The sequence below is a fragment of the Scleropages formosus genome, chromosome 13 (genome assembly GCF_900964775.1).
Source record: "Scleropages formosus chromosome 13, fSclFor1.1, whole genome shotgun sequence".
Lineage (NCBI taxonomy): Eukaryota > Metazoa > Chordata > Actinopteri > Osteoglossiformes > Osteoglossidae > Scleropages > Scleropages formosus.
Window position 1 is genome coordinate 14,135,200 of NC_041818.1, and position 65,834 is coordinate 14,201,033.

Below are 65,834 nucleotides of genomic sequence, written 5' to 3' on the forward strand. Positions count from 1 at the left end.
GCGGATGTTGCCGTCAATCTCTGATATGAATCATATCCAAAGTCCCTTCTGCTCGTGCCAGGCGACAAATCAGCATGCTGAATACCAATGAGCGCGATGTCAGGCTCAGTTTAAAATTTAGATTTAGGATTTAGATTATGCATGCCTTAGTTGTTCCGTCTAATAATCTGAGGCGCGCAAACACTACAGGCCTGCTGTTCTAGTGGGAGTTGCACAACAGCACAGCATAATAGGGAGGGAACCAGAGCGGTAAGAAAACAGCAAAAAAAGACACTGCAGATTCAGGTCCTAGGAGGCTCCGTTTTACCCTTGAGAAAGGTACCGGCCTCGGAATACTTCATATTACAGAAGACATAGCTGTGTAAACAGACGTATATGAATTTATAATAATGCAACAATTACGTGGTGAACGTTGCTTTAAAGAACGTGTCCAACAAGTGCTCGGGTAACGCAAAAACCGCGAGACAGAAATTAATTAACCGTGCAAGAAGTACATTTGTTCGGCTTTATCTACCCCATGAGCTGCTAGCTAATTTTTTTCAGACTTAAATCATCTGGGTCTGAGAAGACAAGATTTAGGGTTTGGATACCTCTCCAGTTCCTGTTGGCGGCTCGTTTGAACCCCCTCCTGCTCCTCCCTCTTCCCCGCAACCCTGATGGCCAGTTGAGCCCCGGTTGATCTTTGATCGGCCCCCTCCCCCAGACAAAACGCGGAGCCCGGATAAGCCCGGTTTCGGGTCCGAATCGATCCGAGGCCGCCGATAACCAGGCACCCGCTGCGTCAAAAGGACTGCTTTCGGATGCTCGGAGGGGGCCTCGCACAAAGGCGGCACCAATGCAGCAAAGATCAATAAAAGTCAGACTCGAAGATTCCTGTGCGTCGGGCCTGAAACCAGGTGCAAAATGAAATCAGCCCCGAGATCAGCCGAATCCGAGCGAACAGGGACATCATCGTGTGTCTGGCCATTCCGTTTTTTTTTACATTTCCTCACGTAGGATGAAGGGAGAGAGAAGGAGAGTGAGGAGAGAGGACATGAGAGAGAGCGAGAAGCGCAAGGGAGGAATTCGCGCCAAAGTCAACTGGACGGCCGATGTCAATCAATTTCCTGCTCCTCCTTTGGCCCTTTGGGAGTGGCTGACATTTAAAAGGCACATCTTATTCCGTGAGATTCTGTTTGCCGCGGATTCGGTGAGCTCGACAGTGCGGCGACGACTAAGCTTTTCTGCTGATGAGGAAAATACGCCGTTACTGCTGTCGCGCTGTTTGTCCGTAGCTGTTATTTATAGACGCAAGCAAAGTGCGGTGGCTTTGCGGCGAAGCATCGGCGTGGGCGCGGGCGGCGCGTTAAAGTTTAAACGTCTCGAAGGCGACGTTCTCCGTGAGGTCAGGCCCTGGTGGCCGTGAGCCAGCGTAGCTGGGGGTGGGGGGGCCCGGGCCCAGATGTCACCCTGGAAGCTCCATATGGGGCGTGATGCCCTGCAGCTTGCCACTTCCACGCATGTTAGCTGCCTGTCTGTCTATCTATCAGGTGGGCCAGGCGTCCTTCAGCACGTCCCCAGCAGGACGAGAGTGTGTCCTTCAGCACAGGCTAGTCTCCCAGTCTAGTTCGCTTCCGCTTCTACTCTCCATATCCGCGCACAGCCACAATGAGGCTTACTGTTCAGCTCTCAGCCGTGATCGGACGTGTGACATTTTGATCATTAACGTCTGTCTGAGGCCTGGCCGAGGGGGACTTTCAGCACGCCTGTGAGGTTGCACCCCTCATATCGTACATAAGTGGCACGCGATCGATGACGTGATGCGTCAGCCTGTCCACGACGTAGCCTCTTTCACACACTGTGCACCTGGGACAGGCTCCAGACCACCGTGACCCTGCACTGAGAAAGTGGTCATTGATAATGTGCAGACACATGCATGTCTTTCATAGATGAGTACTCGGTCAGGGATGGAGGGTGGGAACACACTGAGCCTCGGCGAGCTTGCATGTGCTCGTGTGAGACTTTTCTGTATGTTTATAGCAGGGAAACACACACACACACACACACACACACACACACAGAGGCGTGCGCACACACACAAACAAACATTTAAACCTCCTCTCTCGTGGGTGCCCGAGTGAAAAATTAAATTTTTCTGATGAGTAACTTTTTTCCTCTTCCTCCCGCACCCCCCCTCTTTTTAATTTATTCACATATTTATCAACAATTTATTCACTTGGAGAAATTAAAAGTGGTGCAGTCGCGTGTGCGGTTGACGCCTCTTTCTCCTGCAGACACAAGGGTCACGGCGCACCGCTTACACACACGCAAACACACAGGCGCACACGCAGGAACCTGCACGTGCACCAAAATGTGCACAGACGGGTGCGTGTACATGATCGCAGACTCAAACGCAAGGGCAGATTAACACACAGCGCCGCGTGTCCCTCCCCCACACACACTTACTGGCGTCAATCAGTTTTAACAGCTCCCATTACCGCACATCTCCTTCTGCAGCTGAAGGGTGCAACAGTCCTTCAATTACACTTGTCACTTACAGGTCAGTCATACAAAGAGCTTCTCTTTTCCTGCACGTTCGACTGTCTGCCAGGCCTGCCGTTGCCGAGGGATGTGTGCCCACACTGCCGCTGCAAAGCACCGCCACCGGGTTGCTGCTTCTGGACACAGCAACTGCCACCTGTCGCAGGTCACTATATTTACGTTTATTCACTGAGCGGACGCTTTTCTTCAAAGCGATTTCCGACGAACACCGTGCGGTACTGTGAGGCGAGGTGGTTCACAACGCTCGACGCACGACTTACAAGGAGTCATTCATCTATATGTCAGTGAAACACACCTTCTCTCCGTCACACACCATGGGCCATTTAGAGTCACCATTCCACCTCGACAGCATGTCTTTGGAGTGTGGGAGGAAACCAGAGCACCCGGAGGCAACCCGCACAGACGCAGGGGGAACGTGCAAACTCGACATAGACCGAGCGGGGATCGAAGCCGCGTTCTCTCGCGCGACCCAGGCGCTGCGCAACAGCGGCGCTACTCGTTGCAGTCAGCGTGTTTGTTGCTGCGTGCCAATGCATTTGATCGCAGGCCGGGAAGGGTGTGTTTATCATCGTGCGACTGCGTGCGTTTTGTATGCAAATGAATGACTTAAGCAGGTCTAAATAAATGTAAGTTAAATAGCACTATAACAACAAGGACAAGGACAGGAACTGTGGCAATGCCACCTGTCTTTTATGTAATTTGTGCATATAGTCCATCATCTATATTTAAAGGGAATAATGTGAACTACCAAAAAATATCCATATATACAACAAAACATAATTTTTTATGTCACCATAAAATTAAGGAAGGCGGTGAAGAGAACTTTGAACAACATTATAGCGCTATTCTTCTACTAGAGACCGAGTAGAGGTTAAGGAACAGTTTTTCCATGGACAGATCATTCTAGAACCTCACTGTGTGTCTGTGCTCAGCACTTCACGAGCATTGGCTGAAATGATGGAACCCAAGGTGATGGTCTTACTTCCGACTCTGCGTAAACATCACTCAGGGTCCCCCCACTATATGATCACTGCCAACTCTCATGATATATTATGTATACATAGAGCAGACATAGAGCATATAGAGCATACCTCCTATACTCTACACATCCTGGACGGTGTGGAGTTTACACGTTCTCCCTGTGTTTGTGCTGGTTTCCTCCCACAGTCCAAAGACGTGTTTCAGATAAACTAGTTACTTAAAACTACTTGTAGTGCATGTGCATGTGCGAGTGAATGAGTGTGTATGCCCTGTGATACACTGGTATCCTGTTAAGGTATATACTGCTTCTCACTGTTTGCTTCCAGGATAGACTCTAGCCCACTGTGACCCTGTGCTGGATAAACACACACACACACACACACACACACATTTTCAGAACCGCTTGTCCCATACGGGGTCACGGGGAACCGGAGCCTATCCGGCAACACAGGGCGTAAGGCCGGAGGGGGAGGGGACACACCCAGGACAGGACGCCAGTCCGTCGCAAGGCACCCCAAGCGGGACTCGAACCCCAGATCCACTGGAGAGCAGGACCTGGTGCAACCCACTGCACCACCGCGCCCCCCCGCTGGATAAACAGTTCATATAAAATCAACTGTTATACTTCACAAAGAGCGTGCGAGGTCTACGATGCATCGTGGTGCAAGCCCGTTTCACACAGGTGGGCCCCACCCACCAGCTGGGGCATTTCCTCCTAGACTAGTCTATGTGTTTGTCATGGCCCCCCGCCCCCTCTCTCAGCCTCTGACACACTCCTGCACAGCATTCCCACACCCACGCTATCCCAGCATCCTTCAGCAGCAGCCACAGAGTGGGCAGCGCTGAACAAACAGACATGACCCCTGTCGCATGGCCCGTCTCCCGCAGGGCGCCGCACTCCCAGCCCCGTGCCTGCTGCTCTGCCGGCACGTGGGCAAGTGGGCGAGTGGGCGAGTGGGCGTGGCCCCGTCGATTGGTGATTGGCAGGCTGGAGGCGGGCAGCTGGACAGTGTTCTCTGTGGTCTCTTTTGCAGGTCGTGGGCGGACAGATCCCCGTTGAACACGGGGTGCTTGTTCAGTTTGGACAGGCTCCCTCGTGTGCCTGCCGTCACGGATAACCGCTGTGCCCTCCCGCAGAGCTCTTGGGCAGAGGGTGGAGCTTAGTGTGGATCCTTCTAAATCCATGCACTGCCCTCTAGCTAAACCGCCACGTCCACTTGCTCCTGGCAAGCGCGTAGGGATATGTCTGCGTGCAGCCGTGCGGATGTGTCTCTATTGATCCCGCAAGACCAGTTGCTCATTATATCTGTGGAGCTTTGCTGCTTGAGGGATAGAAGTCTCTCGGCTCCCCCAGTGTAATCTCTGAAACGCTGATAAAATCATTTACCGGGCCATTGTTTAACCTCCGCCCCAGAGTCAAAAGTTCAGTATTGCAGCCCCCACCAGAACCTCTGGATGAAGGATCCTTCTTTGGTCAGGCCTAAGCACACCGGAGGAGCAGAAAGACAGAGCAGAGTCTTCTTGGAGCAGCGGCTAAAGCCGAAAACCATCCCTCTGGTGAGTCGGCACGTCTGTCCTCTCCGCGGCACCCTGCCCCCGGGTGCCTCCCAGGGAACTATTTCATTTGATTATTGTGTTTTCCTGTCTTTTTTTAACAAAGTACATCTGAAACCCCTGCAAACGTGCCTGCAATGCGGAACAAGCTATTGACATCTTAATACAATAAAGGAAAATAAACATAATTATCCTGATCGTTATAATTATCTCCAGCCCTGCGGCCCATAATAAATAATTCATCTGGTAGTTAATTAAATGGATATGTCGACGAAAGGCCCCAGTTATTGTGCGTCTCAGCTGCTGTGGCGTTAGGTGGGATAGACCAGTGGAGGGTGGAGGAGGGACAGCAGATAACCAGCTTAACATAAGCGGGATGAGGGGCCCCCTGTGCCTGGCAAAGAGGTCTATATGTCAGAGGTCAGAGGTCAGGGCCAGTGCTGCTGCACTGATAAGTAAGAGGACAGTCACTGTACCAAAGGCCAGACGCCACACTGCACTTAAAAAACATTGGCTACCCTGGTCCAGTTACCATAATGCACTGCTACACCTAGGAGCCGGCTGTGCTTCGCAGTCGAAAGACCCAGGTGCGAATCCTGCTGTAGAAATGGATAAATCATTTCAAGTCCCTTACATAGTATACAATCCCCAGTTTGCAGCTAAATTAATAAATAATAGTAACAAGCCGCTAGAAAAACCACATTGCAACCACTTACTTGTCTCTATTATGCACTGATACTATTGGTTATTACAGATGTTAAATGTTTTTTTTTTTTATTGACACTGGAAATCAGGCACCATAATGGTGCTTATTCAACGCTATGCAGTATAAGTAAACTGTGTGAAGGAAAAAATCAGTTTTAGGTTCACTCATCAAAAGGACAGAGCCCAGAATTGAGGGGTAGGGGGCCCTGGCAGGGGTTTGCATTTGGCACTAAAGCCCTCATTACTGTGCACCCCTTGCTGCAATAGCGTCCCTGGGTCCACCCTGCAGGGAGCCCCTGACTGATAGACTGGCAGACCGCTCCGGGGAGAGGACATGCTGGAGCAACGCCCAGCCAGGAGGTGCCCCCATTGCCGGCACGCAGTTCACGCAGCGCGCTGCGGGGGGCAAAGGGGATGTTACTGGGAGGGGGTGGGGGAGGGATTAGGGAAACAAGGGGGTCATGGTTGGGAGGTAGAGTATAATGCCTGGTATGAAACTATGTAGTTGGTGCAGGTTAATCTCTCTCTCTCTCTCTCTCTCTCCCTCTCCCTCTCTCTCGCTCTCTCGCTCTCAGCCATCTTGCTGTCTCCCACACGTTAAAGCACACATCCTTGTCCTTGTCCTGCTGACCCGCCCAGTTATGGGCCGATGAATGGAAAATAACGATAGTTGCTAAGCAGTTTATTTACAAATTACAAAATGCATGTTGCTTTGGAGAAAAGCATCTGCTGAATGAATAAATGTAAATGCAAAAAATAAACACAAACGTACGCTCTCGGGGTTCTGTCCTTTGCACGTGAAATCAAGCCACACAACGTCAGGGGTTCGCGACCTTTGAGAATCTGCAGAATATTCTTTTATTAAAATTGTGCACGAATGTGCGCGTGTCAAAGTGAACATCATAAGTTTAGGCTCGCTGCTGATGTAACTCGCTGCGAGCTACATGATGAGATCGATTCCTCACGAAAGACATTCAGCAGAAAAAGCAGTTTTACCAGCGTTAAAGGAAGTAGTGCAATTGGATCTTTTGCTCACATATCTATTTAAAATAAGTGGACCCTGATAAGTTAACTTATCCTCTGTCACTGGTGTCCTTTGGATTCATTGGCAGGTACAGTTCCAGCACTCGGCCTTCTCCCGTCCCTGAATCACACTGCATTTTCACACGTGTGGTAATGGCACACGGTGCTAGTGGTAAAAAAAAAAAAACAAAAAAAAACAAAAAAAAACAAAAAAAGTACATTCAGCCCGAAAGCAGATGAACTGCAGCGGGGATGAACGCAAACCCGGATCAGTTGCGCAGGTTTAACGCTCTAACACTTTGCCAGATACTTTAACAGCTGCTCCGCTGCCGCTGAGAGAAAGGCTCTTCGCTCCCTCGAAACGTATCGCTGGCACAGCAAGGCTTTCCAGCTCAGCTTCCTTAGCGACAAGAAGCAGAAATTAGCTGGTTTGGCGGATGCTGCCACCCCACCCAAACTTAGGGAACAGAGCCGGATAGCGAGCGGGGAGTGGGGAATAAAAGAAAAGTGAAGATCAGATTTGCGGGGGACCAAGGAAGCAATAGAAGGACGCTTTGCTAATGTCCCGTCAGCGATCTGATGTGGCAGGGCCTCTGTCCCTCCCTCGGCGCCTCTCTGTGGCAGATGGACTCTGTGTGTGACAGCAGGGTCACGAGGTCACATCTACATAGGCCAGGGCGGATTTAGGGGGGCTGCTGGGGAAATGAATGTTGACCCCCTGCTGTACTGCCGGTAACCGCCATGACGGTGTGCATAATCTGTGTGACAAAGTGGGTTTGCGAGCATGGGGGGGGGGGGTCACGCTTGTCACCATGGGAACTATGATTTAAAAACCAGTATCTTTGCACTGCCGAGAAGTTTTAAGTTTGGCCTCGGTCAGCGAGATGGGGGAATTTTGAGAGCGAGCCTTGCCAGCGACACTGAGGGATAAATCCTGATATATTCCAAGAAATTTCAAGCGATGTTACTGCCCGGCGCTCACCGTGCTTGCGCGAGGTTGTGTTTGACTGGCGCACAGATTGTGCATAAACACGCGCAGCAGGAACTCCCGTCCGAGACGACGGCGAGTCTGCATCCTTTACGAGTTCGCTTGTCAGCGCGGGCGAGGGGAGACGGAGTCTGTGCACGAGCGGAGGACAGGAAGCACAGCTTTCGTTTGGTTTCGGGGCAGGGAGAGAGAAGAAAGGAGCGGTTTCACGGCACCTCGTGGGGCAGCTATGGTCACTTCGACTGAAAAGAAGGAGAGATGGAGAGATAAAGGAGCAATAGACATGCTGGGGGGTGTAGCTTAGTATATGCATCATTTTGTCCCCAAAGAGCTCAGCAGCTGTTGTGCATGCGAACAAAGTGGGAGGGGGAGGCGGACGACTGTGAAAAGTATGAGAAACCAAGTGTCCTTCACCTATTGTTAGGTGCCCAAAGACAGACAGAGGGAGGGAGGGAGGGAGGGAGGGCTGGTAATTTAAAGGCCACCTGTTTTGCGCTGAACAGAAATAAAAACAGAGGCAGCAGAAACACACGGAGGAGAGCGTCTGAAGTGTCCCCGTGCGGTCGGCTGCGTTGCGCACTGGGGCGCGTCACTGGGACGCTTCGCTCCCAGCAGGCCAGGGCTGCGGCTGCGTGCTGCGGCTGCTCGGCGGACAGCGCGGCACCCTCGGCTGTTGACGAGAAGCAGGCGGCGCAGCTGGTAGGCCTTCGGGAGGGTGTGTGTCGGCGTGCGTATGTGTGCGTGCTCATCTTTGAAAGAGGACAATCCTCCCCACACACACACACACACCCTGGAATGGAGAAAGCGAGACCTTTGTCTCCGTGGTTACAGTGGACGGGGAGCAAGGGCTCTGTCCCGTTCCCTCTGGAGTCAGCAGTTTGCTCCCGTTGGTCTCACGCTGCCACTGTCACATGGCGTCCGGCCATGATTTATTACAACACGCTACCTAATGGCCCCACCGCAGAGCCTCGCTCGCTTTGGCTGCCGAGGGCCCGCGACGCAAGCAGCGCTGGGTACCGAGCGGGTCCGAAACATCGTGTGCCAGACTAATAGTGGCCGTGAGCTCCTTCCTGCCCTGCCTCCCCCGCCCCGTGCCCGCTCGCACGGCTCACTGCCTCTCTGGTCACATTCTTCTCCCTGTCTCCATTGTTGGTGTGACAGCTTTTGTTGTTTCGGGGGAAAAAGACCCCCTAACCCGACCTCCTCTGCCCCTCCAGAGCCCTTCTCCCTCACGCACATTCCACAAGCACAGAGGGCAAAGGTTGCAGCTGCCACAATAAAGCAGTGGGGGTCGCTGTGAGGAGGGGGCGAGGAAGCGCACTCATTCATTCACTTCTACTGCTTTTGCGACGGGGAAAGGGGTCGGCGCCGAGAGGGGCTTGCCGATTCTGGAAGCCATTTTTTACAGTTGAGTGTTTTTCTGCCAGGTGACCCGAGCGACACTGTGGCCTTTAATGGAGAGAAAGACCCGGAGCTTCGACTCGCCGCTGCCGGCATCCTGTACGAGCCGGCGCCCGTACGTTCAGCGGCGCTGAGCTCCGTACCCGGGACAACTTTATCCACATCGTCGGCAGCGAAGCCCTCACAAGAACGTTAAGCAAAGTCCAACTCGAATGCAGGCAAATGGGTGAGGACTGTTTGAAGCCTGTGTGAAAAAGCGATACTGGCCACAGTTGCTTATATGTAAGTGATATATAACACATTGCTGACGATTCCTGGAAGTTTGCTGTCATGGGGACAAAGGGTCTTCTGCAGCTGCGGTGCTGGTGATTTAACCAGAGGCTCAAAGAAAGCCGCCGGCACTCAGAGAGTAATTAAAACAAGATCGGAAATCTCGTCTGGTGACCTGCAGGACCGTGCCTGCGTGAGTAAGCGCGTATCACAAGCTGTCTCGGTTTAAAAAACGAAGCCGGTTTTGCAACAAGAGACGCCCGAATTCCATGCAGGAATATTAAAAAGTCAATCTGCTGCAATTAACGTACACCGCCTGGAGCAAAGCAGGCAAACATAAACACCAGGAGCGAGCCGGAACTCTGCCCGTCTCTCGTGGCGTCGGCTCCAGCCGGGCGAAACACAGCAGCGGCAACGAACTGCAGGGGATAAAACCGGCCTCCGAGCATCGCAGGCTCCAAACACGCTACACGGAGAAAGAATATACCTGTATATGTGTGTGTATGAAAAAGAGAAAGCATGCTGTTGGGGTGCTTTCTCCCCCCCCTCCCATATATTCATTCTCTGTCTAGTGTGTTTGGGCCTGGGATGCTCAGAGGCCGGTTTTGTCAACACCACCTAATAGCTCCCATTTCTGTTAACTGTTTTCAGTACGTCTCATACTCTCACCGCAGACCTATGTTCAAATGCTTTAATAATAGAGGTTTTCAGAAGCTCAGAGCTCAACAATTTCACACATATTCTGCGAATGACCTCCATTATGAAGGTGTCTGAAACCGCAGATACACTACACCAACTAGACACTGCGGCAGTGTGTCATTCCTCCACGCCAGAAATGTACTTCCATGTTCCGCTGAGCTGCCGCTCGTAATTTACCAACGAGAAAACCCGCTTTCTATCGTTAGTCCGGAATTGTAGCGAGTTTGCTATTTTAAACGAGACTTCGGAAGAAAATTCAAAGGGGTCATTCATTTTTGATACACACACCTTCAGAGCCACTTGTCCCATACGGGGTCGCGGGGAACCGGAGCCTACCTGGCAACACAGGGCATAAGGCCGGAGGGGGAGGGGACACACCCAGGACGGGACGCCAGTCCGTCACAAGGCACCCTAAGGGGGACTCGAACCCCAGACCCACCGGAGAGCAGGACTGTGGTCCAACCCACTGTGCCACCGCACCCCCCTCGTTTTTGATATTTGTTCAAAAATTATACATAGACAATCTGTTTGAAATGGGGGAAAAAAGTTTTTCACACCAGCTATGCCCAAATGTTTCTGGTCAGAAACTTTCAGGTGACCATTCTTCTGACTTCAGTATAAGTGCACTATCTTCTTCCCACAGAAATGACTTCCTAGACACTAATTACCACTGAAGAGTCTAATGTCATAATAACATACTATTATAATAACCTCAGTTTGTGTTCCTTTTTCCGGCACTAGCATTCCCTCAGGCAGCGACATGAACCTCAGACTGGAAACAAAGTGTTATGAATGAATGAAACACTGATCAGATCCGGCGGCCTACAAACCTGTTGACGTATTCATAGGTGTTCACGCAGTTCTGATAACAGGACGGTGTCACTTAGATGCACCGTACTGTGACTGTAGCGAGCGAGTGGATTAAAGTAGTAAGGGCTGGAGACACAGGCCACACATGGTCGAGTTTCGGCTCCGCTTGGGACAGAAAGGCGTGGTACAGAACAAAGCACAATGCTGAAAGGGCCTCTGAAGCACAAAACAAAATTAATACTACGGTCGTTATCTCTCTTTTGATGGTCATGGTTTTAATACTTCTGTAACCGTCACATGAACTCATGAACGGTTGGTTTTCTTTATTGCGACTTTTCCCAAACCCGTTCGAAATTTGATTTTGAAAGTGAATTTGAGTGTGACAGAATGGAAGCTATCGGCTGTTAATGAGTGGCATAGGATGCAGACACAATGTCCATGGGGAGCGAGAGAGAGGTGTCATACAGCTCAACAGGCAGTGATGTCACCCTCCTCTTGTCGCTTAGCAACACTCAACACTAACAATAGTAGACAGTAGACAGAAGATGGCCAGCAGATAAAAGAGAAAAAAAAAAGGTGCATTCATTAGGTATCGTCAGTGTCCAGGGGTGAATTCGGCGGGCGCCAGTCTTCAGCAATCTTTGCTGAGAAAGCTCAACTTAAAAATAACAAGTCAATGATGCCCTTTACAGCTGTCAAGGACCACCGCGCACAACCAAATACCACACACCATACATGAGCGCAAGGGTGTAGTCTATCAACCCCCAACCGACACAACATGCAAAGAGACACAAGAAGATCCATTTGTGGTGCTTAAATTTTTTTATGTCAACATATTTCCAAAGCAGGAATGTACTAGTTTATTCTCCTTCCTTTCCAAAGGGGAGGGTAAGTCGACAGGGGAGGAGGAATAAGAATGGGGGGTTACATGTACACAGAGGAGGCCTCTTACACAAGCGTCCTATAAAGCCTCCCTGCACAGCGCACTGGAGACACACACAACCTCTTCTCTCAGGTGTTGGATAATGTCACAGAGGCATGGAAAAAAACAAGAGAAGATGAAGGAGAGGTGTGTGGATCTGGAAATGGTCTCTTCAAGCAGAGGTGTCCATGAAAAACAGCAAAAAGCACAGCTGTAGACAACCTTTTAACCTCCAACGTTTTTTGGGTTCGGAAATGGCTTCGCTGGAGTCCAACAGCCGTCGGTATTAAAGCGTTTCGGACCAATGACGTCCGAGGCCTGTCTGACATTTGAACATGTTGTCAAGTAAGTCACGATCCGAAGGCAGCGTCGCAGAGCGATGACGTCGTTCCTGCGCAAGTGTGATGTGTTGGATGGATGGAAGGAGTGCTCGCAGACACACGGAGACAAGAAACATCCCGCAAAAGTTCTTCCTGTATGCGCGCCGACATCCGCTCAACACGTTCGTTGACCTCACCTGCAAACACCCGGACCAGGAGCGAAGCAAAAGGTGGCCTAACAAAAAAGACACGGTAATTCAAGAAAAACTCCCCGTTAACACCACTCGCAAACGAAACGCTACCCGATTCTTTAAATTATAACAAGGAAACGTTAAAAACGATTACATTTCCAGAGGCAAAACTGTTCAGAAAGAACAACTGGATATTTGCAACAAGTTCATATGCGATTAAGAGCTGTGGGGAAAAATTCTGATTGGGTCAACCGAAGCGGGACCTCTTCAGCGCGGGCGATGAATGTTTGTGTGCGTCAAAGCAGAGTCGAAGGCTCTCGGTAACACGAAATAAGTCTTTGCCGAACAGTCCTCGGCTCCTTGCGACTGGTAGCTTTGCTATGTCATGGTGCAGCTTGCATTTCTATCCAAGTCATCCCAGGTGTCACAACTGGCAGATGACACACCTCTGTTTGCGCAGAGTGTAATTTTCGACAGCTCACTTTCGGTATGTCTGCCATCGCTGCGGAAATACTGCTGTAAGCCAAAAAACTGGCAGAGCGCTAATGGGTGTCTGTGTGGGAGTGCGGTGATCCTGACGTCCCGTCCATACAGATTGTGTGCTGTGTGTATGGTGGCCTGTGTCTGAGGAGTCAGCGTGTGCCTCGCGCGCTTTGCTCAGTATCCCTCTATGATTTGTATGTGCGAGGTACATGTATATCACTGCAATCGACGTACCTTGCAGCGTTTTGTTGCTGGTTTAAAGTACAACGTGTGTTGTGTATTTGAGCTGCATGTAGCACATGTGCTGTTTTCTGTGTGCTTATGATGTCTAACAATCCTTTCTGTTCTGTTTTCCGTGTCTCTGAGGGCTCTGCTGTTTGTGTTTTCTCTCTGTAAACCCCGTGCTATACTGCTTGTATGTCTCTCTCTCACTCACTCACACACACACACACACATACAGAGGAACACAGCGAGTCCAGCATTATGAGAAGAGTCTTTCCGACTTCAGTCACTGCAGATCTACACATTTTCCCTTAGCTACGGCCACAGCCGTGCCCTTCCACGTGTCCACGGTGTCGGGAAAAGGCTTTGGTACCTCCTCTCACATCAGTCTGTGATTTCACACACCACGGAACACCTCTCTTTCAGCTCCATGTTCTGGCATTTGAGGAGACGTGAAGTTGTCTGAAACCCTCCAGCAAAAACAATACAGCGAAAACCAAAAACGAGACAACAGGACACAATGACCAGATAAAGACTAACGAAAAACCACTTTGTGTATTTCGTTTTGTTACTTTTCCTCCACCTTGCCTGTTTTCGATAATAAACCAGTCACAGAACAGGCCGTGGTTGGTGGGGAACAGAGCGTTAATGCGTGTGCCCACATGTGAAAGACGTATGGTGAGTGGATTGAGAGATGGAAGGCTGTAGCCATTTCCCTCCTAGCAATGGAGAGAAAACTGGCAGAAACGAGTGAGATCAGGGCGATGTGACCGATACCCAGAGCCATGTGTCTGGGACACTGGATCTCCTCTTCCTTCATAGACACCCACTCCATTATGAGTCCATATGTTCTCGTGTCCTGGGTTCCGTCCTGAGCCGTTCTGCAGGCTGCCGAACAGCTCCTACATCCATTCTCTGATTTCCCATCGTTATGTGGATTTGCTCGTAATTCTTTCTTTATCAGTCATCCACTTTGCTTTCTTTTGAGGAAATATTTCCCCTCGCTTTCAGCGTGGCAGTTACTCTGTTTTCGTGAACTGATTGATGCTTGTCCACTTCTCCCGCAAGATGCCGTCTTTACTATCATTGAACCCCCTCTTGCTCCAAATTCAGTCTTCTTTTTTTTGCAAAAACGTTTATTCTTTTAAAACTTTTTTAGTGTGTTCTAACTCAGCACCTCCACAAACAAGCTTAAATTTCAAAACTACAGCATTGTACAAGGAGCTATAAAAATATACATGGGAAAAGGGACTCGAGGGAGGGAACTGGGGGGGTGGGGGGGAAGCGGGGGATGTGATGATAGGGAAAAGAATCGCCATTCGACAGAGAAACAAAGATTAAATTAAATTACGACAACAGAGGAACAGGAACTAGGGCAATCTCCGGCTAAATCTCAAACCATAAAGATACAAAAGCACACAGAAACTGTGCCTAACGGTGGAAAAAATAAGGATAGAAAAAAAATTCTAAAAAATATTTATGGTATATTTGTTAATATATATCATCTCTAACTGTTGGTGGAAATAAAAAAAAAAAAAAAAAAAGAAAATCTCATGGTTTTTGATATTTTTTGCTCACTTTTGGTTTTCAAACTAACACCAACACACACTCTCACACACAGACACGCAGAAAGACACTGACAGACAAGCACACACAGCAACGCAGATACACAACAGCACACACCCACACGTATACAACGTAATGCACATCCACTGTACACTCATGGTTTGTGCACCAGCAGTGATTGTTAGCACGATGCCTCTGCTATAAACTCACACACGCACGCGCATAAACACGATACATATGATGTGATTGCTAACACTGGACTACTCCATCTCTGGCCTAAGCAGTCACAACCTGCGGCCCGCTGTTCCTTTTCCATCGTTGGAGGACAGAGTCGAATTCAAGAGCCCAAGCAACTGAAAGGGAGCTTCAGTAAACCACTCAACCAGCCGTGAGCTGGCTAGCAGGGTTCTCGTGTTAAGGGGTTGCAGTGCCAGAGTCCCGATGTTGGCCTGGAGCAGGACTGAACAGTTTTTGAAGGTGCTCACAGAGGTAACTGGCTTCCGGAAAGATTCCCATCACGTTTTCTTACTGGTTCCTCCTCCAGGGCCTGGTAAAAGTAGCAGAGCAACAAGGCAAGGGCCCTGAAGTAGAGCATGGCCCCCTGTGCGTGGGGGCGGTTGGAGAAAGGACGCTAAGTGGAAGGCCTGAAGGGCCTGGCTGGCAGAGTGTAGCAGGGAGGGGGACAAGAAGGGGCGCAGGAGGGGTCATCTAGTGGTGTCATCCCAACCTCATACTTTGTAGTAGATGTTTGCGGGGCTCTGCGGGGGCATCTCCTGGACGATGTAGACGGGGTGGCCGTAGTCCCCGCTCACCTTCTCGTAGTGCGGGCAGTACGCCGAGTCGGAAGTCCGCAGCGGAATGATGATGTCACTGGGCTCCGAGCCATTGTTGTTCCCACTGGCACCTCCAACGCCCCGCTTGGGGCTGGTCAGGGAGGACAGCGAGAGAGGTGGGATGTGAGACTCCGAGGGTTTGGAGTGTCGACGCCGGTAGCATACCACACAGATGACTGCGGTCACCAGCAGCAGGAAGGCAGAGCCGCCAGCTGCACCCGCAATCAGGGCCACGTTGGAGGAGGGCAGGGGCCCGTTCTCACCCCCTGCCCCGGCACCTCGCGTGTACGTGGAGTTCCCAGTGACACCTAGAGATGGAGAGAGCGCGAGAGACGCTTGTTTGGTGTACCAGCCATGCGTGACCTTTGGTGTGACTCAGATCGCAGAAGGAGAGCTGTTGATACACCTTTGAGTGTGTCTAATCACAACTAAACAAAAAAATGCCAATAAAAGGAGTGAAGCGGTGGATAAGGAATGAAAACGTCGACAATCTTTGGAAGGTCGCTGCTGTTCTATCCTCTGGAAGGTGCATGCAGATGAACATGCATTATTGCGTAATCTAATTCAGCCAGAAGAGGAATGAGACGTTCTCCCTTTTCTGTTTCTCTCTATCCCTGTCTTCTGATCTCCTCATCCCTGCTCTCCATGTTCCAGAGAGTACAGCGACAGCAATGTCTCCTCGTCTCTCTGTCCCGCAGTGTTTTATTTATTGAGAAGAACGCAAACATGGCACATCTGCATTCCTCTCCTGCTCCCTCTCCTCCGCCATCCCTTGCTCTGTCTGTGCTGCTGTCCCTCCTTCTGTTCATGTAGTTTGGGCCATCTTCTCTCAGTCTTCCCTCCAGTGTTTCCCTGCTCTGTCATTCTCCCTCTTCTTCCTTTCTGTTCTCCTCCTCCTCCTCCTCCTCTGCCCCTCTTTGCCTTCTCCTTCTGCTCACCTTGCAGATGCTGCCCTGGTTGTATCCCTTCCCTCTCACCTCCTTTCCCCTTTTTGCCCCCACTATCTCCTTTCATTATTAGTTTCTTTCTTCTCCCCACCCTCCCTTTCTCCCCTTCCTCTCCAAGGACCAACAACAACCATGGCACCAAACTAATGACAATAATAAGTCTTTGAAATGGCTCTCCAGGCCTCTTAGAGCTCTCCCCACATACCTCCCATAGGGGCTATGACAAGGGCTATGACAAGGGGCTATATTCTTAGCCTGCAGCACTGCCTCCAGGAGGCTCCAAACAGAAAAGGGGGGTAGCAAGAATTTATTAGTGAAAATCTATGTGCAAGTTCCCTGTGGACTTTTATGCTGCAAACTTTTTTTCTGTCACTTTCCCTGCCTGCTCCACCCCTCTGCCACCGGGATTTCGCATCTCCTCCCCACGTATACCCCCCTCCCTTCTCTAGTACCTGGGTTCCTGGCGTTGGGGTGGCCTGAATTCTGGTCCGGTTTTACTGGCTTGGGGGGCAAACCATAAGGACCTGTGAAATGACAAATTAGGAGAAAAAAAGTGTTGTGTAAGACACCCAAGTGACATGTGTGCACACAAATACAGAGAAACGCACACACAAATCAGAAAGTAATATTAAAGTCTGTGTTGGGTTCCAGATTGGTTGGTAAGCACTCTGTGTACTGGGTTTCTGGCTAGTTGGTAATAGCTCTGGCTGTGCACTGGGTTTCGGGCTCAGCTTTCAGTGCTTTGTCTGTCTGCTCAGTTTCAGGATTGACTTTAAATGCTGTGTCTGCTGGGTTTCGGGCTTGACCATAAGCCCCGTCCGTGTCTGTGTGCTGGGCTGCTGGGTTGCTGGGCTGGGCTGTAAGCGCTGTGTTTGCATGCCAGCATGTGCACATGGGCCCTGTGCCCAGATCTCCTCACAGATTGCTACGGGGTCTCGTGGTTTCATCTGTACACAAACAAACCAGACCTCTCACCCTCGGCCTACTTAACAGCTCTCACCAAGAGGAAAACCAGATGAAGGGAGCAGACAGACCAAGGCCACTAAAGGACACTCCGCAACAGTGGAGCAACGGACATCTGCACAGCAGACAGGAGGGAGAAGAGCAAGGATCACAGTGGACCAGGGGCCACAAAGAAAGCACGAGGGGTCGCAGTAGGTGAGCGGAGGCGTCACAGCGAGAGAGGGCCTGCAACGAATGCATGAGGGAGGTAAGTGGACTCTTGCTGCCATGGGCCCTGGTGTGGGAAGGGAGAACTGCGGCAAGGCCAAGCCATTGGGCTGACCGTATGACCACGTACTCTATGTAGCTTCCAGAACAGCGGAGACTGCAGGGAGGACAGCGAGTGTGACTATGCAAGACTGTGTATGTCTAATCGTGCAAGATTCTACACGTGTTTGTATGCGTCATGGCGACGAGCTGACTGGAGACAGACATGTAAGTATGGACCCAGTTGCGGGTTGGTTTTATTCTTTGTCAACGTTTGTAGGACAAGACAAACTCAGAGGTCAAGGACAGGCAGAGGTCTTCTGGGCGTAGACGTCACAACACAGGCGAGGCAAAACTCCGTAGTCGAGGCAAACAGGGGAGGGTCAGAAACCAGGAACACGAGGAACATGACGAAGATGCTGAAACTTCAAGCCCACAAGGGCGTTTGCAAAAATCCGCGTCGTGACGCGGTCACGGAGCTCCTTTTATCCCGGTCGTTATCAATTAGCAGCAGGTGTTGCTGCTCTGCTTGTTCCCGGGGGCGTGACAGTGTGGATGACTTCACGTATGTGTTTACTTAGATACTTTTGTGGGTGCATGAATAAGTGTGTGGATACCCATAAAGGAAATATTGCTCCAGGGTGATTTAATAATGCTTTTTAAAAGCTGATATGTATTACTCCACTGCATTGTTCACCAATGTTTTTCCAAGATTTAGGGAGTTACATCAACAGTGTTCATTAAACTCCTTTAATCCATCCATGATGCCGTTTTCAGAGCCTAACGAACGGCAAGGAATCCAGAAGTGTTGGAGGAAGTCCAAATCCACAACGCACAGAATCCTTCCTCTATGATGGAGGAGGCAGGTGCGTGAGCCACTTCGGTGTGTGTTTGTTCATGTATGGACAATGGAGAGAGCAGGTGTCTGGGAAAATTACAGTGCCACTAAAGGGGCCGTTTGGTGCGCACCGAAAACAGCTTCCAAGCCTCCTGGACCAGAAGAGTCTTAATTGGACAAGCGATGTGCTGAGCTGATCATTAACAATTAAATTGGGTAAGACTGCAAGGTCCCATGTGTTAATAAAGTAGGAAACTGTTGGACCACAGGTAAACTGGGGACCGTGGCAGCAAAGTGGATGCCAAGAAAGGCGTGGACACTTACTCTGGCCCACTTTGAGGACCACCTTCATCCCTCGCGTAGCGCACACGCCCCCCCTCATGCTCTCCAGTCCTTGGCGCGTTCCATCCGACGTTGCTACGGAGACGGGAGAGAGGAAATGGATGTGCCAGTTATTGAGGAAGTGCAAGCTGGGGTCCACTCACCTTTCCCCACACCGCTAACAAATGCAATAAGGCTCAAACGTCAAACACTTGAAGAATGTGGTAATGCGTTAATATCTCAGCACAGGTGCGCTGATTATTTTACGTCAAAGTAAAGTGATGCAGTATTTTAAGAACTAATGGCAAATGGCAAACCTTGATATGTTGCTCTGCAGCTTTCTTACGCTGTAGCAACTTTAAGTTTAACACCAGGCCTTATTAATTTGACACATAAGTGCTTTCTGAGCTGAGGCAAAAAAAGCCCATAAAGCTGTTTAATGACGAAAAATGAAAGGCCATAAAGTTGCTTATACACTAAATGAAACACAAAATCCCCCTGATTAAACTGAGGCAAAAGCTCAGAAAAAAAACGCACAAATTTCAAACAGGTGTGACCGGAATAATTAAGCTTCTCAAGCTACGGAGACATGAACAAGCACAGGGTGACCCTTTGGTAACAATCCAAAAAAAAAAAACCATCAAGTAATAACAGAGAGCAGTCGTTTGTTAAAGTAAATGTTGTGTGCTAACACCGAGTATCCCCAGGGTGCACTACCATGATGGAGCCCTGGAGGATATTAACTCAGGATAGCCCTTGGCTGAACTGACAAGGCAGAAAATTCATGCATATTTTACACATTTAATAACTTTACTCCATTTGCAATTATGAGAGTAAGAGTTAGTATGAACTTGGACCCCACACCTACCGAACACAGCCCTTTTAGAGAGCGAGCTCAGTGTTTACTAGGTTACACTGACTTCTGGGAAAAGGGAAAGCTGTATCACTAAATACTGCCGCTCAAAGGAACAAATAAAACCATTTTACGGGCTACAAGCAGCGCAGCAATTCTGAAGGTCTGCCACTTCCCGTCCCTGCTCTTGTATCAATGAACCAGGTACTGAGACTGACTTTAATACAGCAAAATATCCAGCTTCAGAGCACAAACTGGAAATGCCTTTAATGTCTTGCCAAAACTTAACCAAAGTGCATTTTTTAACATAAAAACAACGATTGTTTGAAATAACATTCTCTTCTCCGCAACCTGTCCATCGCTCTAGATTCCTCATCTCAATTCCCTCTTTCATTTTACATCCTTTCTCTTTCTTTCCATTCCCGATCTCAAGGGTATGACTTTATCGAAGTTAAAAAAAAAAAGAAATCTTCCCGTTTGGTGCTTCGGGCTACAAAGTAACGTCTCCAGCACTCTCGGAGGAAAGGAGGAAGGTGTGAAAAAGGCTGCCGAGCTTATCACACCTCTCTCTCCCTCTCTACCTCTCAAATGAGACAGAGGACGTGAGAAAGAAGAAAAAAGAAATGGGACAGAAAAAGAGAGATAGAGGAGGAACGGAAAATGAACTGAAATGTGAAGGGACACAGCCGGAGGGCAATGTACGGAACGGGAGACGATGGCGATGGAGAGAAAAATGCCGGCATATTTCCTGACATTAGTTCAGGTTTGCAAGGCTCCAGGAAGCATTTGAGTGGACGAGAAACGGGAGATTTTTATTGGCTGTGACAGGCTGCTGCTGACATGACTGAGACAGGAGACTACGGGAGATGATGGGGACAGAGGACACTGGGATAGGAAAGGACAGAAATACAGTAGGCAAAAAAACCGATAGAAAAAAGAGCAGCAGAAAACCCATGAGAAACAGAAAAAAGTGGGTTATGAGGAATGGAGATTATACCAGCGAGTGGTAAGTCTGGCCATAGCAGTGTTTCAGCAACTAGCCAGGAGGACAAGAGGAAAAGAGAGGACACGGAGACAGCCTTAGAGGGACGGCGGGGACACGGAGAAAGCGAGACACAAGCCCAGGGAGGGCCGGGATGACAGAGAGGATGCTGAGGAGAGATGAGTAATTGAGACGATGATCAGCAGTGATGGCGAGATGTAGAACACTTGAGGATAACGACGAGGGAGTTGCGAGCAAGAGGCGAAACGTGGCGCCCAAAGTGGAAAAACTTAACTAATGAAATAAAACTAGAGTCAGCTTCAATCAGAGAGCAAGGAGGTCTACAGGGACGAGAATCGGCGCTGCCGAAACACGCGTGGTGCTACAGCGAACCCCTACAACCCGCGGAGTGCCCCATGTGGACCTCTCTGCGGACAAGGGAGGGCATCTGACCCCGAATAACCCAGGCTACGAGGCACTCGGTCCAAGAGAGGGGTTAACCCGTTCCAAATCGGGTTAAATATTTCTAATCGGCCAGAAGGAGGATTTAAAAAAAGAGGAAAATTAGGCCCAGCAAAGAGAGTGGATTAAAAGGGGGGGAAAAAAAGGAGAGATTACGCTGCCAGTAAATCCTGGATGCCGAGGGCGGAACTGTGCTTTCATTCAGCGCTCACATGTTTTCTGGTAATGCATTTATACCGTGCACAGAGTGCTGTATTATTCGCTAACACAAGTGGGCGTTTGGCTCTCAGCTGTAATTATGACAGCACCGAGTACCGCGTGGAGGGGACAGTTGTGCTGCATGCTCTGACGGTCCTCCCAGTTAGCCTGTGGCCGCCATCGTCGCTTGAAACCCTGAGTGCAGTGATTATTCTGAGCGGCCTCTTGGTTTAATTACGCTCGAACATGAAGATTGGTCCAATGTGATTAATACAGGGGTCAAATGTCATGTCTGCTTCTAGTTGTGGAACCTTTTGTGCTCCTCGGTCTTTGCCACCATAGCCCCTCGGGGCAGTCTGCGTGTTGACCCACGTCTGGCGTGCTGAAAGGGTTACGTTCAAAGTTCGAAGTTTATTGTCGAAAGTACAAGTACCGCGTACAAAGTACTATGAAATTCTTGCTTGAATGTATGTGAAATGTAAAGTCTTAACAACCTCCTGATCACCACAAACCAAGACTCCTGCTACAGCCCACAATGAGCATTTTCAAACCTCGGACCCACCATCCTTCACTACCGGAACCAGGACAGATAAACACCCCGAAGCACGGTAAAGATGAGAGTGATGATGAGCCTGCAGTGCTTTAACCATGCAAACAGCGGCACTTTGTACAGAACTGATTCCACTTGATAAAATAACTCATTTCACTCTCATTCCTTACCCACAGCAAGCTGCCCACTGAGGGCACACTTTATTCGCAGGAGCACCTCTTCCCACCGGTGTCCCCAAGTCTGGCTTCACACAGAGCATTTCTACAGTAATGATGCGCTTCTAAGGGCGGCCACATTACCTCTGGCCTTCTGTTTGAGCAGGAAAAAGTAACCGAGGAGGCCTCGCAGCACTGCAGGAGCGTTTGGGCACCGTGCAGGTGAGCTCCTGTCGCAGGAGATGACAGCAGACCCGCGCAGAGACGCACACACACACAAAAACACACAGAAACGGGGGGCTCATCTCGGCCCGCTGGCCTTCGACAAGCCGTGTGTGTTCTCCACCTCCCAGAGCGCCCTGCTTCAGAGCAGCTCAATGACATTTTAATTCTCTGCAGTTGTTCGCTGTCGGTCCATCGGCCTCCATTACCATCACCCCCGTCTCTGGGTGGGGCGGCACTGCGCTAACCTCGCATCCGACAGTCGGTCCGTGGGGAGCTCTGGGTCTTGCGGAGCAAGCTGCACTCCTGCCCCGGGACGTGAGGGGCTGCTACAGAGCGCCACACAATACCACACAGTGCCACATCATGACACACAGTGCAACCCAGAAATACGTAGCTTTGTAGCACAGCACCGTATCCCATACTGCCTCACAGTACCACGCACCGTTACATCCCGATACACCGGTATCATACAGATGAACACACTTACACCTTTAACCAAGGTGACTTATGACATACACTATACTGAACTCCGTACAATAGTTAATTCATGCATACAGTACAATAATGTAACACATGCACACACACATGGATGCACACACATTAAGGACAATTTAGTCACCAATCCACCTGAAACACATTTTTGGACTGTGGGAGAACGCAGAGCAGAGGAGACCCATATAAAGACCAGAAGAACGTGGGAACTCCGTACAGACTGAGCCTGGATCAAACCCAAGTCCAAACGCACTTTAGGTGCTTTGAGATTCCAGCGCTATCCTCCGCACCAATGTCTTAAAACCACAGCAGCCTGATCGAAGGTTAATGAAAGCCAGACAAAGAAGATCTGCTGGTGTCTCGACTCTCACCAACACTCACACATTTTCACTGCACTTGCGCTCTAGGACACAAACACATTGGGAACCTCTTTGACACAATGTGTATAGTCGTCTACATGCCGAACACAGGTCAGTAAGGTCCATCCTGGACACAGAGATCTGCGGAGTCAAGAAAAGTGAGACTCTGGAATACTTTGTTGATTAAGAAAAAACTACAACAGTGGGAAGAGCTGAGGAAATGTTCAAGGAACGTTTCAGTGTGTTCCAGGTTGTGTTGCACAACAGCAGGACAGTGGAGATGTAGGCCAGTCTATGAAGGGCACATTTCGAACTGGGTCAAACTCACAGTGCGAGTCCCCAAGTCCATACGGGACAAAGGTTGCGTTTCACTATATCTATAAATGTGTCTCAACGAATGTCCGTGAGGGCTGTGCGTTTAGGATGATATCCGTCAACATGCACGTATGACGAGGAATACGAAAATATTCAGGTGTGTGTTGGAATTGGCTTTGGATCTGGCTCAGTCTGTGTCGAGTTTGCACGCTCTCACCTTTTGGACAAAGTTGTCCGCTAAATAATTTTTAAGATTCAGTACGGTCTGATACCGTTTTATGCTTATCAGAATAAGTTCTTACACACGATGAATACAGTAAAGAGAGTACTTTGCGAGTGACCGTTTCCCCGAATAATAACATATTCCCATACACATTCAGTGTTCAATAAAGAAAATTTGGAAAGTCCAAACAACAGCGTGAATCTTGCTGTGACCATGTCAGCATTCTGGAGAAAAGGATGCCTGTATTAGCCCGAACATGACACATTTGATGGGTGACAACAGATTAAATCTGTGTGTGTTTGTGGGAATGAGGGAATGAGTATGTGTGTGAAAGAGTGCGCGTGCGTGCGGCGTGCGCGCCTGCTACTGCGGTGACTCTGTGGGCCCTCTTGTCCCTGTTATATCAGTCACCGAGATGGAAGCCTGCAGAAATAGGTCATCACAGTCCTCCATCTCTCTTTTACAACACCCAGTCAGTCTCTGCTCACGCCACCAGAAATTTTTTGTGTTACTGGTCCGCCTCCCCATCTGCACGTCATCCCCCCGAATCCCACGGCGCTGCTTCGATTCCCCCGTAGACTGTCACTAAGCGGCATTGCTGGTCCCCCACCAATCATAGTACGCCCCTCTGAGGGTACGGGTCCGACAAGTTCGCTTCTGGTCGGACAGAGCTGAATTTGCGGCCAAAAAATTGCAGGTTCGTGTTCAGTGAAGAGAAACACCATTATACTTTAATGGACTTACTTTACGTACATGTCTGACTGTATGGAGAAATTATCCTTTCATTAGTAATAAATGCTTCTCCAGTGCAGGGCCGAGGTGGTCCGGAGCCTCTCAGAGGGTCACGACCCACAGGGATAATACCCCTACGGGCCAGAGGAGGCACCACTCAGCGCCGCTAGCCCAGACCCATGAACCTGTTCACAATCTGGTAGTTGCTGAGGTATAAAAGGAGCAAGTGCTGGAGGATAGATCACGGATTCTTAATCGGGGTGTATATTGTGCTCTCTTGGCGATCAGTAGTTCCCTGTTTCCGCAGTTTGTTCCGTAGGTCTTTATGTTCCAGTCCCGAGTCCCTGTCCTGTCTATTCCTGCCTCTTGTTCTCCAGTCCCGGTCCAGCGTTCCAGTCCGGTATTTCATCACTTCTGCGTGTTCAAGCCATACTCGCAGATTCACGTTTCACTTTTCACCTTTGTGCAAATACACTGTGTGTCTCTTTGTCCCGCGTTCATTGTTTCACCTCGACCCGGTACTTTACGGTTTGCACTGTGCACTTATTCATACATTCTGCACGTGGGGTCATTTTGCTTTTCGTCCGTGTTCAGCCGTAGCAGCAACGTGCGCCCGTGTCAGACTCCCGTCCAGACGCTGCACGTGGGAACCCTAAGGCATGAGGCAGGGTCCACCGTGGAGAGGAGTTAAGTCCGCTGCAGGGCAAATTAACAAATTAAATTAGCAAAAATTTAAGCTTGATAAACAAGGTGTGATAGAGTTTAACAGGGCAGTAATCATACTGGTGAGACGCATGGTGAGATTCAGGCTGTGAGGTGAGAGGAAGCAGGAGGGGGTGGTACCTGCCGTCAGTCCACCTGGCACTGGGCAGCCACCTGTTATGCCCCTGCATCTTGGGTGTGGGGGTAGACAGGAGCGTGAGCAGGACGTCTCACGCAGACAGTGCCTGGCTCGCTCTGCCACACCCCCCACGCCCACAGCGAAACAACACCCCTCTCCAGCCCATTATCTGAGCAGATGAGAGGCTAGAAGGTGGGCGGGATACGCTCCGGGTGGGAGACCGAGGGTCAGTAATGAACCCCCCCCACCACTGCTATACTGCTCGTTGACTCGTGAGCGAGTGCCCTTATTAACTCAGTGCCCGCCCTACTAGCCTTTGGGGCAGGCCCCTGCCCCGACCCCTCGGGTGCCCACACACCGAGCTCGGTGCAGGCCGAGCGCGGACGTGCACGACTGGAAGCAACGCAAAGCTGTCCCTGTTTTCTTTGAGCCCCTCTTCCCCAGCAAAACACAGCTCGCCATGGTAGGGGGGCCGATGCTCACCGGGCCTTCATCTAATTTACTGTGTCACGCTCCGATTTGACAGCCGGCTCTCCCAGTTTTCTCCCTCCTTCCTTCTCTGTGTAACTTAATTTTTGGTCGCAGACAATCCCACAGCCCAGTGCACCACATTACACATCAGAGGACAAGCGCACACCCGGCCACAGCAGCACCGCGCTCTCCATCTGCTGCCACCGCTACTGCAACGCCGGTACTGCGTTGCCAAACCGCTCCTGTGCGGCCGGTCGCATTTAACACCCAGAGACAGGTACGAGGGGGACAGAAGTGAGATGAAGGAGCGATGTAAAGAGAGAAAAAAGGAGGGATGTAAAAGAAGGAAGTGGGTCAGTGGCCTGATGGGAAGGAAAAAAAGAGACGGCGATCAGTGACACGGAGAGAGGGAGCGAGAGGAGGGGCACCGGAGGAGTCTAAATTAGGAATAAGGGATGTGGGATGTGAACAGGAGGTACAGAGGAGCGAGAGAAGCAGCCAAAGCAGAAACGGGGATGTGAGCAGATGATCTGCTTCAATGACACCCCTTTTGTTCCTTGGTCGCGATGATGCCACCGCACTTAGTTTCATACAGAGGTCAACGACACAGATTACCGAGGTGGCTGCGACTCGGTGTGCGCACACGCAAATGTACTTGAAAAGACGGTCCAATTTTTGAATTTGGACATGAAAAGGCAGGACAGTAATGGAAGCCAGTGTGAAACTCCCAGAAATGGATGTTACGTCTTACAAGCTGTAATTAGACTAAACGGTGCCTTTAATTGAGGGTTTTAATGAAGTAAATGAGAGCACGGAGAGAATAAAAACCATTAGCTGCAGGGTTCCCACACAATGTCGGTTTGTGCGCGCGTGAGCGTGCGTGTGTCTGTGTGTCGATGTGTGCACGCATGCTTGTGTCAGCCCTCTAACTGACCCAGAAGATACGGGACTGGTATTCAAACAGGGAACACCGCCGGGAAGACCGCTGCCCAACCTGTTGACGGCGTGAACATGGGAGACCTGCTATTTGACATGTCTGACTATTGTCAAGGACACAAAGTTTTATTTGTGACACCGCTGACTGTTTACATCCAAGCTGTGTGTGAGGCCTGTCTGCACACACCACGCTGCCACGCGTTGGATTAAAAACACGCTCTCGCCGTGTCAATCCGGGACACAGGAACACCTTCGCTTGTAGGCTCACGTTCGCTGCTGCTCAACATGGTGGATAGATTTTTATAAGGTCCTACATGGAGATGTGTTTTTTTTTTTTTTGTCTCGTGTATGTGTTCCAAATTAGCGTCCCCCCTCCCCCAACCGCCCAACCTCGTTTCCCAGAGAGAAGAGGAGAAATAAAGAAAAGAAAAAAAGCCGTCATGGAGAGCCGGCGAGCCGGAATAACACGTCCCGACATCTGTGGCTGAACACAGCTCCGGGTGGTGGGGCTGTGGGCTCGGGGGCGGGGGGTGAGGACAGACACAGCAAGTTTTGTTTGTTACTGCATAGCTATCTGCTTTAACAGTTGTGTGTTTCTCTACGTTTACCTGTTGATGTGACGAACTTTATGTTTTCCTTCATTAACCGGACTTCTGCCTGTTTCCAAAACAACCTGCTTCCGTTTCCAAAACAACTTCAGTTTTGAATCTGAGCACAAGTGACAGACAGAAAGAGAGATGCACATAGAGGCATCAAATAACAATTATTATGTTTATTGCTAATTACAGGTGGTGTCTTTGTGAGAACAAAGAATATTTGCCTACCTGGACAAGTTTGCTCTGCTCTGTGTATATGGATATGCTAGTGTGTATTGTTTTCCTTAGGCTAGTTCTGGTTATATGCGTGTGAACTCTGAGTGTGTCGACGCTGCATATGCATCAGTGTGCGTGTGTGTGCGCTGTGCAGAACACAGCGCGTCTAACAGAGTTACACAAAGAAAATTCAAACTGGCACTGCATACATGTTACAGTATGAGGCATAATGGAGCACAGTCAAAGTTGTTGCCTTGCGCTCAAAGGACTCAGGTTTGAACATCCATCCACTCCTGCCGTAGTACCCTCGACCAAGGTACTAATCCTAAACTGATACAGCAAAAAAAGAAAAAAATCATCTTGCTGCGTAAATGGGTAAATAATTGTAGGTAGCATGATATACAACTGTGGTTTGCTATGAAGAACAGTGTGTGCTAAATGAAGGAATAATAATACACGTTGTGTGGAAATGTGTTACTGCGCTTGCAGGAGTCTGTGTGTAGACACCTTCCCATCGTGGTGAGTGGCAGGGATGCGGGAGCGGCTACTTACAGCGTGAACAGGGATAAGTGAAAGGCCAGTGGTCAGGGGAGCAGCACAGCCCCAGATGTATCTCGGGCTCACCCTTCAAACACACACTTCACACGGGGCATTACCCACGCTTAACCGCACTGAACCGTTAACCGTATAAAAACTCTACTCTTCTCGGACTCCACTCTGATGTTGAAGGAAGCAAAATAACCATGGCATTCCCAAAGGTTAGAGGGAAACGGGAATGACGGTTTCCTAGAGCTCTGACACTGTCGAACCACCGTGACCACACCTGCGACCAAAACCACTCAATGGGAGTTATGTCAGGAGTGGTGCCATTATTCTTATGAAAACGGCAGAAGGGGCAGGCAATTTGATGAGGTAGACTGGATGGTTTGTTAATTCTTTATTTACCTCATGTTTTTTTCCCCAAACTACTTACAAATATTTACCCATTTATACAGCTGGGTGATTTGTATTGGAACAATTCAGTGTAAGCACCTGGATCACGGATTCTGGAGTAGGAGTGGAATTCAAACCAGACTCCCTAGCCCACAAGTGGTGGCTCTTAACCACTACACTCTCCGCTTCCCCTAGCCCAACGCTACCCTCTGGCCTTGGAGTCGTGGATTAGTGTGCTAGCTCTGGTGTTTATGGTACAAGTCTTAGTGCTGTGCCAGGCTCCAGTACTAGTTTCAGGGCACTGGAGAAGAGGCTTGGTGGGATCAGGGAGGTGGTTCACATGGTGCCCTCATTAGTGACAGCTCTTTGTTGTGAATGTGTAGGGCAGGGATTAAATTGGATCTATAACAATGAACGGGTCTGCGGATGGCTGAATTAATTACCCTAATTAGTTTCTTAATTGCATACATTAAAGGACTGGTTTTATGGGAGAGCGTCTTGGCAAGCGGGGCGTGGGACAGACGGGTCAAAGAGATGGGCCGGGGGAAGGGAGTGGCTCACTGAGGCTTCTTTGCTGAATATATAATTATTCGAGGCCGACTCTGCCAGTCTGTAGAGTGCGTTGAGCGGGTAGCATTATTACCACAACAGCCACGTACATCCGTCTCGGAAAAGGGCGCCAGGCTAAATGAACAACGTGTAAAATGTAAACGCAAGGACGCGCATGGTTCAGAGCTGCCGCCTCCTGTTACTGGTCTTCTGCTCTTCTTTCACACTGCGGTTGAAACCCGGTGAGCGCGCCGCCGATAGACGTCCCGAGCCGTGATGACATCATCGTCACCAGCTTGCGGATTGCTCTGCGTGTTGACCAATTATTAAAACTTTGGCTCTCGCTTCCAAACAACATCCGGCAAACTAAGCTCACTGGTTAACAATTTACAGCTGGGAATCATAAGCCACACATTCTCCAGAGAGCGGCAAAGCCAAGGGGAGGCTGCTCTAGGCTGTCAGAGAAAATGCAGTTTTATTGTTATAAATAGCATAATTAATATTCATAGTTACTTAGTACCAGATCCATTAAGCTATTACACAAGAATATACAGAGAATGACATTAGTTGTACTAAAACACATTAATTTATCTATAATCATTATCTAATATGAAACGGACTAATTACATGTAATTAAATCGTTATATAAATGGATTTTCCAGCAACAAGGAGGACATGCAGAAACGCAAACACACACACATGCACTCTCCTGCCCATTATTAAACGGTTCTGGAAGTGGAAAGTGCTTGCGTTTTATCCTCCTTCATCCGTTCCTCCTGTTCTCTCTCACTCTTCTCTCCTCCCTCTCATCCTCTCCCATTTGCCAGTCCTCCACCCCATCCACCCCCACCCACCAAACAGCTCTCATGTGAACAGCTGGTCTGCCAAAGTCAGCCCCCCCCCCACCCAAACACTTTAATCTGCCTCCTAACACAGCAAACATGACGTCTCCCTGCTCAGACTAACTCATTCTGTGTGTGTTAGTGCATCAGCGTAGCACAGCTCCTGTGTGTGCCGCTACATTTCTGTAGGTGTATCGGTGCGTGTGTCTACTCATCTTTACGGTATCTGTGCATTTCTGCAAAGTCTGTGTGTGTAAGCGGTACCTGCATGTGTCACTGTAGCAGTGCGTGTGTTACTCCTTGTGTGTTCCTGTTTGCCCTGGTGCCCTTGTGAGTGTCCACGAACGCCATCCCCTGCAAAAGAGTGTTATTCATTCTGGGTGCGTGTGAGTAACAATAAGCTCATTTCAGAAATCCAAGTCAGTATCTTTGTCTGTCTGCAAGAGCATCAGTATGAGCATGACTCTAGGCACCACCTTCATAAGTAAGAGAGAGTGTGTGTGTGTGTGTGTGTGTGTGTGAGAGAGATGGAGAAAGATGGAGTGAGATCTATTCCTGCCCAGGTGTGCACTAGATAAAGTGAGGGAATATTCCCCTGGCAGAGGTTCCACGGCAGAACAGTGGTTTGCAATGCTCAGGGTTACACGAGGATGTCAAATATATCGTACAAAGGCATCAACAGATTGTTTGTGTGTGTGTGTGTGTGTGTGTGTGTGTGTGTGTGTGTGTGCGTGCGTGTGTGTACGTGTGCGTGCGTATGATATGAGGATGTTCACACTGCTCATGTGCATTTGTGTCTATGCATCCATGTGCTGTGGCTCCATCCAATTAGAGAAGGAGCCTTCTTTTCTGACCTTTAGCAGGAAGACTGCAAGCATGTGCACAAGCAAGCAAGCAAGCAAGCGCGCACACACACACACACACACACACACACACACACACACACACACACACACACAGAGTGCTGCACGGTTCTGATTGTTGACCTAGATTGGGGAAGCAACCTGTCACTTTCTTTTATTCACACTTGCCACCCCCAGCCCGATGGACTACAGCGACGGCAGGCCTGCTGCCAGAGCCGCCTGCGCCCTCTCGCTTTCTCTCCCCCTCGCTGTGTCCACTTCTTCATTTCTTCACCGCCTCCCTTCTTCCTCTCTTTCCCTCCTGTCAAAATCTTTTCCCAAAGAAGTCCTCAATACAAATGTTTAGAATTCTTGAGGGGGTGGGCCCACATGGACCCGTTTCCACACGCACACACACACACACACGCACACAGCAGCTAACATCATGCCTGGCATCGCTTCCGGCATGCCAAACACTCAGCACATCCCACATCTGTGCAAACTTGGAGAAAATGGGTCATTGGTGCACGAGGGGCAGGTGTCCACTCTAAGCCCGAGCAGACAAATGTAAAGTCCTATCTAACAGGTGCCCAAGTTAATCCGTAAGGCAGCAAAGTTTAGGGAAATGGGCTGGATCAGGGTCTCTTCATTATCTCCTCAGTTCCACCTGTCCTTCTGTAGAGCCTGTGAATTCTGTGTGAGTCTCTCTCTCCGACAACAGTACATGAGCTCAGAGATCAGGCTGGTGCTAAAATGTCCTTCCAGTCTCCTTCTAGCCAGCCATCAGTTTATCCCACCTCCCCTTCTTAGTGTGTCCTTTATGTCATCAGGGTGGCCCTCATAAATGTGCTCAGACACACACACACACACACACACACACAAGTGCACATGCTAACCTGCGTAAACACAAGCAGAACAGAGGACTAAACAAATGTTCATAAAACGCAAACGGGAGAGGAAAGATATTTAGTGAGCAGAAAAACCTTCCTCTGTCCGCCTGCCTGTCTCTCCCTCTCTCACTTATTCCAGCTTAACCTTAATAAATAAACCAGCGCTTGCCTCTGTATTATTGAAAACCCCTGGATTCCTCTAAACAGTGAAGCACGGCCATCCAAAGTACTACGTCACACAGACAAACAGCATTCACGCAGTCACAGACACAAAAAGACTGACGGTACCGTGCATACGTGTGCATGCGTGCACACGCGCGCGCGCGCACACACACACACACACACACACACAGAAATGAAAAAAAAATAAAAAGGCAGAAATCACCCCTGTAACCTTGCAAGAGCAACTCTTCCAATAGTTATCATTCATATTAGGCTTGTTAATTTGAACCGCTTATTTATTCGTGTTGCCTTCTATGGCCGGTTCTAGGGTCTCTCCACAGAGCCAAACCAGTTGACCGCTCAGCAGAGCTACGCAGTGCTGGGTGCAACTGCAGATCCGACCGAAGTGCGCCACAACACACAGCAGGTAAAGCATGTGCTGTGTAGCAGACAGCGAGGATCTGCAGGAGTTCCTTGAGGTTGCCGTTCAGATCACCTGCCACAGCTTGGTGGAGTTGCAACAGCTCTGCTGTCAGTCTCGACAGCTACAACAAAACAACATCTGGCCATGCTGAAAGCTCGCTGTGGCTGGGAGCTCCCTGACCATTGTGTGTGGGGTGTGTAAAAGTACAGGGGGAGCTTAAATAGGGCCATACCCACTTGCACCCAGCACAGGCTGCACATCATTTGCACACATGTATTGCTCACAGCTTGGATGGAGATTGTGTGCGGTAGGGTAAACCACAAACTCGGATTCCTCAGGAGCACAAACAAAGGAAAGACAATATATGTCATTTCACATGATTGTTATGTAAAAGCCCTTGGAAAAAGGTACCGCTGTCAAGAAAAAACTGTCAAGGAGGGGAAAAAAGAAAGCATTCACCAAGAAAATGAAACAGAAAACAAATAACTTTGTCCTGCTGGTTCTCTAAAGCCATTTGTTTCAAAACAAAACAATCAGAGCACACATGTCACACTACTTAATATGATTGAGAACATCCTAATACAACTCATGTAAAACACATCTTTCACCAGTCAAGTCTTCTAGTACAGCAGATGTTTACAAGAGTTCCTGAAATCTGACAAGCCTTTTTCAACAACACATAGTGTATATTCATTGATTCATCCATTAGTAAGAACCGCTTGTCTTGATGCAGGATTGCGGTGGTCTGGAGCCTATCCTGGAAAAACAGGGTGTGAGACAGCATGCACCCTGGACAGGACATTAGTGCATCGCAGGGTCTCCGCTCATAAGAACCTACAACCCAGGAGCTGAAGTACCAGCACTGACCGGTGCAGCACCATGCTGCCCTTATGCCACGTAAATGTGTGTATTACTATTAGTAGTTAAAAATGAACGCAACAGAAAGAACAGGCTCATAAAACATGTATTTACAAGTGCAGCCTACTTACATATTCAATTCACAGTCATACCTTGCCCATTTGTCTCTATTCATAATTATAGGCATATAAGCTTTGAACGTTCTGAAATAATTTGCTTAGAATTGTTGTTAGAAGTTATTTCATGCGGTCAGTGTTTATTTTATGTAAGATTTACACTGTATTCCCTTTGGAAAAGGCAGTACATTTTTAGTGTGCTCCTGTGATTTCCATACTTATTTGTCCTAAATTACCCTACTTTTCTGAACTTTAAATACACTTGCTTGGTTTTCCATTATGCTGAAGTTTATTAATTATGAAATATACTAAGAGTATACATGTAGTGTACCATCAATTTTTAAATATAACTTTGTCTTTAACTGGCCCACTTCAGTACTCTTGGGTTTCAGTACACTTGGTGATTTCTCATAATGAATTAGCGCAAAATTGTGCGCGCAAGGAATATAGACTCCTATCGCTGCGGTGTATACATTGCAGGATGCAAAGGGCATGCTGCTGCTCTGCCCTTGAGATTGCTACTAGAGACTACTTGAAGGTTTGGCAAGCAATTAAACACTACTGAATAAATGACTACAGACTTTATGTAAAAGTATGAGTCAACATGATAACAACGAAGGACAGGGAGCAGGGAGTGTGACTCTCTCTTTCTCCTATCAATCTCAGTTCCAGCTCATTTAACCCATATTGAATAAATTAACAAATGCTAAGGTAGGTTAATTAAAAGCCTTTTCCCTGAAGGAGCAAATCTCACGCACAGCAGCACACACACACGCAGATTTAAAAGCATGGAAACACACATGTAAACAGATGCACACAGACTAATAGACGCACGAGAAAGATAAGGAGACAAACATACAATATACACCTGCACTGTCTGCTCAAAGTTTGTCTTTTTTAAACAGTTTAAATTCCTTTAATCACTTCACCCTTCTCCATAAATTTTTATTTCATATCCAACTGGTTCCCTTTCTCCCACTTCTGTACCCCTCCCTACCTCCCTCCTTCCCACCTGTGTCTGTCTCTGTCTCTCCCTGACCTTGAATTTGAGATCCTCATTGATTGGTTCTGCCTGTCGATCGATTAGTTTAGTCTGTTTGAGTGCTGATTTAAAAAAAAAAAAAAAAGAAAAGAAAAAAAAATTCAACAAGTGACTGGTGGCACAAACGAAGCAACATTTAAAGGTATCTGAATGCAGGATGGAAAACAGCCTGCTGGTAAAGGAGTGCAAGACACACGAAAGAAATAAGGGACTCAAATAAAAAGTCATGGCTTCTTGAAATGGCTTTTCTGTGAAACAATTTAACCCTGTCAGTCAACACTGGAAAAAATGTCCATATCCACATTAAGAAGTAAAGATATAGTAAATGCTCGAACTATTGATTCTGTTTAATGCTGTTAAATGTTCCCTAGTAGTCAAATATGCATTAAACAGAATTTTGAACAAAAAGGTCAAAACGCTTCTAGACCGTGTCTGATGAGAGAGACATAGCCAACGTTTTGGTTTCACTGGCCTGTGCCAAGGCCATCCTGCAGGACAATCCGCACCCACATGAGCCTAGGGATTAGTGGCTGACCAGTCACTGTGCTGCCAGCAGTCTAGGAAAACCCCAAGCATGTCCACCATACCGTTCACAGCCATGACAGATGGGGTAGGAACGAAAACGATGCCAGATACACACTCCAACACACAGGCAGGCAGACCTTCAGATTACAGAACACACTCTCTCCAACACACAGATGGAACTCCAGCATACAGCAAGACAGGATTGTTAAAGGTGTAGAGTCGACACTTGGGATTTGTGTGTTGCGAAGAGGCGTAACCCACATTTACAGGGGTATTTATTTGTTGCTTAGCTGGTACCTCTGTCCAAAAGACTGACTGATTTTTACTCATTTATACTTCAGTCTGAACTGACAGCATTCACATTTCAAGTCTGCACCAGAACCTTCTGCCCAGCTATTGTACAATATTACTACTCAGGTGCTATTTATAGTTCATACTACTTTTGGATGTGTGTTAAATGACTAGAAAAATTATTAGATTTTCTTGAGACACCCAGGAAGTTTTTCAAATTAAAATTCAATCTTTAAAATAAATCCATCTTTAAGCCAAGCGGTGAGCTTAAAAGAAGAATATCAAAAAGAAGCCAAACATGTGCGCGCTCTCACACACGTACCACTTTCCCTCACATTCAGGCAGGGTGAGACACACACACAGACGCTCACCGATGATATAGTAGTCATGCATGGTCTTGAACTCGTGACCCCACAGGTTGGGTGAGTACTCCTGGAACTTGATGGTGAAGCGCATATAACTGTTGGGCTTGTCGCAGGTGAGCAGAAGGTTGGGTGGATCCGTCACCTCGCACCGGTCCGCCTGCTCCCGTGACGACACCAAGTACAGCTTGTAATACTCATACTCAGCTGGGTCTGAGGCAGGGCAGATGAGGTCCAGCCGGTCACCGATCTGGGGGTACAGCACATAGCCTTTGTCGTCCCTGAACCTGCGGAAACAAGAAGTAAAGGAAAACACACATGAGCAGTGCCCTTGGTGACCCAGGTGACAGATTGAGACAGAACCACTGCTATTGCAGTGAACGGCCCAAAAGTCTAACGTTAAAGCATCTCGTTTCGACAGAATGCACGAGATGCGACGTGGAATAAACGCCACATGAGGATCAGGACATCTCTTACACACTGCTAACGTTACATGGTCATTCAACATTCAAGAGTACTTATGTCAGGTTCTGGAGTACCAGAACATACACTATCTAGTCAACCACGGATGTCTAGCGAAGGAAATTTGTTGCTGGTTAAGCAGAACCATGGTGACCTCGAGGGCCATACAAGAGATTCCTAGTACATGTAGAACCTTCCACCAGAAGGCTTCGTTAGCTCGTCTTTGGTGAGAAACACCCCACAGCGATGTCTCCAGCGAGAAGGTCACATAGCTGCCCATGGCTCTTACACAAAGGCCTGGAAAACAAGAGGCCTTCCACACACAACCTCCATTGACTCAACGGCACATTTTTGTCTCTTATCTGATGACCGCTCCGCTTCATGCTGCAGGTGACTTGAACTGAAGAATGGGAGGAGAAAGCGGGCGGGGGAGGCTAAATGGGAGACGAGGAGGAAGGGGCACAGCCCCAGGTGCGAAACCGATAACAACCGAGGAAGAGCGGCTACAAGTGAAGGACCCAGCAAAAGAGGTAAACAAATGCAGAGAAGAAAGAAAGATGGTAAAAAAGAAAACAAAGATAAAGCTGAAAGGAGGGATAGGAGGAGAATGCAACAGGAAAGACCCCGCTTTTAAACATTCCCTCTTATAAATGAACCATGAACCAGTGGAAAACCTACTCACCTACACATTTAACCCACAAGTATTCACTACTTCTGGCTGACTCCCATCAGGATTTATCTACATCTCCAGTTCTAGCTTCTTTCACGCAATTTGGGATGTCCTACACGGGACAAGGCGGCATGTGCGCGCATGAGCAACAGAAGTGTAAAGTGCTTGCAATCTTTCTAATTTCTTTGTGCAACGAAACAAGAGGGGAAAAATAAACACAGGAAGTGAATTCATAAAATAAAATCTAGTTTAGAAGCTGTTGAATTATCAGACATTTAAAAGATGTGTGCGTGTGCTCAACAGCAGCCCACTGGATGTGCTCACACACACATTCCCCCTCGCACCCTCGCACCCTCGCACACCCACTCACTCGCAGACACCGTTTATGGTTATTTGCTTAGCAGATGCTTTTACAGCAGCAATTCCCTACCGGAACTTGCAACACTGTAAACTCACTTGTATGGCTGGCAACTTGATTCCACTCTCCACTGGAGCAGCTGAACTATTGCAGATGGAGCCAAGTCTTGGAGTACCTTGCTTAGGGAAACGTGGTTTCCTTCCAAGAAGCTAAGGCAGCCTTCACATGTCCAATTCCCTGACCACTGCACCTCCTGCTGGCCCCATCACACTTTCTCCCCTGCAAAATTCAGTGTGGTCTCCAGCTCTCTTCAGTGTCTCGGCTTTTCTCTCCCTCTCTCCATCATACTGAATCTGCCTCTTACGCTCAGACAATGGGCCTATTCATGGGACCACACTTTCAAACATGAAACTGAAGGGTAGGAACTTGGAGTGGGGGTGCAAAACTTTCCCTCTCTTTCTTTCCTCTGTTCTCTGCCGAGGGCAGGGGAGCAGGAACACTGTTTTTTCAACCTCGGACCCCAGCCGTCCTAAGCACCATCCCAGAAGAGCAGAGCATTTGGTTTCCTTTAACCCCCCCCAATCGTCTTCCCAGTAGCCACTGGCTCCGGTGCTATATGCATGCCTTCCTTCCTCCTTTTTAACTGCCACTTTACCTGGCAAGACTAGAATTACTTGCTTACCTGACATTTTTCATACAAAGTAACCTACAGGCCTCACAGATATACATTAACCCCTGGACACGGCTGGCTGTTTACACAGGTGAATGGCAGCACGGTGTATAGCGCAGGTGTGAGAAAATGTGGGTTTGATCCCCGCTCAGTCTGTGCGCAGTTTGTATGTTCTCCCATTGTGGGTGTGGGTCTCCTCCCACAGTCCAAAGACATGCAGTTCAGGTGGATTAGTTACCCTAAATCACCCGAAGTGTGTGTAATTGACAGAGAGAAAGTGTATTCCACTGGTGTATGGATGAGTAACTCATTGTAAGCACTGTACCTAGCACTGTAGGTCACCTTGGGTGGAGAGGAGATATGTTCACTGGATGTCGCTTTGGAGAAAAGCATCAGCTAAATGAACAAATGTGAAGGTTATTCAAGTGAGGTACTATGTTTAAGGGCACTGGAGTGGTTCTCCTCATAGCCTGGGGACCTTCCTCTGCAGCGACCCATATGCAGCACAAAAATTGTGTCTGGGGGTGCGGCACAACCCAGTGAGAAAATGTGCGGGACTTTGTGTTTGAACTCAAACCTGACAGGCAAGGGTCTCTGTGGGCTTACAGGTGGGACGGGGCATCCGCTGGGAACGCCCACACCCCCACCCTACGTGTTATCATCTCATCTTCAAGGTCATGGTAAAGCAGTTAAAAACAGCATGTGTTCGTACAGAGGCTTGGGCGCACACTTGAGCTCCTCCATGCGTTTTACAGGCCTTCCAACACTGCACCTCATCCAATTCTCACCTCATTTGCCTGTAAAATGCCTTGTGACAGAGGTGTCAATGATCTACACTCTCTGAATGATAATAGCGAGCTTCACACCATAGACGTGTAAAATACATTTACATTTACACCTTGAAGTCGGCTCCCTTAGCTCATGGCAAAGCAGCTGCAAAGGCCAAGTGTGCCGATGTGTACGAGTGTGTGTGCGAGCGTGTGCGTGTGTGGAAGGGGTATATAGAACATCTGTGTGTGTGTGTGTGTGTGTGTGTGTGTGTGTGTGTGTGCATGTGGAAGGGGTATAGAGAACATCCAACTGCCCTTTTTCCACTGAATATACCTTCCCTCTGATGAGCCAGCCAGGACCCCTAAGTGATGCACTCTGCCTGGCTCTGACTTATAGGGCACCAGAAGGCTCTTTCTGCCTCTTTTCAGGTTTATAACACAAAGGGAGCTGTGTATTTGTATTCCCAATTATATTTTTCTTATGAGTGCAGCTGTTATTGTACTGCAATGTGTCAGGCATTTGTCATCGCTAATAGCGCTACTATATCTGGAGCCAAAAATGAACACAACAAGCAAACGCTGCTCTGTGCAATGCATCTGAAACGCGAACGGCCGATTCCAGCCCAAAGATTCGCCTTCGTCGGTGGCGCACGGTTCTCGCCCGCGTCGAGCAAACATGCAGAATGTTGTTGGCAGGAACAACAGCGTGAGCAGCAGGTGGACTAGTGGTTAAAGAACTGAAAGTGTGGCCGAAGGCTTGCGGGTCCAAATCTGGAAAGCAGAAATACAACTTTACAAGGGTAACTGCCAACGAGTAAAAGTGTTAAAGCCGAAGGTACAAGAGGCTCTGAAGAGAGAAGTGCCAGACACACAAATAAATATGTTATCAATAAGCGGTAGTCCAATGCTGATTTCTCCTTAAACCTGGTTCCGATCCGAGCTGTGGCGAGCAGCAGGTGACAGGCGGGTGCCCTGCTTTGCGCTGGTGCTGCCCTCAAGGTAAGCCCGACCTTGAATCGGCAGACTGTGGCTCGGAGGTGTGTGCCGCGCTCCCTCGGCGCGATGACGCTCGTGGCTAGCACAGTACGAACTGCAGGTGGCTGACGGCTCTCTAGGGGGCGCAGTCATTGCCAAAATGCCCTGACTGCCTCAAACCCCAAGGCATGTTCTGCCCCCACAGACACCCGGGTACGGTGGGTGGCTGACGGAGCTGAGGCTCCCTCTGCGGTGTGAGCGGCAAGACTCAGCATGCACCCAGGAAGAGAGCCTGGGCTGGCGGAGCTGCGTGGGAGCCAGCTGTGCTGCTTTGTGCCACGACTTGCAAGCCCTTTAAACCGTTTGAAACAAGCAGAATGGAAATCAAATGTGTGCTTAGTGACACATAGGAATACTGTTTCTAAATGCCTTTTAGCTTTTGTTACAGCTATTGACGCATCTCATAGGAGACACCGTGTTCCGGAGAATTCAGCGCCATAAGACTCCCTCCATAGAAAGGCAGGAGGCGAGGCAGCCCAAAGAGACTGGAAGACAGACAAACAGACATTAAGCATAATCTTTTCTGCCACTGTTGTGGTTGCACAAGGTTCTGACACTGGGGTTAAAGTCATAAAAGCAAGCTAATTCACTAACGTGAAAAGCGAGAGGCAAAATACCAACCAACCATCCGATGTCTACAACCGCTTATCCCCGAGCAGGGTCGCGGCGAGCCGGAGCCTACCCGGCAACACAGGGCGCATGGCCGAAGGGGGAGCGGACACACCCAGGACGGGACGCCAGCCTGCAGCAAGGCACCCCAAGCAGGGTCCGAACCCCAGACCTGCCACACGGCAGGCACCGGCCAAACCCGCCGTGCCACCGCGCCCCCTCCGAGAGGCAGAATGCATTACGAAAATAAATGGCCTTCTAAGCCCCAGCCTGACCACGGAGGGCCACAACACCTGACACCTTACCCTAGTTCTGCACGGCCACAGCGCCTACAGGTCTGCCGAACTTGTGTCTGGTCCTGGCTTTGGCTCCCCTACCGCCAACATACGGACAGCGGAAGAGAAACCGTGCTGCAAAAGTAGGACAAATGGAGAAGCTGCCTGAATTTACAGCCCCACCTAACCCCACTTGTCCTTGCAGCACTCCTGCTGAAGAGCGTCCAGGCAACCCGAGCTCTGGAGGGACCACACCAGGGCTGCTGTGCCCTCCGCTGCTTTCATGTCACTCAGTGGGGCCAAACTAGGGATATTTTTAGGTGTCACTTCCACCGTTTCATTTGTTTTACATTTTGCATTTATTCTCTTAGTTGAGGCTCTTTTCCCAAACGATGCACATGATTTATTTGCTTAGGCGACACTTCAATCCAAAGCAGCTCATGAAGTTCACAGGTTTACTTGCTGCCAGGCCTCCAGCCGCAAATTAAATTATACCTTTTGAAGTTATTAACTTTGGGTTTCATTACTCAGTGCCTTTTTCTTCTTAAAAGATTCATTTCACATTAAGTCAAGGATATTAACAAACATAAGCTTTTCTAGAAAAGATCCTTTCCTATATAAAATATGTAAATGAGTAACAGGCACAGTTTCTGAGAGGGTGATGAAGAAACAGAAAATCTTGGGCACTTCAAGGACAGGGTCAGCGCGCCATGACTCACTGCGCTCAGATTCTGTGAAACACAGAACGACAAAACGGACTTTTTCAGCTCCTACTTCCACAGCAAAGGTTGATAATTTGATAAAAGAAGAAGTGATGAGATTTTAAAAAAAAAAAAAAAAAAAAAAACACACCACAGCAGCGAGTTTGTTGAGAGCGAAAGCTGGGAAAGTATCCGTGTCCCAGGAAGCCGCCAACGGGGGATACCACCCACTCAGCAGACACGCAAACTCACATGAAAAGATCCAACAAGCTAAACCGTTATGATAATTAAAAACGAACAAGTCTAAAAATAAAATTTTTCTTTGTTTCCCTTTTTGACAAGACACTTGCGGGGAGGGAGTTACTGGAGAGAGTAAGGAAGACAGCCGCTACTCCACCCTCGCTCCAGCTCATCCGCACCGGTGCGCCTTCCCTCGCGTTCTCTCGGAGGGACACCAACCAGTTACCTTTACGTTCAAAAGCTGAAGAATCGAATAAAAAACATAAACACATTAAATATATATCAGTAAAAAAATCACACCAACTTGCCGTTGACTGGGATGAGCCGAGGGACACGTACCGTACTACCTGGAGAGAAGGGAGAAAAAGGGTGGGCGACAAGGTGGCGGGGAGAGGACAGTGACGAAAGAGCCACAAAGCGAGAAGGAAGGGGGGGGTGGTGGTGCCCCTCTGCACTAAACCAGGTGCCTGTACGAGCCCGTCCCTTTGGGGAGGAATGGCACCAAGGACAGGCGTAATTAGAGAGAACCTTGGCAGACGTGCCAAACACTTGAGCGGAGCGAGAAGGCACAACGCAGCTGGAAAAAGACTGGGAAAAAAGACTGGGGAGAAGAGGAAGGGCTAAAAGGTTGGAGGTGAAGGGTTTGGGAAGGGAGGAGAAGAGAAGAAAGAAGACAGCCTGAGAGGTGAACGGGCTGAAAAGTGTGCAAAAAAATGTGAGGAGGATGTTGAAGAGGCACAGAAACGCTCTTTGTTACACACATAACAGGAGACAGAGAGGGAGGAGGAGGAGAAACTCATCTTTAACATCTCGCTGAAATGACGGATCGCATTTCTCCAGTAAACATTTCACAACATGCCCTGTCCCTTGTACCTGCAGAGCGGGCAAACACAACAGCTTAAAGGCTCCGTCGGGGGCCCCGAACTTACACGTGCGGTTATGCGTGTGATCGTTCACCCAGCGGGCCATCGTGTCATTGAGATTCTCCTGGACTTCCTGGACCAAGAAGGCATTCGTAGCAGATTTCAGAGATTGTGCATTATCCATAACCACTTCCCCACAGGCTGATTTACCTTCCGTCCCCCTCCCCGACCTAGTAACCCAATTCTTCTCTGCACACATATCAAAAAACACACTTCCCAGTGTCCTTTGCGTGTGAAATATAAAGATCATGATAAAGGTCACGCTCGCGGCAACATAACCTCGAATGAATGCTTACACTCAGTTTAGTTTTTCATAATGAAACGATCGTGTTCGGTGCACACTCCCACTAATAAAGTCGGTCACATTCAAACTCGTTTCCTACTAATTGAACGCTTAGTCACACTCGACTCCAGATATATACAAACAACTGGATGAATGATACATTTTTCTGAGTTCGCCTTCTGAAACAGAAGAATCTTAACAGCCTGAACGGAGTCCAGGATTAATCTGAACGGCATCAATGCGCTACACTTGTTTCAATTATTTTCTACCATATCAACTAGTGTATTAGCGACAATTATAAAGAAAGCTGATTTTGTACCACCGACATTGGTACATTGTTACGAGTTAATCCAAAATGTTAGTCAGCAAGCAGAAGTCATTGGCAAGACTTATTGTACATTGCTTAGCTGACACTTTTATTCGAAGCAGCTTGCAAAATCTGATCAATTTACAACGATTTAACCGGGTAACCCATGCAGTACCTCAGTGTGTATTTTCAAGAGTCAGCCGTGGGTAGATGGCCAAAAACTTCACAATCAAACAGCGAAGAGGCTAAGGATCTAAGTCAAATGACCCTTTAACAAAACGTCGGAGGATAAGGTCCTTGGATAGCAACTGCGCCACTATGTGTAAATGTGTGCTTGAATAATTTCGGGTCTAAGTCTAAGGTTCTTCATGTGTCGTGAAATGCATTCTCGTTTATTCGGAATTATGTGTTGCTTTTGACAAAATTAATATTGGCACGCAGCAGGAAAGTAAACGTTAATTAGTCATTTTTCAGCAGCGGTGCAAAACATTTTTCCAATGTCACAATGTACTAGCTCCACGAAATGAAGAAAAAGAAGTGGCAGCCACATGTGCCAAAAAGGAGGGTGTGCTGCAAACTACTGGCTACTGCTGGCTGCGTTGTGTGTTGGGCCTGAACAAGAAAGGTGGACACATTTTTGAAGACACTGACTGAGAGCATAGCAAAGGGGAACCAAAAAACACTTGTTACGTATTGTGTATGTTAGACACTGGCCTCTCTGATGTCTCTGTGACAGGATGTCAGTTTATGAAGCATCGCTGGATGGATAAATCGTTGATTTTTTAAGAGGTTCTTGCAAAGGTTAGCTTTTTTTAAAAATTATTATTAATTTGCTAACGCTATACAAAGCAACTTGCAGTATTTGACCCATTTATATATAGGAGGGTATTTTTACTGGACTGATTCAGGGTAAGTACCTTGTTCAAGGGTACTACAGCAGTATGAGGGAGTGGGACTTGAACCAAGAACCTTCATGTTACGAGTCCACATACGTAACTTCTACACTAGCCACCGCTATAATAAAAACAAATCAAAAATAATTTGTCAAGCACACAAAAAAAGTTTCACAAACAAAGAAAGCATATAGAACCTAACAATTAATCCAACTGAAAAATTCATTTAAAAAAGTAGCCTAAGTAGTTAAAAAAAAAATGCATATTAAAAGGAATTAATTTTTTTTTTCTTTTTTAGACAGCTGAGGAATTTACCATATTTCATATTTTAAACATGTATATAAGATCACCTTATTCTGTGGTACTTCTCCCTCCTTTTTCCTGTTCATCTCTGTTGATCCTGATGTCCCCCTAGCTGCCCAGAAGGCACTCCTATGACACCTTCCACGTTAAGACTTGGTTTCCGTGAGCAGTGGCACACTGTGATTGTGGCAACTTCTCGCGAAACTTGTGCAAGAGTAATATCCATGACACACCCACTTCAGAAACCCTTGGCCTGCTCTGGCAGTTATGCGTTATGAAACTTTGCTTGATAGATGCTACTTTAGCAGGAGGTTGAAATCTCACACCATCCGTGTTTCATCCTTTGAGCCGGCACCCCTTTCAACTAGCTAGTGCTCGAGTGAATATAAAGTCTAATATGCATATAAATAACGTTACACTGACTTTAATTTCAGTCCAGCAGGGAGTCACTGTTCCCAGCAACAAAAAACTAGACGAAAAACATTGGCCTTGTGCGCGCGGCGACAAGATCACCCTCTTTATTGCTGCATATAGCAACAAAACGTTACTGCGTAGTAGCAAACACCTGAGCAAGAGTTTGAAATTAACAAGTGTGTGACTCAAGAGCCCACAATGCAATGTGCAAAGCAAGGCTACAAGCCTGTCTCGCTCCCAAAGGTGGGCTGGATTAATACGCGGCAGGATCAACAGCTCTTCCCTTAACAGGACAGGAGCACGAACTAGACCAAGGCAGAGAGACCACACTTATGCTTTCTAGGGTAATAGGCCCTTGAGTGTGTTATTAAATTGTCAACGGAGGCAGGAGATGCCAGGGTACATGCCGCTCTCTGGCATCAGCAGTAGGAGCAGCCCACTCAGTGCCTGGCATGCACAGTCAGACACACACACACACACACAAGCATGCACGCCAATACCCTACATGGATGCAGACCTTCTAGCAATCTGCCAACAATCCAACTCCCTGTCATTCCTCAAGGGGAGAATCTAAGCACACACACAGACATAAAGACACACACACATAACAACGTGTGTGCCAACATCCCCAAATGGGTGCAGACCTTCCAACACCCTGCCTTCATTGTGTGACCAGTGCTCTCCCATTCCAGCAAGGGGAGAACAGATAGATACACACACACACACACCAATGTGCACCTCTAAGTGGAAACGCACAATAGTAATTAAATCAAATTGCTCCCAAACACAGGAAAACAAATTGAATCCAAATAAATGAGAATCAGTTAATGTTTTATTGATGAGTCGAAATGCCCACACACAGTTTAGCACAGGAAAGTCTGTCTGCCTTGGAGTCTTGGACTAAAATAAACTAAACAAGGAGATTTAATACATGAATAAATAAACAAACTCCCCTCAAGTTGAGTCAAGAGGTTCTTCTTGACCTTTCTCCCCCCTGCATGTTTCTGCCCTTGATCAGGTCCTGCATAACCTCAGGATTGCTCTACAATTAATTAGGATTCTGTTTCTTAATTAACACATCAATTCGGGCATAACTAATTTTCAAAGCATTTTGGCATCCTTCTTCGCTTGTGCTGAAACCCAGGTGTCTCACATTTCAGAGCTAGAAATTACTCTGAAAATGAACTTACACATGTTAAGAGAGCGGTCCTTATTCTGTGATGTGTTGCCATGGTTTCTTTGATTGGTCTGTCACTATACCGGGATACAGAACAGCGCGCCTTCAAATGCTACCCTCCAACTGTGGCGGATGGGGACGGGGGGGGCTGCGCAGCACGCAATTACGTCCCCCTTCAACTAGAGCGGTAATCTGGGCAGCCCACCCGCTCGCTCCATTGTGTGTTACCTCTCTTCTGGTGTACCTCCGCTCGGTCCTCCTGCTCCCCCCTTTCTGCTCCATTTCCACTCCCGCCTCCCCCCCTTCTCCTGCCCACCTCCCATCCTGGAGAGAGGCAGAGAGGGAGCAAGAGAGTGGACGGCTCAGACGTTAACAAGATTGCTTGTTAAGAAAGAGGGACAGGGAATGTGGGGGGGAAGGGGGTGTGGAATGAGGTGGCTGTAATTGGAGGGTTTTTAAAAGGAAGGGAAGACTATTAAATTTCCATCTCTGCTGTGTGCGCACATGTATGTGTCTGTGGGATAGCCTGACTCTGACTGGCACAGGGAATGCTGGCACATGAGGTGCTAAAGAGGAAACATGCAAATGGATAGTACATTCAGGAGGCACAGCACGGGCAGTAGCAGAACCAGTCCATCTGGAGTTAAGACTCATGTCTGCTTACATCGAAATCCAGAACCATGCCCAAACCCTCTAAATTTGAATCCAGAAACAGTCCTGAACCCTCTAAGAGCATCCTAATCCCTCTACATCTAAAAACAGAGTGGTACCAAACCCTGTACACTTAAAATCCAGAACCAATCCTAATCCCTCTACGCCTAAACCCAGAAGCAGTCCCGAACCATCTACGCTTAAATCAGTACAATCAACGCTCAAATCCCCCACCAGAATCTAGAAGCTGCCCCAAACACTCAGAGAGATCCCAAACCCTGTACACCTAAGTCCTCCCAGAGTCCCACACCCACTAAGAGCAGTCCCAAACCCTCTACATCTAAAGACACATCGGCCCAACACCCCTACACCCAAATCTAGGAGGCCCCCATCCGCTAACCCTTCTACACCTAAATACAGAGTGACCTGAAACCCTTTCTACCTAGAGGCCCACCAAACCAGCGCAGTGGAGTCCTGTGTTTGCTCAGGCAGTAGGACAGCCAGCCCTCTGCGAGCCAGACTGCATTAATACACTCTTGTGAAATTGGGTGTTTGTTTGTATAGCATGTCCATCAGGCACTGAGCCAGCGCACGTGTGTAACGTTGTGTGTGCAAGTGTGTTTGCGAAGTGTGTCTCTCTATACATGTATCACCATGCGCACACCCATCCCATCTGTGTGTGGCAGGAGTGACGTGTGCGCGCGAGCGCGTGTGTGTGGCGGTCGGCACATAATTCTGTGTAATCCCTCTGTCTCTGTGGGACTCCCTCTCCTCTTCTCCTCTTGCCAGAGAGCTGTACGCACTGCCAGAGAGCGCAAGACAGGCTGCCAGACACACACACTAACACACACTCGAACCTGGCCCCAGCATGCAAACTTCCAGCACGATGACACCCTTCAGTGCAAGTGCTTGAGCCTCCTCTGTCTGCCTGTCATCCAGGCCTCTCTCCCGCACAGAGTCCCGCTCCATCTCCAGCCCATTTTAAATAGGGCCCTGTTCTTGAGCTCGCCAGTTATGGCATTTAACGAGAATGGCAAGGTGCACTCCTCTGTGCCATTATCCTACGGGCTTGTCTGAGGACGGGAGCAGCCCACATCACAATGGGAAGTGACCTGGGGGGGTGGAAAGGGGCCAGGGGCCAGGCAAAAGGGCAGAGGAGAGGAGAGGAGCAAGGAAAGGAGAGGGTGAGGAAAGCAGGGGGAACACATTACTTTCAGAATTACATTTGGAGTCCGGCGATCGTTTCTCCTAGAGCTTGGTAGTTCCGTTAAGAAATCAAAGCGAGGAGGAGAGGAAAGAGACTCAATCAGAGATGGAGATCGCTGCTCAACTGCATGAGGGAGCACTGGGGCTAAGAGATCAACAGGAACAAAAACTTGAGGGGCCACAGGGGAACCCTGTGGATTTAGAGCTGGGGTATGGAGATGGTTTTGGGATTACAGAAAAAAGGAGGGAGCAGATCCAAATATAACCTCCGGCGGAGTGAAAATGCACACCCGCTGGATGGGAGAAAAGGCACAAAGAAGTTGCAGCGATGACGTGACGTGTGACTATGAAATAGTTAATGATGTGGTCCATGGTGGAGTGGATTATCTCTCGTCTCGTCTTTCTCACTTGCTGCATTCTACTGACACTATAGAACAGCAGTATGTCTGGCTGAAAGGAATTTCATTTCTGAAAAATGACATCAAGCGCATTCTCATTTTGTCCCATCTTTCCATCCTCCTATTCTGTCCATGAGAATTACTTCACGGTTGTATGGTTAGCAGGGGGCAACTTTAGCCTTTTCGGGACAATAGGTGAACTGTGATTTAGCCTCAAGGTGGGATTTAAGCCTGCATTTTTGGGAAAGAGACTTGTTGCTGCCTAAACATGACTGCATGATCACACATACATCTGGTTTAGCTTTACATGTGGGTTAGGAATCACTTCTATTAGAGGACATTCAAATTCTGTTTCAGCAGAAGTTTAAGGAGAGAACATTAAAGACCAAAATCCCTTTAGCGACACCATTTTTCGCTTTTTTAAACTCTCTTTTTTACATACTTTCACTTGGTGAATAGACAGCGTCGGGAACTTAAATACCATTTTCCACATCTGTTTTTGTGTGTGGTAAAGAAAAGATCATACTTTAAGTAATCAACACAATACTATAGCAGACTACTGCAACACACTCACAGGCTATACATCTTAGCCTCATATGGTCTATTGGCATTGTGTGCTAGTCATTTAAAAAGAAAGTGAGAATGAATAGGCTCTATCCCTGCAATTCAACATTGTACTGAAGAATGGAGCATATGCTTGACTCCAACAAAGGTCAGCTGAACCAATAAACCAAGCAGCCTTAATTCACTGAGACTGCATCAAAACAAGAGGGATGCATAACCCTGAAGTGTTAGTTCATCACAGTACTATAAATGCTCTTACTGACCGTGTCAGGGTGTTCCATCTAGAGCGCACAGCATAAAATATATATAAACATTTTTATTTTTATTTTTATAGGGACATGTACAGAAGTTGGTGAATAAAGTATTTAATAAGCATGGATTTTACATTAGATGTACAATATACCATGAACATAAAGACATAAAAAATGAAAAAAAAAAAAACTGACACTTTTTACATTAGAAAAAAAATAAAAGCGCTATAACTGTGATCACTGTTGACTGCTTATCTAAAATCATTTCCAGCAATATAGGAACTGGCACGTATGACACATGACCAGTGGTTTAATAGCAATACAACTGGATCAGCAATTGACTAGACTGTTTATTCATACCGAACACAGCTGCACTCAAAATGCTAAAGCGAGTAGTTTTAGTGAAACCTTTCTAAACAGAAGTGAAGCTAACCTGTGCTAACCAACAGAGTAATTGTACCCCTATGTTTGGAGAATCCTAAAGCTGATCCACCAATCTGGAACATCTCTGCTCTCGTTGAAATGGCCTTCCATCTGTGTGAGTTTGTGTGTGCGTGCATGTGTGTGTGTGTCCAGGCTTAAAATAGCTTTTCTCACTTTTGTTGTTTAGTTCGAGAGTTTCTGTGCAAGTGAAAGGAGGATGAGGACGTGTCAGAATGAGATGTGAAAAAAAAGTGTATAGAGGACATAGTGGCACAAAAGGTGCAATGAGGGTGGGACTATCAGCATATCAATCAGTTTCACTGGATTAAATATTTGCCGTCATGAAGAAGACTTAGTATTTGTCACAAAGTTATTCTGCATTAGTTCCTTGAACAGTTTAATGTATTTTAACATCATAATCTTACACTGAGAGGTTAAGAAACAAGAACGCATCTGCAGGTATAGTTAATACTGAGATCCACTTCCATCAAAGCTGGTGATGACAAAGTAAACATTCATAGGAAATTCAACCTTAGGTTCAAAGCTACCCAGAAATATGTAAATGTCTCACATACAATCGCCTGGCAACACCTCGAAAACACGCAAGCTCAGGAAGTGCAACCGCTGAACCGCAGACGCCAGGACCGAGAAACGTTACCAAACGGCTCCCGACACGAACACCCAAGATCGGGAGATCGGTGACATGAATGAGCATCGGCAAGTTGCCCCCGGGACACCTAGAGTGACAGGTGGCTCGGCGTTCGCCATCAACGGCAGCGAGAGCCCAAGCTGAGGTGCAGGGTCGGCCCGGCTGCGAAAAGCTGATGAGACACGCCATCGTACAGCAGGTGATGGTAGTGCTCCTCCCAGTTCTAGCCAGAAGCCTCACACTGCCATGATTGCTTTGGCAACAATCAGAAGTAGCTGGCCATGCTAATAAAGCATCTGAATTTTGAGGAAAAAGGGGCTGGGGACATGGGGGGGGGGGGGGGATAAGCAAGGGAGAGAGATTTAATCCCCGCACAGACAGCTTTGTTTGCTGATTGACAGCAAAGCATGCCGTGCTGAAGCAGTGCTCGAGGGGGCTGGTGGTGCAGTGACTGCAGGGGGATTAAGCGCCTCTCCCGTGCACCCCCCATGACAGGGTCAAGTGGTACAGGCAATTCTGTTGTTTATTCCCCATTCACTTCCACGCTTCTGAAGAGAACTTGCATCTGTTTTTGTTTGTTTGGGGGTCCCCCAGAAGGGGTCTTTGTGTGAAATTCATGTGCCGATACAGCTCAAGGCCAAGGATGCATGTGTGACCACCCCACACACAAATCCATTCTCCACTGGCCTGAAGTGGGACTAAGCTTAATACACAGAAAGACAAACCTGACTAAAAATAGTGCATGTAAGAAATTGTCTAATGTCCACCTCTCAGTGTCAGTGACAGTGCTCTTTAAAATTAACAAAGACACTCAAGACACCGCAGTAAGTTACTAAGTCAGCTCACCCCAAGACAGCCCATTCTCCCCCATGTGAGACTTCCCATGTAGATACCCACTAATTTATACTTTCTGAAATGTAAGCACATTATAACATGCACTGTCTATCGTTACAGAGAAGAGTGAGCATACCAGTCCAGAACAGTGAGTAACTACTTCTAAGCCCTTTTTAAGCTCTCTACAGTGAGAGCAAGGAGAAGAGGAAAGTGGACAGTATAGAGCACAATTCAACATCTCTTAAGTGTCAAAGAATTACCCTGCCTACTCTGCTATACTCACATTTTGCTTTTCCATTTGTTTTCCTTGGGGTAGAATCCCCCACCACCCATGTTAACTTCTGGGTCTGCTCATTATCAGCCAACTTATTTTTTACCGTATCCATATATTTTTATTTTACCATACCGCAAAAGAGAACTAAAAGTGGTTGAAGTGAAAAAGAAGTCACTTACTACTCCAACTGTCCTCATGTAGTTTCGAAATGTATAAAGGATGCCGATTTAGCTTTTCTTTCTTAACATTATTACAGGACAAGGGGGGTTCAAAATTGCCATTTAAAAAAAAAAAAAAAAAAAAAAAAATCTGTATATTCGGCAAATCAGCTGCCTCAGACCCTCTTTCCAAAACTCAAAAATAGGGAAGTCTACTGTTTAACACTGTGCTCAATAAATTACACCACATTATGAAATTACTCCTGGAAATAAGTGCTGTGTTTAAAACAGAAATTGCACCATATCTGACAGTGGAAAATCTACTGCTTTTCAGAGCCCACAAGGCCACTGTGTGAGCAGTGGAACTGCAGACATGGATCATATCATCATAGCCTGTATGTGGTTAAGGAAATGGACATGACAGCAGAAGAGAAAAGCTGCCCTTTATTTCTTCCTTAAGTACATTCTCAAACTGCCAAACTGACATCTGTTTACATGTCAAAGGTCATACAGTGCCATGCCACATAACAGGAGCATCAATGCACCTCAAGACAGGCAGCCAGCAGGCACAGCACAAGAGACAAGGAGGAAGCAGCAGCAGGAATAAACCCCCGCCCAATATCAATTATGTCCCACCACTGCAGAGATGTCATGATGGGCAAGTGACACAGCTCAGCCTCCCCAAGAGATGGAGCCTTGGGACTCAGGGCAAACCACTCCGCAGCCACAGAAAAGAAGGATCGTCTAGTGGAGCACCCAGCTGTTCAGGCAAATTGCAGGATAAGAAGTTCAGCCATGTAGCATAAATGGGCCTGCTAAACAAAACAAAGTAATTACAACATTGTGATACGGCACTTTCCGAGTCCAGTATTCCCAGCCCCACAACTGGTGCCCAACATCGCTGGCCTGTGGCTTATTGTGTCTGGGCTTCCATAAAACTCACAGCTGGAGGTTCAGACAGCAACATCTGAGCAGCTGCTGAGTTGGCAGAAAGAACCTACAACTTCAGCATCAACACTAAAGACCTATATCCGGGTTGGGGGGGATGTTTGGCTCATTTGTATTTCATGAACACACACACATTGATCAAATGAAAGTCTGTGGGACAAAGAAGTGAAAGGGTTAAAGGAGCTTGGGGTCTTTTGTTAGCTCCCTCATTTTTATGGGCCTTAGCAGCCCTATTCTTTACACCGATGAAAGGAAGCGCTACATCTGCTCACTCTCCTGAGGCTGAAGACCTGCAATACAGCTGGAGTCCAGTGGAGAGGCAAGGAATGAGGGAGAGAGCAGGATGAGTGATGGTGGGGGGGGCAGAGGCCAGCAAGGACAGGAGGCAACAGGACCTGACGGCAAGAGTTGATCGTGGACTTTTATGCTGTCATTGGCAACGTGCCCGGCTCATTCAACAAAATGCACAAACGTTATTGCTTTGGCAAAAGCGTTTGCTCCTCATTACGCTTAAGCATCTTAAAATTATTCACCAGGGGGGTGGGGGCACAAAACCAGTGGACCGCCCACCGTGAGGAAAAATCCATTTAAATAAACGTACAGTAGCCAGGAGAAGTAATATGAGAGAGAGGGATTTAGAGGAAAAGAAAAACTGGTTTGGGGCAGATAGTGAGTGAAAGCAGGAGGGAGGGAAAGGGGGTGGGGAGGAAATGAGGAGGTGGAATCATTCTGCAGGTTTGGCAGGGGAGAAAGGCAAGAAAGCACAGGAGAGGGGAAGCCTTTCAGCAACACGTTCCAAGAAGAGGTGGTTGTTGAAATAGGGGAGTAGAGAAGGGGGGAAGGGAAGCAAGTCTGGAACAAATGAACAATATGTAAAAGAGGGGCAGTGGGAAGAAGGGGGGGAAAAAAAAAAAAAAAAAAACTTAGAACCTCAATGCTGAAAATGATCCAACCCTCTAGTAGTAACTACTTTTTCCCCTCACTTGGGTCAACATTTTTTTTTTTTTTTCCATAAAGTAGAAATGGAGATCAAGCAAATTAAGGAATGCATGAATGCTAACATGTGTGCATGTAGAGGTTCACCCTTCAGGAAAACATCTCAAATTGTTCTTGAAGCTGACTAAGATCAATAATGAAGAACAGGCTAAACGTACTCTGCCCTGGGGTCTCTCTCTTCCGACCACTTGTCGAGGCTCAACATCAGTCTGGTATAATGCAACATTTATGAATGGGAGGGGAAAGAGTTATAAAAATAAACACGTGAGTTGTAACAAGATGCCCCCTTCATCCTGCTAACAGTATTTGTTATGGCAATCCTCCCATAACACTATGGCGACACAATGCTAAATGTGGCCTTTACAGAAATCTATGCTTCACAAAATAACTGAACAATTCATCTGGGCTCAGATGACCATGAATGTGGTGATGGGCATTACCTGGACCACTAAAATCTCTGGTTTAAAGGGCTGAGCCAGGTCATTAGCATCTGGTAAAGCACCACAATGGAATGCATACAAAAAATGCCTCGCCAGTCAATGTTTCCAGTACAGGTCACCATCAGGAATTACTCATAGGCTCTATGGGACCTTTCTGGACTGATCAAAACAGAGCTTACGGGATTAATAACGTAGTTTTGAATTTCATTGCTCTCCCCCGAACTTCTGTTTTTTTTTAGCAGCTTTTCCTTAGGATTCATAAAATACTATATTCCAGAATCTAATTTAGCAAACCTAAAATCACTCACAATGAGACAACTTGTTTACATTTAAATTCAATCTTTAATTTCAAAAATCATAAGACAACAAACTCCTTTATTTACACTGAAAAACAAAGTTTAACATACCTTCAACTCTAACATTTTGTCTAACAGTTACAGTATATTAAAAACATTTACAAAAGGGACTGCTAGTGATTTAACAATCAATGCACTAATTTGATTATTTGCCTTATTAGCTGTAAGCCAGCACACGATAAATGGAGTTTAATTATGGCAACATGTATGCTAATACATGAAGCATTATCATGAAGACTAACTGCATTAATATGTAGTATAACAGACTTGTTTTAAATTTTAATGAAATTAATTGGTGGCTTTTTAAAGGCAATGGACACCTACACTACTATATTTTACAGCAACGATAAATTCTATATCTTGAAGCAAGAAACTTAGACATTTCATTAGCCTGAACATTACTGAAATGTACAATTTCACTAAGCAAATCAAATGCTGGACGTGTTTAATTCTAAACACGTAATTTGCTGTCTTAGTTTTCCTTACGTGTTGTAATTGTTCTCCAGCATTTCAGATTCAATAAAGTAAAAAAAATGTAGATTTCAGTGACACGTGAAAAGAACTGGTAGGTGTAACACTGAATGGATTGTAATACATAATAGGGTACACAATCTCATGCGAAAGAGCTAGATTTCAAACTACAGGCACCTTGTCTAAATAAATAAAAAAAAAGTTTTACCATTTCCGACTAAGCTCTGGGGGGACGGGATGGTGCAGCAGGTTTGGCCTGTGTCTGCTCTCTGGTGGGTCTGAGGTTCGAGTCCTGCTTGGGGTGCCTTGCAACGGACTGGTGGCCTGTCCTGGGTGTGTCCCCTTCCCCTCCAGCCTTATGCCCTGTGTTGCCGGGTTAGGCTTTGGCTTGCCGCGACCCCACTTGGGATAAGCAGTTTCAGTCAATGTGTGTGTAGGCTAAGCTCTGAAACATACTCTAAGTTTTGTGGTGACCCAAGTAACAAAGAGCTGACATCTCTCAACTGTATACTATGCAAATGACACTGGTGTCAGCCCTGTTGCCTTATGGCTCATCCAGCAAAAAAACCTCAGCCAAATCTCTACAGAGGAACAGGAAGTGAACTGGCAGCCCCACTCAACTCATTTAAGCAGAATAGAATGGCAGGGGAGATTGCGGGGGGGGGTGGAGCTGGAGCGTCCTCACAGCTCCGTTCTCCCATACCAAAGTTCTTTTTGAATCTTTAATTGGCACTATCAACCAAAAACCAGCATGGCTACAGCCCAACTACAGTTATTTATGTGTAAGAACATTGGTAATGGTAAGATGCCCAGTGGCAAGACAACATGTGAGAAATGGTGAGACCAGAGGAGTAGGTTACACCAAATCCATGCAGGTATGCATGCTGGCCCATGCCGATCCATCCATAATGCTTTCCATCAGCCAGCAACAGCTACTTGGATGTGCCCATCGGCAGTAGCATTGGACGTAAAGCCGGGACTTACGGTAGAACATGGCTGCGCGCTAAGTTTAATTACGCACCAACTCATACGCAAACGACATCATGCACAGATCCATTAATCTTCACAAAGATTTCAGAACAGTCTGAAAACCACACACAGATGATAGACATGCTGCTCCCAGGGGTTGTCTGAAGCCTTGGTCCTGTAATGCTGAGCCTTGGTGGTTCCATTGTTGAGTTCCCTCCATAGCAGAAAGAAGTACCCAACCCCAAATCCTCTTCAACTCGAAGTTATGTCTGCCACCCCCAGGCTAGCCAAAACCTGGAGAATTCTGTATTTGTTGTGGAAAGGAGCACAAGACTATATATTCTCAGCAATCAATCATCAAGGATCATCGCTGACCTTGGTCACAGGACACATTTTGATGACTACTCAGCATCCTTCCCCACTCATTATCTGTTCATGAAACTTTCTGCTAACAGATCATACAGCCGAGTACAGAACAGATAGAAACTTTCCCAGAGAAATTTTCAAAACTCAACAGCTTTCTCAAAATTGTAGGGTCTGCTAACAAATTGATACCTTGCATCATTCTTGTGTGGAAAAAAAGTAATTTTATGAGACAGGTGTTCTTAATTTGGCTCCCATAAACAGATTATCATTCTAGTGAAGTCTGAAGGTGCTTTACACATACATAAATGCAGGCACAAATAGACAACTAGCACTCAACTTACCTGCACGCACAATGTGCTGAGAAAGAGCAAGCCTGTCTGTGAAATGGAGTTAAGATGGACTAAAACGAAGCATACAAATGATGGGACTGTGGAATCAAACATCAGTTTGACCCATTAACTTTTCCCCTGCTCACATCCCAAGTACCCTTTTGAAAACTTAGGGTGTATGAATTAAATCCCTTTTATTTGTACTTGAAACGCTTAGCCTAGTTAACCAGCCTTTTATCCGGAGCCAATTAACTGACGATTAATTAATTATTGAAAAGCCAGTGGGGATTAATTTTTAATGTGTGTTTGAGGGAGGGAAGCTGTAGTACAACTTACCCCAAGCGGTGAGAAAGGCCAACCATCCTTGGAGCATTTGTAGCACTCAAAGGTTGTACACTAGGCCTGGCTTCTAGGAGGAGCCACATTCAGTCTGGCAAACGCCGGCCTGTTTATTTTTGGCCCGAAAACAACTCAAAGAGCCAAGACAGCCACTCAAGATCCGGCTAAATGTTCTGTTGTGTTTATCTCCCAGTACAATCACTCACGGCTTAAACACTTGTCCAAGACAGGACCCCATCCTGAAAGCACAGGACACAAGGCTAAGTAGATTACATCGTGAATGGGACACCAGTTCATCACAGGGTAGCAACTCACATACATGCTACTGGCAATTCAGGGCCATCATTTTAGCTGAAACATGTCTTTGGAGTGTGAGGAAACCCACACAAACAGAGGAAGAACATGTAAACTCCATACAGACTCAGCTGAATTTGAACCCATTCCAAAACAGCCCAGGTGCTGTGAGGCAGCGGTGCTACAAGCTGTGACGCTAAAAAGCGCATTTTATTTGGAGATGTTGCCTACAGCCAAACGAAGAAGTGCTCAAATGTTGCCGTGTGTATACTCAGGGACAGCTATCTCAAGGTTGTCCTATTTTAAAAAAATAAACCTGAGGAAGGCAATTGGTGGGACAGGTATGATGTATTAATCGGTTTAGGAGCTAAATTCTGCACAGTTGTTACACCCAAGAGTAGCTTGAGGCAGAATGTAAGGTAAAGCCTTTAAATTGCCACCAATGTCCTTGGAAAGCCAAATCACAATTTTCATGTGTTTACCTACTCCACTCCATTACCTACCACTATCTCATTGTGTCAGATGGGTACATACTAATGCGCTGTCATTTCTGAGGTAAAATTTTGAGCATGTTTTTCTTCTCATTGATGCTCTTGCATGGATTCATTCTTATTTAAGGGGACGAACAGGCAACACAGCTCAACAGTGTATTACGTGTATTTTACCACATCGATATTCATTAAGGGCCGGCGAATAGGTCTCCTCGACATGTCTTTCCTCTCATTAGGTCTCGCGCGCTTTCAGCCCGTGTCTCCGTCGATGTATTAATCCCTCAGTCATGTAGCTCGCGCTCTCGCCGTTCCCGCCATTTAAGCAATGTAATTAACTGCTAAATTGGACACATGTCAGGATTTGTGCTTTTAATTTGTCACGTCCGAAAGGCACCGGTCCACAGCAATGAAGACAAAAAGGAACATGTTGGCAGGTCTCCCGCTCCTCGTTCATAAGCTAAGGTGTATATATTTATATCTCATATACATATCTCATGAGAAATACTGTAGAATTTACGACTAAAGGAAGAAAAAAAAAGAAAAAACTTTCAGCAGCATGTTTTTTGAAAGTAAACGCGTTTAACAACTTGACTTCATCATGTCTTGACTGTCCAGGAGCTGGCAGGCACTGCGCAGCCTAGTTGTAGTTCTCTTTCTTCCCCCCTTCCCAAACCCTCATATTGACTAATAAGCAGCCTCAGGCTGAAGGTCACGAATGCAGCGCGAACACGAGTACTGTTAACTTCCTCGGCGTCCTTTGCGGGAGCTTCTGCCATTAGCTGGAGAAGCAACAAGGCGCTGATTAGGAACTCCTGCCAGAAAGTGGGATAGCAGACCCACGCATACCTGGAGCACAGTGAATGATTCAGCGCGTTCACGGCGAGCTCTGAGTCACCGTCACGGCCTTCTTCTAACCCACATTTTAGCATGAAAATCACTGTCAAAGTAAATAAAGTTGGTTTGCGCTGCCCGCTCATCACAGAGTTTGTCACCTTCATGGTCACTGGCAGAGGAGCCGAAAAAAATCCAAACTTAACTATGTGTTATCTGAAATTAAGTGGCAGTCGATGTAACCAAATTTTCCGCGGGATGAATCCAACTCCAGCCGAGGAGAAATCCTGGAATCGCTGAAACTTAGTCCTTTGCAGATTCCACCCAAGCAGAGGATTCCCTCCTTCCAATGAGCTTTGGGACAACAACAATATTGCTCAGACTCTGCAGCCGAGAGCACTCGATATTAAATAAACCCTGCACTAACTACCTTTAAATCCTTTAGGTGAACCTCTGCGCGTTATATGCACTAAACCCACTTCACGCGAAAGCATCTCATTTACTTTCGTACCAGATGTATTAGTTGCAGTAATTAGTATAGATTATCGGAGACCCTCAACAAAAGATGACAAGATGCATTACCCTCACTATTACCCCTGTTCGTGCTTGGGCTGCAGCGCCAAGGTCCCGACCTGAGTGCGACCCGAACTCCAGCTCCTCCTGTCCTGAAGTTACAACCCATCACTGATCATCACCAGCGCACAGCACCATGACCACGATCTACTGCACTGTAAAAATTAACCACAGACACCAGGCTGAACGGGCAAGCTGGAGTTCTCCGCGAGACCTTGTCTCATATTTCTGCTAAAGATGTTGTACCAGATTATGAGCACATTAACTTAAATTACTCGTGCGCGTGTGTGTGTAGCACCATGTGCCAACCGACTGATGCTCCTCCTCGGTGGCCAGTGAGAGTGATCCGGTCACGCGGGCCGGGACCTCCGTCCCTCCCCATCACTGCAGCGCAGGTCCACATCGCGCTCGCACGCTAGGAGCTCGCGCCCCAGGGGTGCAAGTTCGCGCTGCTCAGAGCAAAAACCAACGAGACGAGAGTATTTCAACACATGCTTGCTACTTGTTTCTACTAAGGCGCATCGAACCGCCCCAGTCACAACGACATTTAACACGTACTATGGATTCTTTAAGGAAAGAAGTTGTGAAGTCCGAGTTGTCCGCTTACCTTTTGTTCATCAGGAAATTCCAGTATATGGGCTCCATGTTCGTCGCAGAGATCCCAAGTAAATCCACCAGGAAGAGCAGTAAAATTCCCACCCCGACTCCGCCGTTCCGACACGCCATGGTCCCCTCCGGAGCTCGCCTGTCGCCCCCCATCCAAATGGCTTTTCTCACAGATAACTGCACGGACGGATGTTTTACTGGAGAGGTGATCCGAGCGGCGGACTAGTACAGGACGATCCCTCAGTGCTTCACTCAAGCAACCGCATGGATGGAAGACCAAAAAAAAAACAAACAAAAAATCTAATAAACGTGGCTTTAAAAAAAGTTAGGTCAGTTTCTCCGGTGCTTTGAGGAGATCATGCCAGAGCAAATCAAGAGCAAATCGAGCGAGTCTCCTGCGTTGTGCTCAGCTCTGCGAGTGCTATGCAGAATCCATGTTTTTCTAATTATGTCTTTAGTCCCTTTTTCTAGCGAAGGTCGCCGTTTGCGGACTCGCACGAAAAACCCCCTCCCCGCAACAAAGAAATCTTCCGAGGCGAAAAACACAAACAAAAACCCAGTTTGAGTGCAGGTTCAATGATATATTATTAGGTTCGAGCGGTGGGCTGTGCTGGTTTGTTCTAACTGCTGTTCCTTGCTCTCAATACGGGTTTTGTTTGATTTCTCTCCCATTCCTCTCCCCCTCGTTCATTCCAATTGTTTGCTCCAAAAAAGAAGGATGGAGGGGGGGGGGGGAAATGAGAATGAGGGGGTCAAAATGGATGAGTAGTCCAGGTCTAAGTTCTCTTTCCGCGTAAAATTTCCATCCTTTGAAGCACGCGCTGCTGCTGCTGCGGCTGCTGGGCAGTTTGAGTCTCCTCTTCCTCCAACTGGTAATTATTCCCCAGAACAGCAGAAACCACAATGAATCCTTCGGTACCTCACTTCAGGTCGTGTTTCAGAATAACAGCACCCGGGGTGGAACAGCGAACTCCTACCAAAACACACCGAAAAACGTCAAAATGAACGATGAAGAAAAACGCACATCTGTAGGGAACGTGGGTTAAAGTTATGCAGAAAATGTGACCCACAGAGGAGACGAAGACGAGAACTATTCCACAGGAGGGTGTGAGGAAACAGGTGCGCGCTCCGGCGTGCTCGGGGACAGTGCTGCGCGTTCACCGCTCCATCCTCTCTACTCCATCCTTCCCTCCGCGGCTCCACGCGCGTTTGACTGGAGCGGCGCTAGTGACACACTGACAGACCGCCCGCTCACTCGAGGGAGGGCTGTGTGTGTGTGTGTGTGTGAGTGAGAGAGAGAGAGAGAGTAAAAACCCCATCTTCCGCCTCACAGGCGCGCTAACGTAGCGCGGAGCGGATTTTTTCCTACATTTAATACAGGGGGGGCGTTATCCGGCGGATATTTTATCCCTCACTCAGTCCCTCCATCTACAGCTCCTCGTTTCCCTCCGAAAATACAGGCGAAAGATGTGTGTGAAGGGCTGAAACCACAGGGATGCTCGCAGAGGATTCCTTTTTTTTTGTATCTTTTAAAACACACCAACTACTTTTACTTACTCCGAGTCACACACTCTCACTGACCTCGCCTCGCACGAGACGCTCCCTAAAGCCCGCGAAAGGGCTCAAGCGCCCCCGCTGATCTTTTGGTGTGCACCCCCTCCCCTCCCCACACAAGTATCGCCTTACAACCGATTACAGGACTTGTTCCAGCCAGCTGATTATTTGCAGAACGCCAGTAAAGTACATGGTCACAGGCTGCAAGACTACATGTCGTGTGTGTGTGTGGTCAGTTGGTCCGCGTGAAAGCGCAACCGCCGCCACCGAGCGTTACTCTCACGCGGACAAAGCCGCGCGCTATGACGCTGCATGACAGGCTCGGAGAAGGCCAGGCGCGCGCACACACAAGGTTCTACAGCGGGCCTCGGGCCTCGTCCTCGGGCCACTCTTACACACGGGGCCTGGCGCCACGCTCGCTGTCGCCGCTGTGGTTTTTCACTAACTCGTACAGACGCTGCCACCGCGTGGACAGTCGGCGCAACAGCAGCCCGTGTTCGCCACCGAATGGCTGCGAAGAGCGGCAAGGACGAGCCCACACGTTGATGGATTCCGCAGGTTCTGCATTTGATCGAATACGTTCATCAGCAAGAAAAAAAAAAAAAAAAAAAAAACCCCAGACAGTAATCCGCTGCATAGCGGAGGGACACAATTTGGAGAAGCTCGTTCTGGACAAGCCAATCTGCAAATCTGAGCTGGAAAAAAAAAAATCCTTGCAATCAAGCTCGCTTGTTCCGAGCAGCTCCCTTCCACTCCGCTGCCGCTGGTTTCTGCGGAGAATGACATGTAAAGCGTGATTGCCCTTCGTCCCCCCACAATGGGTGGCACACACTTCTGCATTAGGTGGCAGCTTGAACACAGAGCTGGTCTCAGGGGCTTGGATGAGAGAAGTTACATAAACGAAAGATTCATTCATTCATTCATTCATTCATTCATTCATTCTCAGTAACTGCTTGTCCAAATCATGGCTGCAGTGCTCTGGACCCTATTACAGAAATGGCATGAGGCAAGATCATATAGTGGTGGGAATCCCAGTCTCTCTCTCCCTCTCTCTCCCCCACATACACACACCCACAGCCAATTTACAGTCAGTCAGAAAGCATTTGCACACATACACCTGGAGGAAACTCTATGTAGACCGGTCAAGATCTGAAGCCATGCAAAGAAACAGCCCAGCATTCATCTCCCTATTACATTACATTTATTCACTTAGCAGACATTGTTCTCCAAAGCGACTTACAACGGATACTATGTAGTGTTACCAGCCCACACACCTTAGATCAGTGAAACACACTCTCTCTGTGTCACTCGCACACCCGGACCTACTCTATTATCATTATTGCTGCTCTTCTTGTTATTAATTTATCAGATGCCTTTGTCTATTGTGAATTACGATGTTAGATAATCATCACCGATTGACATTTGCACAGTAGCGTATTCTTATTGCAATGGTTCAAGGTAAGTACCTTGATCAGTGCTACTGCAGTAGGAGTGGGATTCAAACGCAGAACCTTCAGTGTAAGGTGACAGCCCCAACCAGGACACTGCCTACTGGCATATTTATTTAATGTAGCTACCAAAGTGTCCCTCGCCATGCGATCAGCTTTGTGCTGCAAGCACCGTACTTCAAAATGACCTTGTGAGTGGACTGATATTCATGACCATGAAGTATAGCACGTCATTTTGAGATGGAATTTCAATCTTACATACAGCGTGGGAAAAAACTGACAGCATAGTCATAATTCAATTTCTTCAGTAGTTTTACATAGAAGGATAAGCCTGATAAGTTTTCTCATGGATCTTGTTTTGGAGATTAAAGTTTTTGATACATAAATTACAGCAATTTCAAGAAACACGCTCACTTTTCGTTTCTTTTATCCTAGTTGGCAGAGTGGAAGTGAGACTTAATAATGCATGCATATTGGTGAGAATACCCAGAGGATCCCATGCGGGAAAACATGCAAAGGAAATTCAGATCTGGGGTTCGAAATCCTCCATGGCCTTCATTTAAGAGGGGAATTAAAAAGCCTGTTGTATTCAATTAAAAGCTCTATGTCACACACACAGATCAAGACACTTTAGTCATAAAGTGTCAGATTTTGCCTGTTTATGCTCTTGTCTTTGAAGAGCCTTTCATTTCGCTCTGCACGAGTGCCTTAAATTTTGGTCCTTTCAGGGTATTAAAAGAATTCCGCTACAACGCAATGGCGCCATCAGATCCGTACTGAAACAGGAGGTGTTTCACCCCCGATTGATCTGACATTTCTGACCTCGAATTGCTTCACAAGTCACATCTTCTTGCCGGTTTTCTGGTGACCGCTGTCTACCTGCATGGCCAGCAGATGTGTCCCAACGCAGGTGAAACAAGAGCCTGCGGATCCTGGCGCTGGTACGTGTGTTTGCCTGATCAGCCGTGTGCCTGCACGCTCATCGGCGGAAGTGCTCACGGGGTTCGTGACCTGTCTTTGCTCTTGGGCGTGAGGTTCACGTGGATGCTTGCCCTCTGCCGCAGGGAGCTCCTGTGCATTTCACTCTGTCACGTGATCCCAGCAGACAGGTGGACAAACGTTTCTCCTTTAATGTCAGGCAGGTGATGCTGCAGATGTCAATTAACCGGACTGTGACTGAAGAATTGCAAATTCAAAGCCTTGAGAGGAGCTGCTGTTATTCTCTGTAATTATCCAGATGTATCAACAATGGCAAACTATGTGAGCCTTTTTGGAAGCATCATCTAAGCATGTAAATGTTGTGAAGAATGTTGAGGTGGGGTCTAATCCAGCTTCATCTTTGCAGATATTATACATTATGTCTTGTTTTGGGATAGTTAGTAGCGTAATAGTTAGAGCTCCTGCCTTTAGACCCACAGGTTGCAGGTCTGATCCCCACCTCTGGCTGTAGTCCCCTTGAGCAAGGTACTTACCCTAAATTGCTCCAGTAACATTAACCAGCTCCATAAATGGGTAAATAATTGTAACCTTAACACTGTAAGTTGCTTCAGAGAAAAGCATCAGCTAAATGAGTGAATGTTAATACCTGTGCTCACATGACTGCCTCCCTCCAGCCGATTTCGAATTCCTTTCCCCTTTAAGAAGCTCTACCTTTCGGGTAAACAGGCATGTGTAGGGTGCTGACCCATTCTAACCGGGGTGTACCTACCTCTGCTTATACTCTACGCGGTCTGGGACATCCTCCACAACCAGGTCCATTTTCATCCTGCGTTCCAAATTTTTCCTCCAGCTTGGCCAGAAGAGGCATTTGCTGCCCCTCTTCCACTCAGTCGTCACCTTCTATTGCTCCTTCAAGGACTCTGGGAACTGGAGCCTCCAATTGTAGCCACAAAAGAGGACACAGTGTATCCGAACAGATGGTATAGTGGTTAAGGACCTGGGCTGGTCACAAGTTTTCACCGCCAGCTCCCAGGTGGGGAATTGTTGTTCTATCCTTGAGAAAAGTGCTTAAGTTGAACAGCTTTAGTAATTATCCAGCTGTATAAACAGATGAGTGCACAAAATAGCAAGCCATGTAAATCCTTGTAAATAAACATGTTCGTTAAGCAAATATTAAGTTCAACTGTCAGATTTGTGGGAGACTTGTCAGACGATCCATAGCTAGTGCGGTTCAGGTACGATGACACCGCCTCCCAAATATCCCATAGCAACGCTTTTTAATAACACCCGCTTCATTCAACAAAGGGAGCAAATTATTATTATTCAGTTGCTTAGCTGACACTCTTATCCAAAACAAATTACTTAGCTTACAGTATTATCCAGTATTAAAGCAGGATCTGAACTGATGCAGGGTAATTACAGTCCTCAAGGGTAACAGAGAATGCTGTCCGTTGGCTGAAAGCCCGGCTCCTTAACTCCTACGCCACCTGCTGGTGTGATGGGTTAGGGATGACTTTCCGGCGTGCTGTCTGAGGGCCACTGGAGATTACTTGTTCCGGCTAAAGCGCAGCTCTTTGTCCTCATCCTGCGTGGGGGATGGGCTTATAACACGCATGCGACGGCGAGCTGGGACTCCTGACAGCGGTACTCCCACCACCCAGAGCAGTCACCGCGGAGTCTCGCTCAGACGGCACACTTTGCACCTAACGCATACAAATACGTTCGGCTTCGGAAAAAGGCCAATCTATAATTATTCTATCAAAAAACTGTCATGCAGGTGACGCTAGATTTCATGCTGTGAAGTTGCACTCCTCCTCTCTCCCTTTGCTGAAATGCCACAGCTGGGTGCTCTCCAAGCGCGGCAGCCGCCGCCATGGAAATCAAAGCGTTTACATTCAGTCTCTGAAGAATTTCATCAGGGAATGTGTGGTAATTGACCCTGGATCAGATATAAATAAGAGCAGGATTTAACCCGATGTTTCCTCGCGCTTCACTAGGGTGATCTGCTTTCAGTTGACACCCATTCAGATGTGAACTATAAAACCTCAACATCACAGAACTGCTCAAGGGGGGAAGAAAAACGTTAAAAGTTTGGGAAGAACAGAACAACGCATGTTCCAGCAGTATAAGTCATTCTAGCAGTGTAAGTCACCTTGATGAATAAGGTGTGTGGGCTGGTAACACTACATAGGATCCATTGTAAGTCACTTTGGAGAAAAACGCCTGCTAAATAAATGCAAATGTGTTTCAGATTAAGAGGAAACATCAGCGCATAGCAACTTTACATTAGATCACTGAAAATTATCCACATCTTCCCCTGGTTAAAGGTTGACAGTGAATGTGTGATCATTTTTAGACGTGTATCACATTTGCTCATTTAGTTGAGACTGTTCTCCAAGGCAGCATGGTGGTGCAGTGGGTTGGACTGGATCCTGCTCTCCAGTGGGTCTGGGGTTCATGTCCTGCTTGGGGTGCCCTGCAATGGACTGGTGTCCTGTCCTGGGTGTGTTCCCTCCCCCTCCAGCCTTATGCCCTGTGTTGCCAGGTTAGGCTCCCGCTCCCCCGCGACCCCATATGGGACAAGCGGTTTCAGATAATATAATGTGTTCTCCAAGGTGACTTACAATGTTAACATACCTACAACCCTTTACCCATTTTTAGAGTTGAGTAATTGTTTCTTTTTTTTTTTTTTTTTCTAGAGAAATTCAGGGAAGGCACCTTGCTCAGGGGTACTAGAGCAGGGGGTAGGGTTTGAATTTACAACCTCCAAGTCTAGGACAGTGTGTCATGTAGATATTATGGCACAAGTTTTGATTTTTCAGATTCCACCCTGGCTGGATTCAAAAGCAAAAGACTGAATTCCAGCGAGCAGCATCCACCTGCGTGTGTTGAATCCCATGTGTGGAAGAATGCGCGATTGATCATTCACTGCATCATCCCTGGATCTGGTGTCTGCTCCCTAGAGACATAACAAGGGAAGGAAAACATGGTTCCTAACACAGTATCATATATATGGGAGTTGCATGGTAAAAGCAAAAGGTAGCTCTGCCACTCATGGCTGGATGGAGGGTCTTTTCTTCTCTCGGGGAGATGCAGTCTGCTTACGTAAGACAACATGGG

The 65,834-nt window shown here is 47.6% G+C and overlaps 1 protein-coding gene across 2 annotated transcripts; it reads right to left on the bottom strand.

The window, feature by feature from the left end:
* Window positions 1-11,784: 11,784 nt before the first annotated feature.
* Window positions 11,785-59,974, bottom strand: LOC108929734 (ephrin-B3-like). 2 transcript variants are annotated; one of them, XM_018744464.2, is made up of 5 exons: window positions 58,775-59,974; window positions 35,276-35,553; window positions 18,828-18,920; window positions 16,909-16,980; window positions 11,785-12,449 (listed from the first exon to the last, which is right to left on the bottom strand). In XM_018744464.2, exons 1-5 carry the CDS (start codon window positions 58,924-58,926, stop codon window positions 12,181-12,183), a joined length of 864 nt encoding a protein of 287 aa, XP_018599980.1. In that variant the 5' UTR covers window positions 58,927-59,974; the 3' UTR covers window positions 11,785-12,180. The 2 variants fall into 2 exon arrangements, with proteins under 2 accessions (XP_018599980.1, XP_018599979.1); XM_018744463.2 differs by having other exon boundaries at window positions 12,375-15,817.
* Between the last annotated feature and the right edge of the window lie 5,860 nt (window positions 59,975-65,834).

Bases quoted from the DNA above. Each gene is read 5' to 3' on its own strand.
- LOC108929734 (XM_018744463.2), bottom strand. From the start codon at position 58,926: ATGGGGGGCGACAGGCGAGCTCCGGAGGGGACCATGGCGTGTCGGAAC. The intron at 18,921-35,275 runs GTGAGCGTCTGT...CCGTCTCCGTAG, and splicing joins GCATGACTACTATATCATCG to CAACGTCGGATGGAACGCGC. The intron at 15,818-16,908 runs GTACTAGAGAAG...CTCCATCTCTAG, and splicing joins CCCCAACGCCAGGAACCCAG to GTGTCACTGGGAACTCCACG.